The 71,707-nt window shown below is 49.7% G+C and overlaps 1 long non-coding RNA gene and 1 pseudogene across 1 annotated transcript; one reads left to right on the forward strand and one right to left on the reverse strand.

Moving 5' to 3' along the window:
* Positions 1-27,184: 27,184 nt before the first annotated feature.
* Positions 27,185-53,943, forward strand: LOC135318569 (otoferlin-like; annotated as a pseudogene).
* A 14,765-nt stretch (positions 53,944-68,708) lies between these two features.
* LOC135318589 (uncharacterized) lies at positions 68,709-69,188 on the reverse strand. The gene is made up of 3 exons (XR_010376756.1): positions 69,132-69,188; positions 68,944-69,056; positions 68,709-68,826 (listed from the first exon to the last, which is right to left on the reverse strand). It is a non-coding gene; the product is annotated as an uncharacterized LOC135318589 (long non-coding RNA).
* Positions 69,189-71,707: the final 2,519 nt, after the last annotated feature.

The following is a 71,707-nucleotide window of genomic DNA, read 5'->3' on the forward strand; positions in this document are numbered from 1 at the left end:
GACAGTATTCTACACATTGGGACCCTTACCACTGCACAGTAGAATTTGACACTTCTCAACTTGTAAATGGGAAAAAAAAAAGGAAGCTTTTGACCTGTAATAATTGCAAAATAATGACACAGTATTTTCTCTTTCTAATGTAAAAGGTGAGAAGTCAGCCCTTTATTTTTCTCTCTATAAAATACATGAATAGAGATAACATACATGACCCTGGGATTATTTTTAATATAGGTTAATGACTCAAATTAGGAGAAACATACCTTTCTCCTGCTCAGTTGTCTGAGCAGTCACTGATGCCTCTCTGCCTTCCATTTCTAATTTCTGACTTTTAGGTCATTTGCTTTTCTGCGTGTTTGCTCTGCTGTTGCTTTATGCTAGAACCCCTTCTTTCTGACACCTCTCACCTGTTAAATTAGGTTGAGTGCTCAGTACTGCTGTGCTAGTTACCATTGTGGTCACTTATTTTATCCATACTAAGCGATACTTACACCCCCTGGTATTTCTGTAGAGGAGAAAAAACACATTGTGCCTTTTTCTTTTGTTCATAAAATCAGTTCTGTCCTTCAGTCAGGCTACTTTGAGTCTGATCAAGTATTTAGGGGGCAGGCAAGATCTTTTCCCTAGAGTCCTACTGAATATCCCTGCCACTTAATTAGTGATTCTGCTCTGATGGTGTACCCTACTTTTTTGTTTTTAATTTATTTAAGCAGCTCTATTCCTTTTTGGGCATGCTTCAAATAGCAGTGGTGACCTTGTTACTGAGTCCAAACTCATTCTGCTCACTGCAAAATAGGCCAGTAAATCTGGAGACAAGGTGTTGGGGCAAGGAAAAGTGATTTTATTCAGAAAGCCGGCAGACCAAGAGGATGGCCAACTAATATCCTTGGAGAACCATCCTTCTCCAGTCAGAATACAGACTCCTTTTATACAACAATAACAGCAACAACAACAACAAAAAACATCACAGGGGAGAGGTGTGGTTCATTGTTGCAAACTTCTTGTGGCAGGAATTCTTTGTTCTTGCAGCCATCCATGTGTGTCCCTGTAAACCTTCAACAAAACAAAGGTTATTCTCTATTTTGCAACTTGCCATCTCTACATGAGTGCAGAAGTGCTAACATCCTTAAAGGTCAGAGCCCCAAGAATAGGCTCTCCTGTCCATTTCAGTCTAAAGGCAACATTGTTTCACAAAAGGTGCAGAGCTGGCAAGACTAAGCCTAGAAAACAGGGTACAGCCATTAAAATTAAAGGAACAGATCCAATATGGCATCAGATTTGTTCTCCTCTATTACAACCTGAAGCATTAGATAGAAAGATAGCCCATTGTAAGTCATTCTTACACAGTCACATGTAGAGCTTGGCTACATCTTAAGTTTAGAGTTGAAAATAGTCCCTCAGAATTTTATACTATGCAATTCACAGATTATGTAGAGGAAGAGGAGGCTGTATATACTGTCTTATTTTTAGGCATTAATTACTTAGTCATGGATATCAGGAGAAAAGGAGACTGGCCTCCCTGCTTCTCTTCTTTTTTTCCACCCTTCTATGACACTTTTATTCTTTTCTCTAACTTTGAAAATTCCACTGTTAGTAATGAAAGGTACAAAGTGAGTTAAGAAAAGAAATCAATATCTTAGATCATTATTGTCATTGGGTCCTTTGAATTCTTTTTTCCAGAGTTTGTTTCTCGGTGGGAAGGGGAGGAGTTTTATAGGGATGGAAGAGTGAACTGTGACATCAGATTTTCTCTTCTGGGTGACTGGGTGAGTAATCATGCCACGGCTAAAACATCAGATCCTGGGAGTAGAACTGGTTTTGTGGGGAATATAATTAATTCATTTCAGGTTGTGTTAGATGTGATTTACTTATAGAACAGTCTGAATGTCTATTTGGAAATTTAATATTCAGAAAAGAATTAAGGACAAAAGACATAGATTTGTAAGTCACAGGCATATGGGTAATAATTAAGTGAAAAGTCTTGATTAAATTATCCAGCCCTCCTCCCTAAAAAGAGAGTTTTTATAAAAGAGGGCTAAAGATGGAGTCCTGAGATGAACAATGTACCATAAAAGATGGAGAAGTATCCATCAGAATGGTGGGGAGAGGAAGGCACTGTATGGAAGAAACAGTTCCCAGGAAGAGGGCCGTGTTAGATGTCTCAGAGGGTGAAGAAAATTAAAAAAGGTGAAGAAATTTAAAGGCTGGATCTAGCCACTAGGAAATTACTTTTTTGTTATAGCAGCTTTAACACAGGATATTGGAACACATACTGTATGGCAAAGTTAGAGGATTGAATTTCAGTGGAAGAAACACAGAAGATGAGATGCCTGGTGGCAGCGGGAGGTGAGGAGAGAGAGAATCCTTACAAAATTATGTCAGTCTGAGAAATTTAGGAGTAGTTTTATGCAGTGCAGAGGTTGCTTATGGGTGGTAGGAAGAGACAGTACCTAGTGGAGTGAGTTTTTACAACGACCCCGTCAGGACGCATCTCCACCTGCTGACAGGGGTTACTCAGCCCGCCGTGATTTCATGCTGGTGGGCTGTGCCATGTACTAGCAAGTTTATATTTCACCCTGTCTTTATCACATCATATTGTCCCACAGCCTTGTTCACCATTTCCGGTAGATTAAGGGGTGACATTAGTGTTTTATATTTTCATGTATTTGTGTGGTCATGCTAGAGATTACATTTATTTCAACTGATGTTTCTTACAGACAGAGCAGCAGTGACATTGAGGCTCTACACCAGACGTATTGTCATGTAGCCATTTCTTGGGAAGATGCAGATGAGCAAGGAACTGAGAGTGATGCAGGGGGAAATACCGAGAGCTCAGTGAAAGAGCATCCTCAAGAAGAGGAACGGTCCTCAAAAGCATCTCTACCACGGAATGTGGTAAAAGCTGCTTCCTTTGAGACTCTCTCTGAACATTTTCCAGTGTGGTGTAATTTAAATTCAATTTACTGTAGTAATTGTTTCTCAATCTGAATTTATAGGGTTTGTTTAAATGAAATCTGAGAATTATCTGTTTAACTATAAAGTTAGAGCTGAACATAGGGTAAAATTTCAGTTCCTCCTATAATGTGTCTTCCCAAATTAAGAAATCACTTAAGTATTTTCACATTATTTATGCTTTTCCATGAACATATGCTAAAGTTATTTTTTAAATAGAGAACAGTATTTGGGACCAACCAAATACATATTTAGCGTGTGTGTGTGTGTGTGTGTGTGTGTGTGTACGTGTATGTACACCCATACTTGTATATTTGACGTGTGTAGGGGGGAGGGAGAGAAAATATATAAATATATAATTCAAATATAAATACCTAAGAAGATTTTCTTGTACAAGCAGGTTTACAGTGGGAAACTGGGATTATTATATGTGCCATTTTATTAACTGTGTCAATCAGAGACAGTGTAATTTTGGTGGTAGTAGATGTTAAATTAAGCAATTTACATAACATTTTTGGTTGCTGTTTTAACTTTTCTCCCCTCTTAGATCTGCCCACAGTAGAGAAGCTGATGAAGCCTATCAGAATAGATTCCTTTGGGGTTGGTGGTTTTGATTTACAACCTGTCAGGTAAGAGTTTTTTGGAATGGATTGTGCAGGGTGTTTATTTCTTTATTGTTTTGTCACTGGAAAGTTTTGGCGTCATTTGTTCTGTGTAGCCACCCCTAGTGAATGATTAATGGATAACTAGTATGAGTCTACCTGTGAGACACTCCTCTCTTCCTAGTCTTTATCAACTAGTTTATCAAAATTCTTCTAGTGCTAAATTTTTTTAAAAAATAGATGCTACTAAAAATGTTTGTACAATTAGGTAGATAATCTTAAAGCTTTTCACTGGAAAAATAAAATCTCATCAGCTTTAATAGCTCAGGGACAGTTGATTCAAATGGTAAGAGAGAACATGGATTTTATTCTGTATATGAGTCATCCATTTGCTTCTTTTTAAACCAGTTAGTTTTGCACTTAGTCACAGACCAGCCATCATCTCCTAGGGTGGGTTCTTTGGTCACAGGATAAACAGGCTTTGTGAAAATGTTCCAGCTCCAGTAGCTTTTAATGGAAGCTTGTGGGACCTTGCTGTCATTCACCAGCACAGGGTACCATGTCACAGTAACCTTGTCGTAAGACAAGTGTCACATCCATTATCTCATGAGATCCGCACAATAAGTAGGTCAGGCATCTTTATCCCCATCATTCAAGTGATGAGACTGAGGTGAACCAACTTAGTGGCGGGGCTCTCACAAGAACCAGATGATGACAGCTAACATTTTTACCCCTCACTTACTGTGGGCTTGATACTGTGCTAGGTTCTTTACATATTAGAATTCACTTACTCTTACAGCAGCCGCATGAGGTATATATATTCCATTATCACTCCCATTTCATAGATGAGAAACCTAGGCTTAAAGAGGTTAAATAAATTGTTCAAGATCACATGGCCATAACCCAGCAATGCACTTGGATTGTCAGGTCTTTGATCTCTGTGAAATATTTCTGTGAAAAGCCTGTCATCCATTCTTGTATTATTTGTTCATTTGTGTTTTCAACAGACAAGTTTTTGAGCCCCTCCTTGAACCCCAGGCTTATGATGAAATCCACGTGCAGTGATTTCCTGACCTTCATTGTATTGAGTGTGCTAGTTGAGAGAAAGTGACGTGCTGTAGTTTACCCTAAACCCTGTCTACTTACTGCTAAGGCTAGCATTCTCCCCTGGTCTGCAGTGCTAGTTAGTGTTTTTACAGGGCTGATTGGGCTCCCTTATCACTGCTGTTTGGGGCTACACTTGGGTCACTGAAGGGATTTTTCTACAAATCTTGTGTCTTTGTTGGCATAACTGACACAATTTTAATAATGTGAATTCTAAATAGAGATGTTTACATTTGTGTTTAGAAGCTGAAAACAAATATACTTACATTAAAGGCATAACAATAATTATAGGAATGTCAGTAGTAGAAAGTTGAATATACATATCCAAACCTCTTTAGTAAACCATAGGATAAGTAACCCTAGCTGCTGTAACAAATAATCCTTAAAATTCTAGTAGTTTGGCATCATCAATTACTTATGTCTTGCTCACATCATAATTCCAAGTGTCTCAGTGGAGTTGGGGGTGGGACTCTGCTCCACAGAGTCATTTAGGGACCCAGGCGGCTTTCTGTTATCAACACATGGTTTTGAGGTCCTCCTGGCCTCATCAGTCAATAAGGAAAGGAAATAGATGGTTAGCATGCTTCCTTTTAACTGCCTAATCACAGGAGTGTTACCTCTCTTCAGCCCACATTGTGTTGGTAAGAACCAGCACATCCAACTAAACTAGGTCCAAGAGGGCTAGGAAGTGTGGTTTGCTCATATGGCCAGAAAGAAATGTAAATGCATTTGGTAGGCATCTAGCCAGTCTCCACCAGAAACTTCCCTTCTAACAGCCAAATATCCATTCCACTCTTCCTTGAACAAAGACCTACTCTGCCCCAGAGTCCCACTCAGAAACGTATCTATCTGAAAAGCCAGGATTTCCAGGAGAAGCACGGTTCTCTTTGTCAGGTTTCAGTGTAGCTCCTCATTGTCTACTAATCAGTGAAATAAAAGACAAGTTTCATCCTTCCTTCCCCACCCCAATATGGCGGTGAGACTAAGATTACTCCTAATCAGAAAGGAGAAGAGTGAGGAAGCTACAGCAATCAGTAGTGCAGCTTTGAGATCCACTGAAAGGCCTTTGAAGACCCCCTACCTTCAAGTTGGGCATTTTCCTTAATTAGGCCATTATTCTGCTTTTAAGGAAGAACTACTTCATAAATATATTGTTCCGTGTAGCTCCTGGTTCCAGTGGTCTTGTGTTTCTTCACCACTGGCTTCAACTGAAGTGGGTAACGGGAGGAGGGGGTGCCCATCTTTGAGAAGGCACTCTTTCTCCACCCCCTTTCTGCCTGCAGGTAGGTGGTTCTGAGGCTGCCAGACAAGTCTCTAGCTTTTTTTATTTTTTTAAAGTAGAGTTGTGGTTTCTTTGTCATCTTTGTCATTACAGCTGCTTCAGAAAGTTTTTTAGGCTTCTGATCAATTTGGTTCCAGTCAGTCCCATGTGCTAGTAATTACATTTATAGAAAACTAGTTTGTTTTTTTTCTCAGTTTAATTGCAGCTGCCTGGTTATTATGAGGAGCAATAATCTTAAGTTTGAAGACGACACCTCTAATGTGATGTTTGCCAAGGAACTGAGTCACTCTTCAACAAAGAATTCTCATGAAATCTTGCTTTTTCACAGCATTTTTCAGTGCTGAATCTTACTGTTTGAGTCCAGTTGCAGAGAGTGAGCCTAAGAGGCCCTGAGTTTCTAGACTCTGTTCCCTTGGATTCCTTCTTTAAAGACCAGCCCATTCTGTCTTGAGCTCATATTTTTCCCGTAGTATCCTGTCAGCAGTAGCCAGTAGTAGCTGGCATTTCAACACTTCCTGTCCTCTCCTACCGTTCTCAGACTCTGCTGAGGGCCCCAGGCTCAGGAGCCAGTGGTCAGCCTTATAAACTACTGTAGGTGACAACTTAGCAAATGTTTTGTCACTTTTCATAAAATATGAGTTTGCTCCCTCTCCAGCCTCTAGTATCAGTTTCCTTGTCACCCAGAACCAAACCACTAAGCCCATGACACATATTTTAGCTTCTGGTCACCGTTGCCTGACATTCTAAACGCTGGAACTGGTGATGGTCCTGTGTAGACTGGAGGTGGAGTGGAGTGTGGTTCAGCTGGTGTGCGGCACACACAGGGAGCAGTGTTAGTGAGCAGCCGGCTGGGTCCTGCTGCCACTAAGAAGAGCTCTTAGGTTTTCTGATGATTCCAGCTACTTCTCATAGTTATTTCTAGCAGTTATTGAGAAGCCAATCTAACTCATGAATTGGTAGCCTCTTAAATGTTTCTTTAATCTTATTTTATAAATTACAAAATTAAGTGAAGTAACTGACCATGATTAAGGTAATTTGAAAATGACAATATCCATGTTTTTGGAGCTCCCATAATATGCTGATGTTCACCCATATTTATAACATCTCCTTAAAGGACATTTCTCATATTTTAAAAATGCAATGTTCTGAAGTGTTACATTGCATTTAAGTGTTTTAAGTCACAGAAATGATTTCATTTTAAAATCCTAGTGATTTTAAGATTTTCCTATACCATGATGAAATTCATGCATTTTAATATTTATATTCTATGCTTTATTGATGTAAATTATGGTTGCTTCTTTAGTTTCTACTGGAAAGGTATGAAATGTTTTTCCTGCCTCAAATGTATGTTGATGTTATAATATGGACAAAGGGTATATTACAAAAGGGCCATTTAGAAATTCATTTTTTATTTTTCTTCAACAAAAGCAATCTCAGTCTTGTTTGGTTTGGCTTTCCTATGAAGTAGTTCTTTGAGTAAACCATGAAATCCCTTATATTATACTGTATTAAAGTTATTATCTGAAATTTAAAACAATTATGTGACACCATGTGAGTATACTCTGTTAACCAGAATTGTAATATATTTAACATTAATGACCTAATTTGAGAGTTACAGATATTAAATATATTTAATAGTATTATATGTTAATAATATAAATGTTTCCATGTATATCATGTGTATACATATATATTTATAAAATTAATATTTGAGGAGTCATATAGAGTTCATTCTCTGTGTCCTGTTTTGTTTTATAGCTACAAGAAACTGGCTAAGAATAAAGAAACTATTTGTTAACCCTTTACCCCTTAAGATGAATCCAAATGTTATGTCTCAAGAAACAAAATGTGAACCAATTTTTGGACAAAAATGAGCATATAGTTTTACAAACGTCAACAAATGAAGGTACAGAAAATAACTGTCCAAGAGTAGCTACTGTGGAAGAACAAATAGATAAAATGTACCTTGATATTTTGAAGAAAACAGTATCTGTTGGTCCTTGATTATTACCCCAGGATGACAAAATACATAAGGTAAGTGTTTATAGTTTATATTGATTGGACATAGTGATCAATGAAATTACATAAATACTATTGACAGGTATGTACTTTGTGAGCCAGCGGGACTGATTACAGAGTGACCGCCACATGGATCTTGAGTATCTGTGAGCAGTTATCTGTTACAACATCCTGTCTTCCCCAGATTTTAAAATGTCACTGTAGCATTAGCTTTCTTTTAGAAGCTATTTTTTACATTTTAAATTTTTTAAACAAACATAGTCCAGAATTTGAGTAGCATAAGAAAATTAAGTTTATTCTGGTGCTTTTTATTCAATCTTATCAGTAGTCTGTGCTGTGCAAAAGGAGGTAAGTTGGCACTTCATATAAATGCTGTTAGCGACTGTTGAGAAACTTATACATCTTTGTTCCTTGTTTCTGTGTTCTTGATTTATTCTGTTTTATAGATTCGTGACCACAGTATTCCATTTTTATTTTATGATTTTTATTTATATGTTTACCATAAACTAGCCATAAACTATCTCCAGTTCCTTGTGAAATATGGCAGGGTACTAAGCAGTTTTTACCTTGAGAAATCTGGAGGAAAAAATATAAGATTTTAAGTCATTTCAACTGTGTTCTTCCCCACTCTCCTCCATTTTCATTCTTGTAATTACATGTTTTCATTTCTGGCAAGCCTGTTTTGTTTCATTATTTTGCTATTTTTGTTCCTGACTTTGAAGATGTGCTTCAGAATACTAAAATCCTGATGAATTAGGCTTGGAGAACTTGAATGCCATGGCTCACCTTCTACAAACTGTGTTCTTCAGTAAGCACTATGGTTTTGCGATCTGTTAAATCGTATTTACAACTGTCACTGATGTTTGTTTAACTACTGAAGAATCTGTACTTGTGCACAGACTTTTAGATCTCAGCTGAGTTCCGGAGAAGCAGGAGCTGGGACTGGTACACAGCTACCACACAGGAAGGCTAGAAGCACCCATCCTTTATTTAGAGAAAAACCCCAGAGTAGATTATATGCATCAGTTAGGAGCTCAGGCTAAGGCAAACCCAGTTCACCATTCAAGACATTTTCTACTCTTGAAAACTTCAAAGGACATTATGAAAAGCAAAAACTTGAGATCCATCTCTGCCTCAAATCAAGACAGGAAAAAACTTTATTGTACACACTTTTCATAATAAAATTCAGTACATTTTCCTTATTCTCTACTTTCCCTGTTTCCTTCTCTCCTTCTAAGAACTTTCCTTATTTGCAGAAAAAATTTAATCTTAAGGTGCTACATTCTGTCTCTTAAAGACAGATTCAATTCACTTCAGTTCAGGGGGTTTGTCATCATTAATTCTAGGTTTTCCTTAATGAGACCCAGAAAGTTTGGGAGGTGAATATAAGATAGGAGAGTCAAACCCCTCCTCAGCTGGTTGGCTTTGTAATATCCAAAATGTTTGCCAGAAAAGAGCTATAAATGCAGAATGCAAAGGGCAATGTACAAATGAAGGTGGATACAGAGAGAAATATCTGGATATGAGTTTGGTCTAGTTTTGGAGGGTCTGGATGTTTTATTAATCACTTGTATGTGTTTGTACATCCCAGTGCCTCTCTGAGTTATTTCCTGGTGGAGTCATCCATTTTGGTGGGAGGAAAGGAAGATAGATTTGGCCTCAGTGAGAGAGCCCTTTGAACAAAGACTTGTAGAAGGAATTAGAATTGGCTGTGTGGGTGTGTGGGGGAAGCATATTCCAGAAAATGAAACAGTGTGAAAGTCCCGAAGGAGGAATGCCTGGCATTTTGGGGATCAGCATAGAAACCCACATGGCTGGGGCAGAGTGGGCAGAGAGGGTTGGGGGAGGTGAGGTCGGGCATCACAGGGACAGGTGTGGTCAGCTTTTCTAGGGCATGAAGCAGCCTTGGGCTTTCACTCAGTGTGGAAAGGTGAGCGCCTGGGAAGTTGTGAGCATGGCAGTGACTTCACCTGTCATATCCTTTAGACAGATTCCTCGGGCTGATGCCATTGACTGAATGCATTCAAATATAGACCCACACCATAGGGGCACAGGAAGAAGCACAGAGACCAGTTAGAAGGGGATTTGAGGAATCCGGGCTGGGAGTGATGGGGCTCGATCCAGGGTGGTGGCAGTGGTGGTAATGAGAAGCAGTTGGATGGGGATGTATTCAGGAGATAGAGCTGAAAGTCTAAAAGATTGGTCCAGGGTTGTGAGAGAGGCGTCATGGATGATGGCAGGGTTTGTGGCTTGAGCAGCTGGAAGAATGCAGTTCCTCTCCGGCTGGGGTGGAGGGGGAGGCAGAGTGGGCTTGAGGGTGGAGAGAGGACCAGGAGTTGAGCTGCTGAGGTGCTAATTTTGAGATGCCTGTTCTGTGTGCAAGTGGAGATGGCAAGGAGGCGGTTAGATGGAGGAGTGTGAAGTTGAGAGGGAGGTGTGGGCTGTAGGTATCAAGTGTTGTGAAAAATGAATATTTTTGAAGCCATGGGTTTTTTTTTTTAATTGAAGTATAATGAATTTACAGTATTGTGTTAGTTTCAGGAGTACAGCAAAGTGAATCAGTTTTTTGGCAGATTATATTCTGTTATAGGTTATTACAAGTCATTGGGTAGAGTTCCCTGTGCTGTACACTAAATCCTTGTTGCTGAACTATTTTATGTACAGTAGTTTGTGTACGTTAATCACATACCCTTGATTTCTCCTTTCCCCTACCTCCCCTTGTTAACCACAAGTTTCTTTTCTGTCTGTGAGTCTTTCTGTTTTCATATATGTTCATTTGTATTATTTTTGAGATTCCCCATGTGATATATAGTTTTGTCTTTCTCCATCTGACTGACTTCATTACACATAATATTCTCCTAGACTTGACAAAGATTATCAAGGGAGCATATCTGGAGAGAAAAGGCAAACCAAGGCCTGAGCCTGGGGCGTGCTGACCTAAAGAGTTCAGGAGGGAGAGGGCTAACTTGAAAGGACAGAGCAAGGTTGAGGCAACCTGAGCATGTACACTCCTGAAGCCACGTGGGGAAGGTATACAGAGAAGAGTTGATCTGCTGTGTCTGCTGCTGCTGAGAGAGAGAGAGAATGAGGACTGACAGCTGACCTTGGAGTTTAGCAGGAAGGAGGCCGTAGGCATTGGACAAGCAGTTTCCATGGGCAGGTGGCTGTGAAAGGCAGACTGGGAACAGGAGAATTGGAAATGGCTACTTCAAGTTATAGACCCCCCTGGAGAAAAAGGTGTAAAAGGTGGAAGGGGGCAGTATCTGGCAGGAGGGTGGAGTCAGGGGAAGCCTTTTGTCTTGCCTTGTTTTGAATTTAATGAGAGAAATTGTGGTAAGAATGAACAATAGAATGTTTGCTCTTTTTGGAAAGATGCAGTAGCCGGGAAGAAGTGCGTGATGAGGGGAGTCGTAGAACAGAGTCCTCGAGTGGAGGGACTGTAATGGGGTCCAGGGCACAGTGGGAGGGTTGGCTTCAGGTGGACAGTTCACCTGTGGAAAAACAGAAAGGAGGAGGGGAGAGGTGGGTGTGGGTAATGGTAGGGGCAGAAGTGGTGAGAGATGGGGTGATTTCCTCTGGTTTCCTCCACTTCCTCTGAGAAGTAAAACGTGCTGTGATGAGGTGGCAGTGAGGATGGGGCCAGGGTGCTGGAGGGGAGCAGTTGTGGGGGGGCTCTCCTGTAGGGCTGGGCTCCCAGCAGCAGGAAGTCTGCAACAGGTTGGTGACCGTGAATGTGAGCTGGGAGCAGGCAGGCAGGAGGGGTGTGTGTGTGTGTGTGTATCTATGAGTGTACAGCCACTTTCTCCCGCACGACTGCGGGTGTTGATAGTTGTGTAGTTGGATTTACCAAGAGAAGTGGTTTTTGCCCAGTGAGTGCAGTGGACTGAAAGAGGAGCAGGAAGGAGTTGCCCAAGTGTCTGGGGTGTAAGCGGGGTCGTGAAGGAAGAAGAGACATCGGGGGTGTGGACAGTATGAGACACACAGGATCAACAGAGTGAGTCCCGGGGGCCCAAGTGCTGTGGGCATCCAGGTGCCAGAGGGCACGCCTGGTGGGAGTAGGACTGCCAGAGGGTAAATGCCTAAGACTGAGATTCGGGTGCAGTTGCATTACTGGTAACAGAAAAAGACCCAGAAAAACGAGTGGGAGAGAGCAGCTGGGGCGGAGAGACGTGCACAAGGAGGGAGTTGAAGGGTCTCTGGTGCGCAGTTGGAAATTACTAAGAGTGAAGCCAGACGTCAGGTCACAGTCGATGGAAATGAGGGGGATGGCATAGAGTTTGATAGGTGAAGGCAACAATATTTTTATGAACATTTTCCCTGATTTCAAAATTTCATAGTGTTACTACTGCCAAAATAAATAAAAACACATCACTAAAATTCACATTTATTTGAGTACAATGGCAAACTGTGATTTTCTGTTTTTGTACTGATCTACTTTTTCTCATTAGAGTCTCTGTTAAGTAGGATTTTTTAAAAAAAAGTCTTTTTTTTTTTGAAAATTGCCCAGAGTGATTTTAGTTTTATTCCAAAGAACTGGAATTCCTTGGAGGTGGTTATTACTTGTCACAGGTTGGGTGCCAGAGAAGCAGCCTCTGAGCCAAAAGCACGTGTACAGAAAGTCTAGAGACTGTGCTTGGCATCAGCCCTGGTTCCCAGGGAGCAGCCCCTCGTGAGTGGCACTGATGCAGTTCGAAGTCTTCTCTTTCACGTAACCAGGAAGCCTGGGCCAGTTAATTCAGAGCCGGTGCACCTGTGCAAGGAACCAGACCACACCCCCTTCTTTCCTGCTGCAAAATCCCTAGTCTGTGACTTCAGTCTTCCTTGTCACAAGATGGCTGCACAACCTCCAGCCATGTCAGGAGGAAGAGGGTGAAAGCTTAAAGGTATACACCCATTAACTCAGCAGCTTAATCAGCGAAGTAGTCGCTGTCCTGGAAGCCCGGTGTTGGAAATTTTTGCTTTCATCTTACTGGTCAGAACTTTGATCCTGTGCCCCCGCCACCCCCCCACCCTTGGTGCATGGAGTCCAGGGGGAGGGGTGTTTTTAACTGGCACATTGCTGCCCGGGGCAGAATTTTAGTGGGGAGGAAGAGGAGGTTGGCAGCTAGCAGTGTCTGCCATGTGGTGATTTTCCTTTTTATTCTAAATTAATTTTCTTTGACTGTCTACTCTTGTGTTTTTATTTTTAGATTAGTATGTTTGTTGTCACAAAAGGAATAGTTGGTTATTATTTAAATTCAAAAATACAGAAAAGTAAAAAGGAAGCAATAATTTAGCCAGAAACAGCTGGTGTCATAGTGGGTGAGCTTCATTCCATGCCTCTCGTGTGTGTGTCCTTCTGCAGATGGAAGGAAGCAGGGATGAGAGCTGGAAGGAAGGAGACAGGCAGGCACGTGGACAAATAAAAATGGACGAAGCATTTTATAAGAACAGATCACACTTTATCAGTTCTTTTCATTAAAACATTAGGTTTCATTTTACTTAAATCCGTAAGAAGAAAAAGAAACTTCATCCTGAGAAATGTTACAGCCCAAAAGGTCCTTCAAGAACATACATTATGAAAACCCCTGAAAGACTGCCAAAGCTGTATTGTTATTTTTAACTGCTTTTTCCAATTTTATACACGATCAATTTTCCCTTCTATTAAATACGTAGTAAAATTCTTACATCCCCCACTCGCATGACTCCTACCCATTTTTGTTGGGTTTTTTTTTTAGTAAGTATATTATTTATAACTTTATTTTATATACTATATATAATGTATGTGTCATATATCATTATATATATTTACATATGATTATATTATTTATAATTAATATATTTATTATATTCTCTCCAGCAGCTGTAATTCCCTTAAGTGTTTGAAAGTGGATCTTGGTTCTGGTTATTACAGAGCCAGAATGCTTTTCACCAGTCCATTAGCCATTGCTCCTCCATTCTGGAGTTATTTTGATTGCCCTATAATTTGACTGAATTTTTTTTAATCCATTTTTTTTTAAGAAGGGCTGAGAAGTCCCAAATTCTGCAGTGTTTTCATGTTTGAATTTCATATCTAAGCAACTTTCCTTTCCTGTATAAAAGGAAAAGATACTGTCCATGTACTATTACTGAAAAATAACAACTCAGAGAAATCAAAATGAAGAACTCAGGAAGGGAGAATTCTGGTGTGAAAGCACTGGCTGACCGCAGCTGGAGCAAGAACCCCCGCCACACTCCCGCCGCCCCGTCCCGGGGAGAATCACAGTGCTGGCGGGTCTGACCCCTTCACCGGCCACGTTAATGGTCCTTCAGTGACTTGGAGGGATTAATGGCATGATTTTACATTGACTGAAACAGATCCTTTATGAATGATTTAAGAGGTTTCTACAGAAAACCTTCTAAACCAAACTGCCCAATTAAATGTGATTACTACTCTATAAGGAAAAAACCTGGAAAAGATTTGAAGGAAATCTTGGGGTGAGGTACATTTGGGGACTTGTTTCTTCTTTTGACTTTTCTGTAGTTTCCAAATCTTTAAGAACCACTTATTTCACTTTTAATGAAAGAAGTAAACTTTGCATTTAAAAAGTTAACATCCTAAAGAAATTATATTAAAAATATAAAGTTTTAATTCTTCACTTACCTCGAAGTCAGTCAGGGAAACGTTCACTGGGGGTCAGTTCAGGACCTGCAGGGTTTAAGTACGGGCCTCCAGATCTCTTCTAGGGAGTTCCCTGAAACTTTCTTTTTGTATTACTAACTGAATAATTATTGGCCTTAGAACTATTTCTGCTGTTTGGGGATTTATGAGGTACCTTAAAAGCCAAAAATTTGACCAAGATATACATGAATAACATTTTTTCTAATGTGATGAATGATATCACAGTATTAGAGCAGGATTATCATTTATTTCTTTAATCAAATTAAACTTGTTGTTATAGTTTCCATGCAATTTATATTATTCCAGTGATACTATACCTTGATATACTTTATACAGAAAAATGTCCTTTAAAGCCCACTTAATCTGAACTAAAATTCTTCATAAAGTTATCAGCTGCTCTTTGATTCCTCTTTTAGATATTTTTAGTTATTTCTGTGAACATTTAAAAGAGTAATTTATTTAAAAGTGACAAAACCTGAAATTATCCTGATCCACATTCTCCTCACGTTTATTTAGCTCCATGTGTCATTGGACATGAGCCTTGTGTCAGTTGGCCTCCGCGTCAAATGGAGTAGAAGCCGGTCCCGGGCAGGGGTCTCGCGTGCAGGGTCCTGCGTGCAGGGGGACAGCTGTGTGAGGGCACTTGTTACGCACCTGCCTGCTGTGAGAGCCTCACTTGTCTTAGTGCTCCTTTTGTATTAGTGATTTTTGTTACATAATTGCCGAATACACATTCAACGTAGTTTGTATTTGCGGTGCTTTTATCCATTGTTCATGACATTTAGAAATATCTGGAGCAGGACTCACCAAGCCATCAACTCCAGCCTCCCACGGGGAAAGCTGTGTGGCTCCCCGAAAAGTCTGAGGGCCCCTCAGAAACTGATGCCTGTGTTCAGTTTCTGAATGTAGGTGTTGAATTTCACAGTAATATTCATAATGGTTGTATGGTCTATAATTATATGTTAAAATTAAATTATAAATAATGAAATTTCTTCTGCACTGAGTGATACTGCACTCACTCACTCTTACTGAACATTTATTGATTTTCTTGTGTAGTAGAACATTGTTAACCGTGTCATTTTCATTTGTGTTTTTTTTTCCCTAACCCACTGTGTTCAAATCTAATATATAACTCTACATACCAAAGTAATGCTTTTCCTTAAAAGGATTCTTCAGGCTACGGTGGTGGGAACAAGGAAGCAAAACTGACTATGTTTGAAAGAATTCAGGAAGCAGAGGGAAAATGCAGAGGGGCACAGGCCCTCGGGCAGCGGATTACAGTCACATTCTCAGAAAAAGAGCGAGAGCTTTGAAAGATAAGATGGAGGAACTACAGAGACAGCAGGAGAAGGAACTATTCCAACTGAGTCAAGACAATTATTTTCTTCGAGCCAAGGTACTAGACACATTGTTCTACTTTTCCTTTTATTTATGGAAAAAGAACTAGTACTCCCTGCTAAATGCATTGTCACCCTCTGTCCCTGTGGCTCTTTGACTTGGTGTATTTGCTGCTAGTGACTTGGTTCCCGAGAGTGTCTCCCAACAGAAGAGCCTAAATCAAACCCCTGGGGAAAAATCAGAATTTAAACTGGCTCATACTGATCCTTCTCTTGTTAGCAGTCCTTTTTGAAAATAAATCCCTTAGTTCACGGTGGTGACCTTCAAGTAAGACAGAGTTTCAGAAAGATTGCTGTAGAAGGGCTAAGTTCAGAGAATGACACTGTGTAGCATTTCTGAGTTAATTACATCATCAGAGCCATCAGCACAAAACATCCTGTAATGAATTAACTCTCGCTGGTGTTAAACTAATTCCAGTGTGGTTGTAAGACAGTTCTAGGTCTGTGCACCTTGTGTTTTCTTTTATTCTTCCTCACTTCATCATTTCCTTTCCCAAATAAAATAATTTCTGCATTTTCTTAGTGAAGTAGCATTGAAGAATCAAACAAGAAACAAAGGTGGTTGCCTTTTGAGGAAAGGCTCCTGCCACAGATGAAAAATAAAATAAAAAAAAAGAAATAGGAACAAGAGACACTTGTTCAGGGACGTCAACAGGTAGGGTTCTTCAGCACACAATGAGTTTGTTATGAGATCCTTTGGTTTTGAAAATAAGGCATTTAAAAATATTTGTGTCCATTTATCAGGTAATGGGAATTCTGGCAATATGAGGAAGTAATCATTTGGTCTGTACATTTGTCATGGGCAGAATTAAAGTGGTAAAGAGCATGGGTTCTGGATTCAGAGTCTGGTTTTAGGCTTGGCTTCACTACCTGCTGTGCAGCCTTAGGCAAGTCACATCCCCACTCTGAGCCAGTTTTCCCATCTGTGAAATGGGAATGAGACTGACAGTACCTGTCTCATAAGAGTGGTAGTGAAATTAAGATAAGACAGCGCCTCATATCCCGGAGCCCTGCAGCAAAGGCGGGCTGATTCTGCCCCCAGCCTGCCTGCCAGGGGAGCCGCCCTTCCCAAGTCAGAGTTAAAAGACTACAGATTAAGGGAGTTTTCACTGGTGTAGTGAGCCAGGGGCCCAGAGGTGCCCAAGGCCATGTAGGAAACCAGGCTTCTGAGGGTGCAGGGCCTACACCCTGGCTGTCCCTGAGGGACACAGGGACGTTGTCACAGCTGCTGCCAAACCCACTGGTCAGGGCTTGGATGGGCCGGCGGGGCCTTCCATGGGCTCGGAGAACAGAGGCCTGGCAGGCTTTCCTTGGCTACCAGTTTTCTCTTGCTTTACACTTAAAAGCCACTTGTGTGACATTAAAGCCACATTAGGAAATATATATATTTAAATCATAAAAAAGACATTGCAGGCCAACCTGAGTGCCCTCCGCACAGTAACCAGTTAATGCATGTTGCCTATGACTAATTTTATAGCCATGTTTCCTTAGAAACTGTCCCATTTTTCTTTCATTTTTTGTAATGATATTCAGTAGATAATATTGGCTAGTTTTGATATTATATTCAGAAATATGAATCGGACATTAATTGCCAATGCCCTGAGATTGAAAAAAAATTTGACTTAAAATTGGGAGAAAATGTACGTGTCCTGTAGAAGTCAGACATTTGTTCTGTGTGATGCATCTTGGTGACGCTAACCTGACAGGCAGGCAGGACAGGTTTGGTGATCTCCAGCACGAGCTTCACCTTCATTTCCTCCCCACCACCCCACCCCCTTCCATCTCATTACCTTTTTCCCCTTTGACAGTAGTAGCCTAAGCCTTGAGCCTGCCAATAAGAAGCACTTTCACTCCAGGGACATCCAGAGAAAGTGCTACCGCATCAGAGGCGACAGCATTTACTGCAAATGAGATAGTACTGACTTCGCAGGACACACGGCCCTAGAGGCACTGAGAGCCATCCAGACCCTCTGCCAGCAGTTCTGAGCTCGCACGGAGCATGGCGTTTTAAGGAACAGACCCATGAGTATGCCAGCCACCCCTCACACACACACAGAACACAAAACTTGTGTATCAACATATGTACATATTTTTCTGGGTTTCAAGAATTCTGCAGAATTTAGCACAGACTATCTGCCAGGCATTAGGCCAGGTGTGGTGAGACAGTTCAGAGTTTCATTAGATTCACAAAGGTCCTTGGTTTTCATCAGACTCTTAATTTTAAAGAGGTTAATAAACCAGAGCATCTAAGCACAGATTGCCACTGATCTCACTGTCTGAGTCCCTCTTAGCTCAAGCCAGGTGCTGAGCTGGGTGTAGGCTTTGCTTTGCCTCATCCTGGTCTCCTGGAAACACCTAGTCTCTACCTCCTTGCTTACAGAGAGTTCCAGAAACAAGCCTGTCTACCCACTGTGGCTCCATCCAGTTTCCTCACCACAGAAAGATGGGCCAAAAACAGAAAAAAAGAAGGTACAAATGTCACCAAGTCCAAACTCATTCTGCTCACTGCACAAAGGCCAGTAAATTAGGAGACAGGGTCTTGGGGCAATGAACAGTTTCTTTATTTAGAAAGCCATTCAGAAAGCTGGCAGACCAAGAAGATGGCAGATTAAGGTCCTGGAGAACCATCTTCCCCAAGTCAGAATTCAGGCTCTTTCCTACTTGCTTGGTTGTTGCAAACTTCTTGACATAAGAATTCTTTGTTCTTGGAATCCTGTGTACTTGCAGCTGTCCACGTAGGTCAGATCATGGTGCCCCTGTAAACTTCCAACAAAAGAAATGTTATTTTGTATTCTGCAACTTGTTATCTTTATGTGAATGGAAATGTGTTAATGTCCTTAAAAGTCAGAGCCTTGGGAACAGGCTCTCCTCTATATTTCAGGCTGTTGGCAACATTGTTCCACAAAAGGTGCAGAGCTGGCAAGACTGAGCCTAGAAAACAGAGCACAGGGTTAAAGTCAAAGGAACAGATCTAATATAGAGTCGGGTTTGTTCTTTTTTATCACACAAACAGCCCCCATGGCCTTTCCATCCCTGATGTGCAAAATCAGGACGTGGTTTTTCCTGCAGTCACTCGCCCGCTTACCCCTGTGAAACGCAGTACATTATACTGCCAGGCTCGTTGGCTTTGGGAAGTTCTGCAACTTTTTTGTTTACTAAGCATTTGGAGCATTTTGGAAACAGTTGTTTTCAGCTAGCAAATTGTCTTCTGAGGAAATTGAAAGTTTGAAAAATGTTTTAAAGCTTACTCAAAAACTGAAGAAATTTAAAGACTAAAAATATTTAAAGGATGTATCTTTCATGAGCACATATGCTAATGTTATATAGGTCCTGCTGACTTAACTACAATGTAACTTTCTATTTATAAAAAGGAAAATGAAAAATTGTATAATCAAGTGAAAGATCTCCATGAACAAGAAAAATGAAGAGTGAATCTTCAAGGAAAACCAGAGCTTATTCAGCAAATTAGCATCCTGAAAGTAAGTCCTTTTTAAATTCTTGAAATCAAATCGATTCTTTCTAAGCATTTTATTGTTATATTAACAATACATTTAGTTATGCTTGGAAATTTTAAAAATTTTACATTGATTTTCAGTTTTGTAACTTTCATGTTTTTAGTTTTCAGTGGATTTTGTTTTGGCGTTAGACAACTAATACATACTTCAGTATTTTCAGCATATTCATATTTGAATTTGACATCAGTTTTAGGAAATTGAACAGCCCTCTTGATCCGTCATTAAGCCTGGGACACTTATGTAATGCATCTCAGTAATGATGCTTTTAGTAATAATAGTAAAATAAATATACAGTATCATTTACTGTCTTAGGTCGGGTTCCGAACAAGTAGAGCCTGAGCTGGGGGTCCTTGTAGAGGTGATTTCCTGCAGGATAACTCTCAGGAGAAGGGGAGCGAGAGATGCAAGGTGGGGGTGGGCAGGGGGAGGGAGGGCAAGTGAGACCGTGGTCTCAGCCAGAGGCTGGCATCATTCTTCCCTCACCAGGAAGCTCAGGAGAGCAGACTGCACCCCAGAGTTGGTCCCCAAATGAGGCAAGTGGGGGAAAGCCATTTGTGCCCCCCAGCCAGCCAGTCCCTGGCTGAAGTGTGCTCTAGGAAGTGGTGGGGGTATCTCTAGGCCGGGGGGCAGGGGCTGCCATTTGGTGAGGATGTTTCTCCAGAGGAGGGGAGCCTCAGTGGTGAGAACCAGCACTCACTGTGGCGGGCTGGCAGAGCTCACACTGTAAGGGATTTTGGATGTTACTACACCCACCTTTAACATGTTAAGTGAAGGAGCTGAACCAACAGCCGTGGGCAAGCTAGGGTCCTGCCTTCTTTTAAGAAGTGACTAACCATTTCACCAAAACATGCAAATAGGACTGCTGTCAGAAGAAACTTCTTTGGCTGTGAATGTCATGTATGTTACACATATTCACATACTTCTTCCATTTTTCTGTAAGATAACTTAGGGCATTGAGGCAGGGCTGCTGTTAGCTCACACTGATCTTTCATGCAAAATAGAAAAAGACACACATTGTACAGACAAAGCTAGAAAGTACACAGGTTGGCAAGTGAGGGCACTTTTGAGTAAGTAGGGGGAAAAAATCTCCTTTCCCTAGGCCAAGGCTAATCTGCCTAGTTCTGAAGCATGACGATTTACATCTGCTTTCTTCCCAAATGCTTTAGTAAAGTGTTTCAAAATTTCACATCTTATATTGCCTGTTTTTTTAAAAGATAAGATCTATTCCAGGGTCCAAAACTGGAGCTCTAAATAATTTTCACAATGAAATAAATGATTTCTTTAGTACATTGGGGTTAGATGATCATATATGGAGTCCTAACGTCCTTTTATAATGTCTCTGGAAAAACAAAAAAATTGATTCTAAGGTTCAGGTAGTGGACTGTATTTGGTTGGTTAGTTTCCATGTGTCTGACTGGCAATATGTGCTTCTCAGAAGGGAGTCTAGAATGACATGACAGGAGGCACAGACCCCACAGGAAAATGCAGCAAATCTTTGTGGGACATTGATTTGTTTTTTCCTCTGAGAATTGGCAGGAAGTATTTTTATATTCCTAATAAGCCAACACTCTGAGGGTTTGTGTTCTTTTAGATCCCACATCAGCGTTTCCCTTAGAGTGTACTCCTCACTTAGTGTTTTGCTTTTTAGAGAAAATAAACTTTTCATCTTCAGTGACACAGAGTTCCACTGTGCGTTAGTTTTGAATTTTTAAGAACTGAATATTTTGTATTGAAAGGAGTAAGGACCAGAGTGGTGGAAGATCAGGTCAGAGAGGTGGCCAGAGGCCCCTGAGTGTGTCTCACAGTAAAATCTTGAAGAACCTCAGTATCTCTCCTGAAATGACATCCACAGAAGGTCACACAGAAGATTCAACAATGAAATGATGAAGCCAAAACCCATGATAATATAGGGCTTTATGGATGGATTTATTTTCTTGGTAAGGCTGGATTTTAAGGTAGTGTGATACAAAATTTCTGACAATTTTTATTTTGAAACTGAACTGTACCAAGTGTCCTGCCATGAATCCGAGAATTCCTTCAGCAGTTCTGAGTTGAGTCCCACATTCATTTACTGAGTAACTGCCCTCTGCTTAGTGCCGTCAGGTAACCAGGTGGTGACATCAGTCTCGGTCCCCACAGAGCTTGCAGCTTGTTAAAGAGAAAAGGCCTGCACACAGGTCAGGGTCATGGAAAACAAAGCACTGAGTGCTGTGCTGGAGGGACATGGAAGGTTCGTGGGGGGGGTGGGGAGAGGTTATCGGGAAGAGCCGCACTTGAAGGATAAGTGTGACTCTGTGAAGCAGAGGAATGAGGATATTGAGAATTGTGTGGAATGTTGGGCCAAGCCTTTATTTTTCCTGCATTTGTGATACAAAGGTGAGCAAAATCAAGTTTTGCTTTCAAGTAAATATATACAGTGTCAGGAGCTGATGAGTGTTTTGAGAAGAAAATAAAGCAGCACACCTGGGGGCCAGGTTGGGGGCTGCCATTTTAGAAAGAGGGATCAGGGAAGGCCTTCCTGGGGCCGCACCTGAGCAGAAGCCCTGAGCCAGTGCAGGAGTGAGACACCCGGCTCTGGTCAGGCAGAGCTGCAGGCAGGGGAAGCAGTCAGTGCAAACACCCTGGGGTAGGAGTGTGTTGAGCATGTTCCCAGCCAGCCAGGAGGTCTCTGCAGCCCGAGTGGAGCAGGAGGGGGAAGATTTGTGGGACATGCGTCAGAGGAGCAGGCAACACTGGGTTTTGCGACACTGAAGGTCATGGTAATAAGGACTTCAGATTTACCGTAACACAGGGGAGCCACCAGAGAGTTTCAGATGAAGGAGTGATATTAATGGACTCTTCAAAACAATTCACCTCTTCTTGTGTGGAGGGCGGACCACAGGTGCTGGGAGTGGAAGAGGCGGGCTAGTTAGGGGGTCGTCGTCATCCGGGAGCAGTGAGAGCAGCGGTGGGGAGGGCCCTGCGGCTGTGCTGGGCACATGCTCAGAGCTGGCTCCGGCGGGCTCCGGGAAGCTCGTCATCATTTGGAGGGGGCGGGGTAAAATCAGAGCTGAAATTTAGGAAAGATGACCAGCAGCAGAATAGGACGAATTGGGTAAAAGAGAGCCTATATCGCAATCTGTCGTGATTAGGAATAAGTTGCTTTTGTATTTCTGGGAATATCAAGAAAGAGAAAACAGGCTTATTGGAAGACCCCAAAAGACTGAAGCAAGACAAGCAAGCTCTTGAAGCAGACTTGGGAAAAACGAAGAAAGAGAGAGACCAAGCCAGAGAGCAGGTGCGCGCACCACAGGGAGCACGCCGAGCTGGGATGAGTACTTTATACTCGTAACTGTGCTGAACTTGAGTATAAGTTATAGCAACTAATATAAGCAAAATGCTATTCCTAGAAGTATATTGTAATTTTAGAAACTTTTGAAAATTAGTTATTAAGAGGTATGTACATTTGATTGGTTTCAGCAGCAATAATTGCAAGAGTTGAAGAAACTCAAAAATTATTTTGAATTCGTGGCATTGTGTGAGCAGCTGTTTGCAGTCCTCCCAGTTGGACCGCGACCTTCCAAGGCTGGACTCCCTTTTTATCCCTGAGCCTGAAACATAAGCTCTCAAGTGTTTGACAGGTGAACAGACAACACCGTGCTGTGTTTGTAGAAGACACGAGGGTGAATATGGCGTTCCCCACCTGGGAAAACAAAGGAGGAGTAAGGTAAGAATGCAGAAAAGTTTAATATTTAAAAAAAATTAGAAATAAACAGGAGGTTCCTGGTAAGGGTTTCAGGGAGGAGAAGCGTTTGAGCTGGGTCCTGGCAGGTGGAGGGCCTCGGGAGGAGAGAAGAGAGGCCGCGCAGCTCTGTCTCGTGGGCGTGTCACTGAGCGCACCTGTCCTGGGCTGCAGGCGGGCAGGGCACGGGTCCGGAAAGGTCGATCAGAGGAGCCCTTATTGCCAAAGGAAGGCTCTTTTCTCTGCGATTTTATGATCTTCAGTGTAAGATACATACAAAAAATCCACTAACCTGTTCGTAAGAAATGTACTTTCCTCTTCTGCAAAATACAGTAATAATCATTGCTCCCATCATGTATTTGTCATGTTAAATAAAATCATACAAACTTTGAGGATTCAGACTGTGAACACAACCTTCTTTTACTAACACACTCTACTGTGCACAACTTTGCTACATCCATTGTTTGTTTGTTTGTTTGTTTTTGCCCCTTATTTTTTCATGATGCTTTCATTAAATAGGCATTGGTTTTCATGTGAAATCTTTTAATTTAGTTATTTCCATATTTTGAAAAATTACATTCAGGTTATTGAGTTACTTTATCTTATAGGTGAAAAATTATATGAAATAATAATTTTGGAAGAAACACATAAGAAATGAGTAGCCTGCAGAAAAGATTACAGCAGTGTGCTGAAAACCAGGAGCTTCTGGGTAATGATACAGTTCAGCTTAAGAAAGCAGCAGAATAAACAGAAGCTGACACCTGAGGTGATAGATGGTTCTGGAACATGCTCCTGTAGATGAACACTGTTCACCAAAATAGTCAGCTCGGAGACTTGAGTCACTGAACCAGTGCTCTAAGTGCTGTTAATTAAAACAGCTCATTTGGGTTTGGTTTGCTTTACTTTGGGTAGTCTATTTTAAATTAGACTGAGAATACAGTCTACTGTCCATATCTAGGGGCCCCCTATCCAGTAGATTGAATGAACTGTGGAAGGAAAATATTCAGAAAAAAAACGAAAGTTTAAAAAAGCAACACTTGAATTGGCCACAGGATGATAACTACTTACATAGCATTCACGTTGACACAGATACTGTGAGTAATCTAGAGAGGATTTAAAGAACACGGGTGGGAGCATGTAAAATCCGTGCAACTCCTCTAAAATTTTATACAAGATGTGTCAGAATCCATGGATGGGGGCATCAGGGGGAAGTCAAGGAACCAGTGCCCTAAGGTTACCAAGGGATGACTGGAAGCCCAGGCTCCTGATCCTAGCCTGGCACGACCCCATGTGGTCTGAATCCTGCCTGTACCACACTCCCCTGGTCACTCTCCTCCAGCCCTGCCAGAATGCCCTCTTCTTCTGGAACACACCAAGCTCAATGCACTTCGTATCTGACCTCTAGAAATACCTGTTATTTTCTGAGCATGGCTCTGCATCAATAACACGTGGTGCATTGCCACGACAGAAGACAGGATGGAGGTTCCTTAAAAAAATTAAAAATGCACTTACCATATGATCCAGCCTTCCCACACCTGGGGATATGTCAGGAGAAAGCGCTAATTCAAAAAGTCACATGCACCTCAGTGCTCACAGCAGCCCTATTTATAACAGCCAGGACTTGGAACCAAACCAAACGTCCATCGCCTGGTGACTGGATAATAAAGAAGTGGTCAATTTATGCCATGGAGTACTACTCAACCATGAAAAACGATAAAACGATGCCATTTGCGGCCACATGGATGGACACAGAGAGAGTCATGCTGAGTGAAGTAAGCCAGAAGAGAGAAAAATGCCATATGATACCACTTCCATGCGGAATCTAAACAAAAGACAAAAAGGATCTAAACGACAAAAGAGGAAAAACCCAAAGACATAGAGAAACAAACTAATGGTTACCAGGGAGGGAAGGGGGTGGAAAGGGGTAAATATGGGAATAGGAAAATTGCCCCTCTTGGGGAGTGATGGAAATGGTAGCTATCTTGATGGTGGTGATGGTTTTCGGGGTGTAGACATCTATGAAAATTCATCAAATAATACATGTGAGATGTGTCTAATTGACGGAACAGAAATCGTACCACAATAAAGGTGTTTTAACAAGAAGAGATGGGCTTCATTGTGTCCTAAGTTTCTATGTGTCTTCAGGGAGGCCTCAAGAGGGCGGTGCTGGCCTTCCTGCCCACACGAAGACATGAAGCCCGAATGATCCATCGATGGGAAGAAGATAAGAACCATGGTCACATCTGAACCCCAAGCTTAGACGTGGTGCATGGGTGACATTTATCGACAATCCAGCGAGGTTCCGGCCAGAGCTAGAGGCCGGGGCAGCAAAGCGGGAGTGGCACTAAGGAGCATCGTGGCACAGAGGCTGGACTGGGGGCACGCAGGCTCCTCCCAGGAGGATCCTCAGTGTTTGGGAGATGGCTAACGTGCCTGCTTCGTGTCACCAGCAAGTGATGCCACCTGTGGAGAATCAGCTGGAATCCTGAGCCAGGTCAGCCCTGGGTGATGCGGTAAAGTCTCCTACCAGAGGGGGCGCCAGACAGACAGTGACCCAAGCAACAGGCTGCTGAGCTTCCGGCCTGTGTTTATCGTGCTTTCCGTGTCTCACTGCATTTCAGTGTCACCCGGAGGAATTCTGGTTGTCTTTAGAGGCTGATGGCCTCCCCGACCCTCACCGGCCAGACCTTGGCAAGCGCCTTCCCTTGTTCTAACAAAAGCTTTCCCACCCTCGTCTCTGGCGAGCTTTTGTTCTTTTAATTGATGGGAATGTGGATAACTTACAGCTTGCTCAGGCCCTTCCTTAGGGTTTCTGCCCTTAGACACCGTTAAGGGCCGCACCCCCTGCCCTGGGTCCTGCACTACAGAGGGTCCCTCTGGCCCTGACACTCCCTCTGGCCACGCCCTCCATGGGGTGGGGTCAGCAGGCCAAGGGGACACGCCCATTGGCTCCACCCCGTGCTCTGGAAACCCAGGACCCCAAATGCCCTGCCCCAGCAGCCCTTGACCCACTTCTAGTGTCTGCACCGGCTCTCCCCGGAGTTCAGTTTCCCAGGACTCACAGAGAGGCCAGCGGGCAGCTGTTGGCATGGAGGGTATGGGCAGAGTCCGGATGGGAGGTCTGAGGGTCCCCCTGTGCACATCCAAGTCCCCCTGGGGCAGGGGATGGACCCAGCATTGGGAAGAAAAGGGTCAGACTAGTGGTCAGAGACTGGGAATCGGCTCTCCCCACACTGTCACTTTCTTTGCTGGACTCCCCTGAGTCTGGGAATTCTAAAGTTGAGCCTGGCCTTCCCCCTTCTAATGAATGTGTAGTTGTAAAGGCAGGAGTTTAGAGCCGACTGCACTTAAAATGTTGACCTACATAGGATGGGAACTCCCAGGTATGCTCTGGCCCTGCACTTCCAAAGGTCCAGAGCAGTTCTGTTGGCTCTGCTGAGACTGCAAGAGGCAAAGACCATCTCCAGAGAGGAGGGGCTCCTGATTCATGCTCTGGAGTCAGGAGCTTCTGAGCGGATGAAACAATGGACACTGAGACCCTCGATTGGAAGTTGGTTTAGAATGACGCCGAAGGTGTGTGTGACGTGTGTGTGCGTGTGCGCTCGCGTGCACCTGGGGACGTGTGTGGTTGTGTGTATGTTAATGGGTGTGAGTGTGGTCCATGACTCCACGTGTGTGTGCGTGGGGATGTATATGGGGCAGAGGGTGTGGGCACGTGTGCTTGGGTGTACATGCATGCATTAGTTTTAAGAATAGTAGAAGCTGTCCTTTAGAAGTCTGAAGTAGTAAAAATTGTATGGTATCCCTCACTGTATAATTCAAAATGAAAATAATCTTCAATCACCAGAGATGTAGTCCCCCCCGGTTTCTGATTTTCTCCCCCATATTGATTATGCCTTCATTGTACTGATGAGGAAACTGTAGCTTAGAGATGTTAAGTGACTCAGCCAAGGTCATGGAGCTCACGAGCCCAGGGACAGGACGCAGTCCAAGCGGCGCGTCTCCAGAGGCCTGGAGGCCTGCTCACGACCGCGCGGGGCCTCTTGGCAGGGGAACAGACTCTGATGGGCCGGGGCCAGCGTGCAGGCTGCCCAAGCCGTGGACTCTGCAAGTCGGGTGGAGAGTACCAGACAGCACACGAGGGTAAAGGGCTGCTCACAAATCAGATAGCTTCCTAGATCTTCACGGAGTAAAGAGGCTCACTGCTCATCCTCGATCCCTTTGCTGGTGGCTAAAAGGGACCAAGGCCCACAAGAGCGCTTCTGGGAGCGGCCTGCCAAAACCTGGAGCAGGACTGCTCAGGACTGGCTCTTCAGCAGGAGCAGAGGGAGGCAATGTCGCCACCTGGTGGTCATCCTTGGTAGTGGCAGTAGGAGGCCTCGCAGCCTTGGTATGGAGGCGGCAGGACGAGGTCCTAGTGGATGATCGTTTTCACATATCTTACAAATCATTGCTTCACATATTTTATCCATCTTGGGGTTTATTCTACGTTGGTAACCATGGTCTCCGTTACTCCATCTTAGCTGGATTGATTAATTTTTTTTGAGGTTAATTTTCTCTTCAATCATTTGGAAGCTATATTGCCTTTCAATGAAAATTCGCTCTAAATTTTCATAAATCTTCTCTAAGTTCATAACTTTATATGTAATTGGATCAGTGTTGCTATAATAGTCTCAAAAATGAAATAATCTTTTAGATCTTGTTTCTCAATCATGACACATTTACCATATTTTACCTCTCTGCTGTTCCCAATTGTGTGTGTGTGTGCGTGTGTGCAAGCGCTACAGTTACTGCTTTTTAGACAGTTGCTTAAAGTTTGTTACATTCACAATGAAAATATAGGTATAAACATCTTGGATTTAATTGTTCACTACCGCTATTTAATCCCATGTCTTTCCCATTTTTGAGTTACTTACTTCTTTCCCAATCAAATGGACACATGATTGGCTAATTTTTTTCGAGCAGTGGACTTGGAACCCTTACCTGTCTATACGCAGCTTTATGTTCTCTTCATCAACAGCTCTCAGCCTCAACACTCTAAAACACTCTACAACACTCTCCGTATCTAGGGCCCTGTTTTAAATACGGCATTGTTTTTCATATCCAAAAACAAACAAACAAACAAACAAAAACTTTCCTGATTTAAAGTGCTGCCTTTAAGGATTAGCTAGTCTTGTCTGCTGAATGGATATTAAGAGAGGTTACCTTAACCTTCCTCCTGCTTTTTGCCATAACTCGGCTTCATTGAGAAGCATGTTTTTACCGTTTCTCAGACGGGCTTCCGCTTTGAACTGCTACATCATCACCATACTCTTTTTCTCCATGCTTATTCCTGAAAAAGTGATCTCTCTAACGGAGTAAGCATGGTTTCTGTCAGAGATGTGTGGCTCCCTGTCCAAAGGTCAAAATGAAGAGAAAAGGGAAGACTCCTGTTTCCGATGCTTCCATTCTGTCAGAATAAAGATCTAGCCCTCCGTGTGGCTGCGGTGGAATCTGCAATATGTTGCCTCAGAGTTTCCTTTTCCTGGCTTACCGGGGGAGCCGCATTAGCTGAGGGCATTCTGGCCCTTGTCAGGATCCCGGTGCTGAGGCAGCCCCTTCCGCCCAGCCCCACTCCTCGTTATTCTGATCGTGCAAACTAGGTGCCAGCTGTGTGAACCCTGCACCTGGCGGCCAGGATTGCCCCCCACGCGACGTGTCCCCAGTTCCTCAGCGTACCTCGCTGCTACCAGCTAGCTCCAGGAAGGGTGCGGGCTGGCTTCCACTGCCGTCCTTCCCCCTTCTTGTCCAGGCGGGCCCTCCTTTTGCGCTAGTCGGCCCGAAGCCTTCTCTCCAGCGCTGCCTAGGCTGAAGGGATGCCTCAGCGTTTCCAGCCACTAGAGGGCGATCTTCTCCCCTCTTTGGTCCCCTGCAGCGCTTACAGTGGAAATTTCGGAGGTGGGAAGAGCTTGGGGGTTCTCCGTATATAGGGGCTCCTGATCCAGCCGATTCAACTAACTGTGGGTGGAAAATATTCGGGAAAAAACGGAAAGTTTCAAAAAGCAACACTTGAACTTGCCTCACAGCGGCAACTGCTTACAGAGCATTCACGTTGCCTTACACACCGCGCGTCATCTAGAGATGATTTAAGTACACAGGAGGACACAGCGAAAGAGAATGTGACAATGAATATATGCGTATGTTCATGTATAACGGAAAAACTGTGCTCCAGACTGGAATTCGACACAACATTGTAAAATGAGTATAACTCAAAAAAAAGTTTGTACATAAAAAATAAAGTACACGGGAGGATATATGTAATTCTATGTAAGTCCTATGTCATTTTCTACAAGAGGCGTCAGCATCCATGGATGTTGGCATCTGTGGGGAGTCCTGGAACCAGTGCCCCATGGTGACCAAGGCATGACTGGAAGCCCAGGCTCCTTATCCCAGCCTGTCATGTCCCCACGTGGTCCAAATCCTGCCTGTACCACACTCCCCTGGTCACTCTCCTCCAGCCCTGCCAGACTGCCCTCTTCTTCTGGAATAGGCCAAGCTCACTGCACTTCATGTCTGACCTCTAGAAATACCCTTTACTTTCTGAGCATGGCTCTGCTTCAGTAAGACGTGCTGCATTGCCACTAGAGAAGACAGGATGGAGGTTCCTTAAAAAACTACAAATGGACTTACCTTATGATTCAGCCTTCCCACATCTGGGGATATGGCAGGAGAAACCTCTAATTCAAGATGTCACATGCACCTCAATGCTCACAGCAGCCCTATTTATAATAGCCAGGACTTGGAGCCAACCGAAACGTCCATCGCCTGGGGACTCTATAAAAAGTAGTGGTCTCTTTATGCCGTGGAATACTACTCAGCAATGAAAAAGGATGAAACGATGCCATTTGCGGCAACATGGATGGACACAGAGAGAGTCATTCTGAGTGAAGTAAGTGAGCTAGAAGAGAGAAAAATGCCATATGATACCACATCCATATGGAATCTAAAAAAAAGACAATAATGAGCTCAACGACAAAAGAGGAACAAACCCACAGACATAGAGAAACAAACTTATGGTTACCAGGGAGGGAAGGGGGTGAGAAGGGGTAAATATAGGAATTGGAAAATTGCCCCTCTTGGGGAGTGATGGAAATGGTAGCTATCTTGATTGTGGTGATGGTTTTCTGGGTGTAGACATCTATGAAAATTCATCAAATACTACACGTTAGATGTGTCTAATTGACGGAACAGAAATCGTACCACAATAAACGTGTTTTAAAACAAAAGAGATGGGCTGCACTGTGTCCTATGCTTCTATGTGTCTTCAGCAAGGCCTCGAGAGGGCGGTGCTGGCCTTCCTGCCAACACGCTGACATGAAGCCTGAACAATCCATCGATATGAAGAAGATAAGAGCCATGGTCTTCTACGCCATAACATTCTACGTGGATGCTTCCAACTAAACCTGGGATTTGACTCTCAGCTTTCTGGATGCCAAAGCCAACGGGGAGAGACCGTCACTATTGCATCATCCAGCCCACCTAACCCATCTTTCTTCTTCCCTAGATTAACCAGCAGTGCTGGAGAGGGAGGACATTGAATGCCTTGCCATTTGTCGAGGAATGGGCCGGATACTGACTTTGCCTCTAGCTGCCGTCTCAGCGCTCACCACCAACGTTTTCAACAGCGGCGAGAGGGCAGGAGCCCCCCAGCTGCAGTTGCCTTCATCCAGTCAGGCAGGACCAAGCTTGCCCTTTCTGGAGTTTGGCTGGGGTGGAATCAGGCACCGTGGACAGCTCCTGCCTAACTCTGCCCTTTTCTTCTTTTCCTGGAAGTCTTTCTCATCTCTCTTCCTACAAAGGCCAGGGCCTGTTCCCAGATCATTGAACACCTCCAGGCAAAGGGAAATCACAGAGCTGCCCAGGCCCACACTGGAACCTGTTGACCTAAGGTCTATCTCCCTGTCACTTCTGCCATTGGTTGGAAACTCTGAGAGCAAATAATCCCCATTCTGTTTGGCAGTCCTGGAATATTTGACGACCATGATTCTGTCCTTCTGTCCTTCTCCAGGGTCTAACCACTGCCAGTGCCCTCCTCCTCCCCTGCAAGCAGTCCCCTTACACCCAGCCTGACAGGACATTCTCCTCCTTAGATCCAAGCCAGACATTGAGATGCAGCCAAGTGCTGGGCAGCCCAAGGATTACCAGCTAGGTGGGGCAACTGGATGCCTTGTGCCTTTGCAGCTCTGCTCTAGCGGGGGGTGACGGCTAGATGTTGAGGCATGGATCTGGGCGTCACAGAGAACCACACGCTGAATGCAAGTTCTCAGGGTGAGCTTGCTCCTGGGAGGCCCCACAGCAGTGTTGTAAGTAGAGAAGCACAACCCCAGCCAGGAGCCTGAGAACAGGCCCCCTGACGGTGCTGCGTCCAGCAACGGGCGGCGTCAGTGAGAGGGACCTGGGGATCTATAAAGAGGCCAACGAACACACACACAAACGTTTCAGCAGTTAGAGTCCAAGTACCTCTGAAAAGAAGATTTTTAGTGTGTTTTTAAATTGTCATTTTGTATTACTTTAATGTTGGATGTAATGTCAGTCCTGGCTACTTATAGATGATGAGAATGTGGGTGCTTTTTTTTTTCTTCTTTTTGTTCCACTGTATTTTCTAAAATTAACACTTAATTTTTTTATTTGTGTGTTTCTAAAACTGGAGACCAAATGGCTGAGAAAATGAGAGACTTGTAACTGTCAGGTTGTTAGTGGGGCGACTGTGCAGGCAGGACGGGCACCAGCACAGCTGGCTGCTGCTGGGAGAGGGCCACCCAGGGCAACAGGACCCAGTGCGGCCTCCCCAGCTTGGGACCTGATCCTCAGCTTTGCAGGGCCACACCCTCAATTTTATTAAGTGAACTGGAATGGTCTCCCTCCAAAGACTTTGTAAACATTCTGAATTGAACCAAACGATTGTATTTAACCTGGTAACACAATATTCCCGGACAGGTTGGTAGATATCTCAAGTGCGAGTGTTAACACACTTGGAGAGAGAGTGATGCAGATGCAAATGTGGAATCTTTCTTGCTTTCAATGAGTACAATGCATAAAGCAAGAAGAGCTATCAGACGAAATTCAGTCTTGGAGAACTTGGCTCTGCTTAGTTAGAAAGACCTCAGCCCATGAAAGGAGGAGAACTTAGCTACACCCAGATCCAGGAAGGATCCTCGGAGCTCAGAACCATCCTGCAGGTTGGGTGGCACTGAAAAGAGGTCCTGAAGTGAAGAGACCATGGGGTACCTGTACCCTTTGTTTCATCTGTTTAGGATGCATGTAATATGGAAACGCTTTCCTGATTACTGGCATTTTAAAAGAGAGAAGCCGCAGCTTCCTCCTATGAATATGCAGTTTCCAACATCAGATGGGCAAACTTGGTGTTTGGCTGAGATGTTCTTGATGGGTCATGGAGTCTTGAATCCAGTCGCTACCCTCTCTTCCTGGCACCAAGATCATATTTGTTTTTTTTCCTTCAAACATCTCTCCAGTTTTCACTTCCATGTCATCTCACCACAACTGGCCCTAGACCCCAACTCAACTGCAATATGGCACCCACTTCCTATCTGGTCTCTCTGCCCTCATGCTGCTGCCTCTGTGTCATCCTCTATGCCACCACTGGAGTGGCCTTTTCAAAATGAAAATCTGGGCATGTCTTATCCCTGTCACCTGGAGATGGGGGAAGGTAAAGGATGTTTCCAAAGAGCAGTACTATCTGGTCCCTCATCACCATTCCTCATCTCCAGCTCCCAGAGATGTCCCTGCAGCATGATCAGCTCCCTCAGAGGCTGGCCACAGAGCACCATGACTTGGGTTTTCCCAGGACAGAGGCATAGATTTATATTCATTGTTCCCTGTGATGACATTCATGAAACCACCTGGAGATTATGTCCCTTATGTCTTGGAAGGAGAGGATGGAATAGCCAATTACCAAAAGAATTTCTTGGATCGGTGGGTCATTTGGTCCCTTTGTGTCTCTCTTTGCCGCCTCATGTTCCATCCTAGAGAGATCGAGTCCTCTGCTGATGACTGAAGAATGGAAGGAGAGGATGGTTAATCCCCTTCCTCAGAATTTTTTAAAAATTTCTAGTCCAAGTTATATGTTTCCCCTCCATAGTACCCCAGGTGGGGGGGTGGTGGCAGGAATGGCATTCCCCTCCCCAACTAATACCATGCAGCAACCTCCAGTGTGCACCCTCAAGAGTCCCCTCAGAGCCACCTCTCTGCCAGCCAAGATCACCCACTGGAGCGTCTTCACCCCACCCCTCCCTTTTCTCCTTTCAACCCTCTGCCATCTCCCCTCTCTACCTCCTACCCTTTGGCTCTCAGGGCTTCCAGCCCGGGTTGTCCACCATTGTTGGCTCTGCTCAGTGGAGAAAGGTGGAAACTCTGGGTCCTGGAAAGGACTGGAGGCAAAAATCCTATCATTATGGCCGGGCCTTTGGATGAAAAACATAAAAACCAGCCAACCACTCACATTGGGAAGGTCAGTCTCCTGATGGAACATTTTTAGCACCTTATAATGCCCAACTGTGTCTGTCTGCCTCCCAGTCTTAAGTTACAAATAGTTTTTTTGTTTGTTTGGTTTTGATTATTTTTAAGGGAGAGGAGTGGATGGGTTCATTATGGGAAAAATAAGATTTTGAAAAACTTTTGGCATAAGAAGTTTCATAGAGATTAAAACTCTATCACATACTATGCTAAGCATATTCTGGAAGGACTTCTAGTGCCTGTTTACTTTCTTCACAATAAACTCCACCGAGCTGGCTCTGTCTCCTTCTAAGCTCTCTGATGGAGCAGTGATGACTGCGCTGGGTCAGCTCCATGCCCTTTGGGATGCCAAGTTCCACACAGAAATGCTCACTTTCACAGCTCAAGGGTTACTTCAATTAGTACATGGTCAGTTTCCAGTTCTATATACTTGCTTGACAACGTTCTTATAGACATAGATGCTTATTTTTCTTTTTTAAGCATCATTAGTTTTGATGTGTGGATTTTCCTTGGCCTTCAGAATATTTATGAGACTTTGATGGACACAGCAGATGATGATTTTCATGGTTTTTCTTTTTTATGTAAAAGGGAAAGACATTCTCGGTAGTAAAATCAAATTTAGCAGTTTAAACAATAAAATACCAACTCTCTAAAAGAGGGGAAACTAAGAATGTGGAAAGGAGGCCAAATTCCAGGAATGAAAAAGAGGCCGGCAGGGTTAAGGTGAGAAACGCTGGAGGGGAGGCTGTAGCTCAAGTGGTTGTGTGCATACTCAGCAAGCAGGAGGTTCTGGGTTCAATCGCCAGTACTTCCTCTAAGAATGAATAAATAAACCTCATTACCTCCTCACACACACACACACACACAAAGATGGGACATGCTGGAGCAGAAAATGAAATTCATGTTAATGTAGAAAGCTTCATTCCTGAGAGCGTGAAACCTGGGACGTAAGTTTGCAGTTCTCTGTGAGGCCGGGTCGTAGATGCCGGGGGAGAACTCATAGCACTTAGAATCAGCTGGGCGCTTTAAAAATTTTGATGCTGGGCCCCACGCCTCCTACCCCATCCACCAAGATTGGATCGGGTTGGTCTGGAGTGTGGGCGGGGCCTCGGGGTCTTCAAGCACCACCGCGCCCTCCCCCTTGGTAATTCTAGTGCACCCCGACTGGGAGGTGATCCACCCACACCCCTTGTTTATAAATGAGGGCACTGAGCTCAGCGGGAAAAGAGCCCAGGATCACACAGGCTCGAGGCAGCACTCAGACTGGCACCCAAGCCCAGTGCTAGCTTCCTGCCCCCTCTGGCCCTCTGCCCCAGCCCCCGACTCCAAAGGGAACAGATCCAAGCCTCACCGGCTTTCCCTCTCACCCCCCACCCTCACCTGCGCAGGTTGGCGTCACCGTGATGGAGGCCCGGCAGCTGGTGAGCTTGAAAATGGACCCCGTGGAGTGCGGGGCGGTGGGGACGATGAGAAGTGCACATCCATGAAGGAGTGTGCTAACTGCCCCTCCTACAACGAGGTCAGTGTCCTTGCCCTCGGGGAAGGGGCCTCTAAAGGGTGACCAGGGCTGGGCACCGGCTCATCGCGCCCAACAGGAGAAGCTGGGAGTCATGGGGCACAAAGGGCTACCAGCTGGGGTGACCCCGGCCCGCCCTGGCCCAACCCCCAGCACACTGATGTGCAGGGCCCTGTCCTCTGAACCCCTGGTCTGGATCCTGACACTGGTCTGAGCAGGAGCCGCCCTGAGAAAGGAACACTGCCCCGGGCCCTCCTGCGCCGCTCCCAGCAGTGCCTGTGAGTGAGCCCTGCTCCCGTGAGACCTGCTTCCAGCTACTTCCCAGGCCCGGGCCCCAGCCCGTGGTGGCCCCAGCCCATGGTGGACCCAGAACCATAACGAGCTCCTGAGATGTGCTGTGCCATCTCCTAAATTCTTCTAAGGGCGTTATGTCTTCTGATTCTCACAACTGTCAGAAGTTGTCACCATCAAGCCCATTTTACACAAGGGACATTGAGGCTCCTGGAGAAGGACCTGGCCCAGGTGCTAAGTGACAGAGTCAATTCTGTGTGCATGCGCTCCCTGCCCGCTGTCGTCACGGGTGACTGAACCTCTCTCTGCGGGGCGGAGACTGAGGCCTCCATCTGGGAAGCGCCACGATCGCAGAGCATTATAGACAGAGGAAGTCCCGGACCGTCTGGCCTCTGCCCAGCTCTCTGCCTGCCACCCTGGATGGCCACCCCAGACAGCACTGTGCCTCGGCTCCCGGGAGGGACCCATCATAGTCAGCTCTGGGGAGGGAAGACCCGCAGACGCCTGACGCACTTCGGACTAAGCCAGAGGTCACTGGGAGGGGGGCCCTAGCCCTCCCTTTTCTGGACGGGCTTCCCGCCTGCTTCTCCTGGCGGCTCCAGGCAGTGAGGTGAGCCAGGCCGGCCCACGTGAGGCATCCTTGTCCCGTGCCTCAGCGTCTCCTGAGGAGCGGTGAGGGCGGAAGGCACCATCTGCCACGTGTGAGAGGACGTCTCTTAGGCAGCTGTGGGAGCCCCCAGCTGTGCCCCTTCAGGAAGAAAGCACGCAGCTGCCCTTCACAGGGACCCGGGCTCTGGCCAGGGCCTGGCCGAAGTCTCCTAAGCAACCACAGATGGGCCCTGTTCCTACAGCTGGTTTCCTGCAGGACTGGGACCTCACTGTTCAGGACGCCCCTCAACCCCGTGTGGCAACCTTCCCAGGAGCCAGGAAACTCAGGCTCCCATCTCTGACCTCATGTCAGCATGTATCCCTGACTGGAAAAGCCTCCAGCCCCGATAAGGTCTAATTTTCCCGAACAGCTATGGAGACGGGCGCCCACAGCCTTCCGTGGTTATCTGATAGTGGAGAGACCATGTTGGGGTGACTGGAGGGCTCACCTTGCACTGGACCCACACACCTCATGTTTCATTCAAATGCCTTCCTCCTTTCCAAGGACACAGAGCTGTTCTCCCCACTCTGTGGCTCCCCAGCAAACTCCTACTCACCCTGCAGGGCCCAGCTCAAATGTCTTTGCACTGAGCAGCCTTCCGTGCACTCTCTAGGTCAGAGATCAGGGCATTCCTCTCTCTCTGACAGTAACATTGCTGAGTTGCAGTTGATCCTTCGTGTCTTAAACTGGGAGGCTCTTGGTCTCCTGCATCGCTGTAGCCCAGCCCAGGGACTGGCATGTACCTGGAGGTCTTTGGTGACACTCTGACAAATGGATACTTACCCAAATGAAGAAACAGACATCCACGGGGCACCTGCTGTGCACCAGGCTCATGCCTGGCTACGTGGGGGCTGCAAACAGGATACCTCCTAGTTCTAGCCTCGAATCTGTTTTCCAAACTCTAAATTTATATCCACTAAGACTATTTATTCTGCTCATCTTTGGACCATCTTCAGTTTTTACCTGATCACATTTTTGTTCCTTTTCACAAACCCAAGTAACAGATTTATTCAATTTCTCTTTCCTCTCACCCCGAGCTCCTCACACTCAGCACTGTGCATCACAGGATGCTGAGCAGCGTCCCTGGTTCTACCCGCTGCACACCAGTAGCAATCCTCCACTCAGGGGTAGCAACCAAGAAGTGTCCAGAGGTTTCCAGATGCACCCTAGGGGTTGAAATTGCCCCCAGCTGAGAACCAGAGCTCTAAACTATCTTCCCATGATTCCTTCCAGCCCCGAAGCTGGAATTTCCTTTCCCTTTTCTTCTCTTTCTGGGCTAAATTCCTCTTCCTGTTATAATATCCCCCTGGTCCCAGGGGTGGACTGCTTCCTGCTAATTCTCTGAGTTGATGGGAACCTGCCTTTGACACCGCTAAACATGATAGAGGGAGGTGAAAATAATCAACATCACGTAGGTAATTACAAAAGGGAAATCAGCTCTAGAGATACAAAATCTATGAGCGCAGACGGCTCAGAGTGCTAGCTGAGCCCCTTCCTCCACCAGGGCCGGCACAGCTCTGGGGCACCCGGTCTGGCCTTGACCCTCCTGCCTGGCTGTCGAGAAGGGAGACCTGTCTTTTGAGAAGGGAGGCTCACAACCATCACTCTCCCCAAGCAATCTGGCTGTCCACAGGCCACAGCAAGACCCCTTCTCCGTGGGTGCATCCAGTCCTGCCCACCAGCATCTTCCTTCTACCTAGAACCCCCCCTCCCCTTTATCTGGAATCACTCTCTACGTCCCAGAGGATCTAGCACGACACCCTCCCCTCTGCGTCACCGGCTCTGCCTTTGCTCTGCTTCTGGCTCCTCCTTGGCCTGCAAGGCCTTTCACTCCACAGAGTCTAAGTGCAGCGAGAACTGTCCTGCTCGAGGACAGGAGCTAGAAGCCTGTCATCTGTCTGTCCATCTACCTGCCCACCTGTGTCTGTCTGTCCATCCAGCTGTGCCTTTCCTCAGTCCCCCGTACCTCCTAGTGACCACCCCTCCCTCGCTTTACTCCCTGCAGTCACGTCTGCCCCACCCCCAGCTTTCCTGAAACTAGGAACAGCCAATTCACCACTGACTTGGCTGTTCCTAAGTTCAGGGTCCACCATCGTCCCCTCTCCCTTGACTGCCCAGGTCCTTCCATCCTCTCGCTGTCCCCGCCCCGGGGACCTCTCCTGCCCTCTCACACTTTCCCCTGTCTCGCCAGCTCCTGTCCTCACCGCCTTTCTCCCTCTGCCCACTGCTCAAGTGCTGCTGCTGCTTGGAGCCCTGTCCTGGGCCACCTTCTTTCCTAATTTCCCACCTACTCGCCTGGGGTGTCTCCCCAAGGGGTCAGGTACAGTCTGTGTTTCTAGATGCGTGGACCACCCGCCTCTCCAGAGCTTCAGCCCCCGTGGTCAACACCACCTGGGCAGAGAGCTGCTACGCACAGCACTTGGCATGCACTGTGCCCTGACGTGACCTAGGCTGAATGCTTGACTGGGGTCATCTCATTTAGATTTACAACCATGCCTCCCAGCAACCTCGTGAATGGTGCCCCGGAGCATTTCCCCAGGGTGGCTCTGGATCATTAATCCCATGTCACAGCGGGGTAAACTGAGGCCCAGGAAAGAAGTGGTTTGCCCCAAAACTCAGGCTTTTTGGCTCTAAAGTTGGCACTTTTACCCACAATGCTCTAGCGTGAGCCTCCAGCAGCTGGGAGAAGATTCTCCTTATTTATTCCAAGAACTTGGGCCACATTTCTTCCTTCTCCTGCCCACAAGTTCACCAAAGCAGTGGGCCCTCTGCTCGCTGACCACACCCTCATTCCCAGCGCTGGTACGCTGAGGTCAGGAGAAGTCAGGGGGAGCTGCACCTGTGCGTGGCAGCTCCCAGCTGGGAGGATGGGTCACAGCCATGGCATTTACATGGACAGCCGAGTAAGTTCATCCGTTCTCAGTTCTAAGGCTCAGCTTACTGTAAAAGTTAACACCTCTGAAGTTGGGGTGCAGCATGCAGGCAGCATTGTACTTTAATGGTGATGTCTGTGGGACCCTGATAGCCACAGTGTACCATCCAGCATCTCGTGTGCCTCATCAAGCCCGGTAACGAGACTCTAAGGTGGGTCATTACCCCCACTTGACAGCTCACGAAGCTGGGGTTCGGAGGATGTGTTGCTCAGGGCCACACAGCTCTCAGCTGCATCAGGGTCAGCAGGGACCAGTGGTTCTTGCTTCTCCTGCTCATCCACATTTTGGGGCTCACGGGACATGGCCCGGGTGCAGACAGGCACTGCCAGGAGGGAGGGGAACGGCACTCAGCCTTTGCCGGCCCAGAGACACCAGGTCTAGGGCCTTCCCCCTCCAGCGCTTCATCTCTGACTTCCACATCTCCCCTGATGGCATGTTCAATAGGATCATCTAGACCTCGGTGAGTGGGGCACAGTCCCTGGCAGGTGGGGCTCCAACTGCACCTTTGTGCAGACTTGCAAAGGGCACCCCCTCTGGGTGGGCCAGCCACAGTAAAACAGACCTGCACCCAGACACACATCTGAGCAAGCCGAGCACTGGCTGGATTTGGGCCCCACTCACTCCACCAGCCAGATGCTTCTGGAGAGTGTACAACCTGTTCACCCGTACCTGGGAGCCCACAAAACACAGAAGGCAGGACGGCCTGATGCTAAGCCCCAGAGAGCCACCCCTGCCCTGCCGGATGCCCTCCTGCTTCCGTGAAGCTCAGGTCCCCAGAAAGAGTGAGGTGGCACCACTGGGAGTCAACTCTTTGCCCCGTGGAAAGCCTCAGCCCCATCCCTCCTGACTGGCGGCTGGTGGATCTGCCTGGAAGATGACTCACTCCAAGAACCTGCTGCACAGTGACACCCTCGTGGGGTCCTTCAAGATGGACGTGGGAACCACGTGTTGCCAGCCTGGTGTGTAGTCACAAGGCCTGGTCAGCGTGGGTGCACACGGCTCTGGGAGCACGGGGCATGCTGTCCTTCCCACCCTGCCAGCCCCTGGTCTCAGCCTGGCCAGGACCGTGAACTCGGGTGGGGCCACAAGTACAAACAGCCATGGGGTGTGCAGGGCAATGGGGTGCCCTGTCTGCACACAAACACATTGACTACCTGCACCCAGTCTGCGGGGTTCACAGGAGCCCCACGAGGTAGGCAGCATCACCCCCTTTTACAGTTGGGGAGCCTGGACCTTAGAGCAGCACCCGGGTTTCCCCAGTCACCCAGTTGGTCGGCGGTGAAGTTAGGCTTTGTGAGTCCCGACAAAGCCCCATGGTTCTCAGCACCAGATGCAGTGACGCTGGGCCCTCAAACACTTCCACTGACCATCCATCAAGGGACCCAGGCCACCTGAGAACAGCCATGTGGGGCTGTGTCTATGGTAACCTGGGGTCAAACCTCCATGGGGTCGGTGAAGGAACTCCGAGGGGTGGCCCAGAGGGCTGGTGACGATGGCTGGGCCAGGCAGATTAAGTGCCGCACACGGCCAGCCCGGGAACCACGGGCACACAAGCTGGCATTGGGCTCCACCCAAGCCCCTCAAGTGGACTTGTCACTGGGGGTACAGTAAGGACCTCGTTAGCCCTTTGACAGTGACACTACAATGTGTGACTATCACATCTGACCCTCAGCAAACAGTGAGGGAGGCATCAGCGTTCCTCCCCATTCTACAGAAGAGGTAAATGAGGCCAAGAGAAGTTGTGTCTCGGAGGTGCCGCTAAATTACTAGGTTGAACAAATTAGCGATTCCTTGTGGTTCACCCTAGCAGACACTTGGCTGGTGGACATTATAACTATCATTCAGGCCAGGAAACTGAAGTTCAAAACCCAAGGTTATACACATAAAAATCACAAAACCATAGAACATGAAACTTCAAGAGACCTTAAAAACACCTAGTCCGATCTCTCTATGAAAGGACAGAAAGAATAAACTCACTCCCTCTTCAAATAGCTTTAACTTTGAAGGCAGATTTTATGTCCTTCCTGAGTCTCATTCTCCTTTCTTGCCAAATGTCCCCCAGTTCAGCCAGCCATGTGCACACCTGTCCACCTGCCCGTGTATCCACTCATCCACCCACCCGCCTGTCCACATATTAATCCATCTTCTATCCATTTATTCATCGACCATCCACCCATCGATCCGTCTACATTTTCAGGTGGCCTGGCAGCCCCCCACCCACCCTGTATCCGTCTCCCCACCCAGCCGTCTGGCTACCTGTTCCTGTATCCGTGCCACAATCATCTGTTCCAGCAAGATCCTGACGCTCTGGAGCAGCCTAGGCCCCAGCCCCCTGCTCCTGAGGCGCCAGTTCCGCCACACCACACCCCCGGGGGCATGACCTGGCCGTGGCTCGGGGAACATGTGTCCTCTGGTCCAGAGGCAGGCGGAGCTGCGGCCCCAGTGCCGCTGGGCCCGACAGCCTGGACTCCACGCACCAACACTGTGCACCACTCCGGGCTGCGCGGCCGCCCCGAGGGCGGGAGCGGCCCGGGCTCGGGGCCCCGCTCACCGCTGCAGAGCCCCGGCTTCCCCGCGGGCGGGCCATCCTGCCGGCCCCTGCGCACGTCCCCGCGGGGCCGAGGGGCCACAGGAGGTGTGACGTCGCCATGGTGGGCAAGGGGGCCTACACCAAGCCGCCCCACGAGGCCAACGAGACCGACGAGGATTGAAACAAGGGCTGAGGCGCCTGTCTCCCCCGGCCCCTGGCGACCTGGCCCGGCCCTTCCAGGGGCACAAGGGGGCGCCCGGGGTGGACCTGGCCCAGAGACTGTGCCCTCCCTCTGTCTCCCTCAGCCACACACTCAGACGGCCCAGCTGTCCCTGGAAGGAGCCAGCGTCAGTGTCCATGGACTCTCCATATGGGACAGAAAGGCCTGAGGCCAGGCGGGCAGGGTTCACAGGGGACAGTCAGGAATGACAGTCATTTGACATCTGGACTTCTGTCTGTGAGAAACTTGGGAAAAAAAGGGGCAGGTTCCCAGAGCTGCTGGATCTTGAGTCTACACCCAGGAGAGCAAAGCCTTTTGTTTTCTGTGCCAATTTTAAGCAGCTGACAGTGGCTGTTGAGAAATATTCTGGGACCTTGTCTGAACATAGTGGGAGAATGTGCTGGGATCCAGTGAGTCATGACTTTGGTCGGCTGGGGAGGGAGCATGGTGGCCACGGGTGAGGTTTCTGGGTGGGAGACAAAAGATGTGACACCCAGCTAGGAAAGGGGACAGTGTTACCAGGATGGATCTCCCCCTCTGCAGTTTACAAAGTGCTCATGTGTTTTAACCTGTTTATCACACTCCTGGAAGGGAGCCTTATCCTACTCCTGGGAGGCGGCTGTTATTCCTGTCTTCCAGGTGAGGAAGCTGAGGCTCAGAGAGTTGGGGAGATTTGCCTAGGATCCCATGAGAGACCAGGAACCGTCAACTTGAGCATCTTCAGTCCTAGTGTGGTCCTTCTCAGCCTTCCTTCACATGCTGCACTGGGCCCCAGGGGTGTGCAGATGCTGGGGCAGGAGTCTGGACGCCCGGTCTGGCCACCACAGTCCTAACTGTATGTGCCGGCAGGAACTTGCTGCTCCCTGAGGGGGTGCCCCCTGAACGCCAGTGGGCCCGGTTCTATGTGAAAATTTACCGAGCAAAGGGGCTGCCCCACATGAACACAGGCCCCATGGCCGACGTGAAGAAGGCTTTCACTGGTGAGAACAAGGACCTGGTTGACCCCTATGTGCAAGTCATCTTTGCTGGCCAGAAGGGATTGGGGCACAGGCAGCAGGAGGCTGGGGCGTGGGGTGACAGGCACCAGGGTGCAGAGGGATGGTCAAGGGGTCCTGGGGACAGACATGAGGCAGAATCAGAAGCCACCAGACTGGACTTCGATCACCTTGGTGCGTTCACCTCTGGAAGTGAGGAGATATGAGCAGAGCTCCAGCGCAGAGGGGCTGGTGGCCAGGCCAGTCTGGGCCTTAGGGATTCCTCCCTGCCCCCAGGTCACAGAGACCAAGAGCTGAACGGGGGGACACTGTGAGGGACGAGTGTTTGAGAGGCTGGTCGGGAGGAAGAGTGAGGAGAGGAGCGTGCACACACACACACATACACACGGGCACAGCCGCCACGTGCCACACATAACACATATATACCCACTCACCCGCAGACACACGTGCTCACACACATGAAATCTCTCACCCCCTCCCACCAGGGCAGGACTTCACTGCAGAAGAGCAGCTATGAGCCACTGTGGAATGAGCGGGTGGTCTTTACAGACCTGTCCCCCAACTCTGCAAGTGCACGAAAGTACAGATCCGGGACTCGGACAAGGTCAACGACGTGCCCATAGGTGCCCACTTCACTGACCTGCTCAAGGTTTCCAATGACGGAGACAAAGCTGAGTAGCAGGAGGCCGGGGGTGGGGGTGGGGCTTAAGGGGCGGAGTCAGTGAGGCTCCCACACACACCCCCACCATCCCGCACCTCTGCTGGAGGCTCGAGCTGGAGTGGGCTTGCTCAGGGCTTTTACCAGCAGCCTCTGCCTCAGGGGAAGGGTGGAAACTCATGACTCAGCTCTGCACAGAGCTGCCTGGGCCTGTCTGAGCCAGGCTGCCTGGATTCGAAGCCCAGTTGCTCTGACAGTTAGAAGCTGTGTGAACTTTGTATCTGTTTTCGCATCTGTAAAATGATGAAATGATGACAATTATCTATGTGTGCATATGTACATGCACATCACATACACATGCGTACTGCCCCCCTAGAAACTACCTGCAGGCTTGTGGGGACTTGGAAAGACTCACCCCTCCTAGGACATGGGCACTGAGCTGGGTAAGGGATACAGAGCAAGGGAGGAATCCATCCTGTCCTCACAGTGCTCACTGGGGATGAGGGAGATGGATGTGCTACTAAATGCGCAAAACCTGAGGCACGAGGCACAAAAGACCACACAGATTGTACGATTCTGTTTACATGAAATATCCAGAATAAGCAAATCCATAGAGACAGCAAATTGACTCATGGTTTCCCAGGGGTGGGAGGAGGGGAGTGAGGATGACCTGCTGAAAGCTACGGGGTTTGTTTTGAGGGGGATGGAAATGTCCTGGATGGTTGCACAACATAGTGAACACACTAAAAACCACTGAAATGCATACTTAAAATGGTGAATTTTACATTACATGAAGTATATCTCAAATTTTAAAATGCTGTAATTATTTTTATAAACTAGGCAGAACAAAACCAAACAAAAGACATAAAGCAGAATTGGATCCAAGTTTCACATGAGCCATGACAAATCCCAACAGGAGAAGAATAGTTGGGACTAGGAAATGGGAGGGCTTCGTCCGCAGGTGTGCTGCCCACGCCGGGCCCTCCTGGGTGAGCGTGTGCAGCTCCATATGCAACCACATGCTGCCCGACGAGCACCAGGACCGGAACGAGGGCCTGGGGGAGGCCGTGTCCTTTCTCACCCACCTCATGCGGGGCCCGGGGGTGGAAGTCCTCGATACCTCCAACCCTGAGCTCACCGGCCCCCTCGGAGGTGCAGGGGGAGCAGGCCACGCCTGTCTCAGAGGTGAGGCCCCTGCTGGGGGGGGTGGGGGTGCTGTGCTGTCCTCCAGAGCCCCCTGCTCAGTCCCCTTCCTGCCCCAGCAGCCTGGGCCTGGGCTCAGCCTGTGGCCACCCTGCCTGCCTCGGTGACTGGAGCCCAGGATGAGACCTCCCTGCCCGGGAAGCAGTGTCCCCTTCCACTGCCTGCGACTGCTCTGCCCGGAGGTCCTGAGGTGGAGCCCTGCCTCTGCCCTGTTCCTGGCGGTGGCTGTCCTCGTGTTGGACAGAGCAGCCTTTCCCCCAAGGACATCCAGGCTGGGAGGCAAAAGGAGTTGGACCTTCAGTGTCTGGGCTCCCAGCTCCACAGCTGGGTAGCATATCCCCCACCATTAGCCACCAGGGCCTGTCTGTGAGATGGTAGGAGGAGGCCTGGCCCCAGGCCCAACATCCCGGCTAAGTTCTCAGGATGCTTTGAACCACCTTCTCCACAGAGCTGCATGTGGAAGGTGGGAGAATTCTTTCTATTTGGAGCCTTTCTGGAGGCCTCAATGATCGATTGGGAAAATGGAGACAAGCCCATTACCTGTGAGGTCACCATAGGTGAGAGCTGGGCTCACAGAGGGGTCTTCAGGCCTGGGGGCGGTGCTGGGTGGTCACTGCCAGGCCCCTCGCCGCAGCCCTGTGGGGAGGGGAACTTTGACCACTTCCCTCGCGTGTCCTCAGGGGCCCACACAGCACACAACGTCCGTCCCTGGGTGCACACACGCCCCACCGGGCTCACCTTAGCTCCGCCTAGGGCTAGGCTGTGTGAGGGGCATGGGCAGGAAAGAAGCCCCCTGCAGAAGGGAGCGAGGTGTTGCCGGGTGGGCGAGGAGAGGGTGGGAGTCCGGGGCACTTCCCGGGCGGGACCTTGAGTTCAGCGGTCATCGGGGCCCCAGGGAGGTCTCTTTCTCTGGCTAGTGCTCTGTCCTGTCTGTGCTGGCTCTGACCCCAGCACCTTCCCCTTTCCCTAACTTTCCCTTTTCCCTTCCACAAAACTTGGGACTGGAGGGCAGGGTGGGGACCCTAGGTACTCGCAAGCCCTCCTCTGCCTCCAGGCAACTATGGGAATGAAGCTGATGGCCTGTCACGCCCTCAGCGGCCTTGGCCTCGGAAGGATCAAGGGGACAAGAAGGAGGTTGATCTGATCCAGAACAACAGTGATGACAAGACTGATGAGGCTGGGGACTTAGCCTCAGTCTCCTCCACCCCACCCATGTGGCCCCAGACCACTGACAGGTGAGCCAGCGGGACAGAGGGTGCTGGGAGGCCCTGCCCGCTGCCCCAATCCTCTCATGGCCCGCTCCCCTTGCCACCTCCCTGGGCTCCCAGGCCTCAACCTCCCACCTGCTCCCCACCCCCCAGGAACTATTTCCACCTGCAGTACTTGGAGTGCAAGCCCTGCATCTGCTTCAAAAGCTGATGGCCAGACCAGTGCCACCGCCTATGCAGACCCAGCATCGTGGACACATCGCAGACAAGCTGGTCGTGGCCAGGCTGGGGAGGGAGGGGAAAGCTGGGGAGGGGGATGCTTCGGATGGCCTCCCTCAGCCTGGAAGTTTCCTTCACAACACAAGAGGCCTGTCTGCCCAGCAGCTTGCTGTTGGTTGGATGAAGTTCTGCAGGAACGGCCCCAGCAGGAGTTTCTGTCCCCACCCAAGTCCTAAGAGTGGAAGAGGGCCTGAGGGCCACCCAGCCCCTGTGATCCCTGGAGGCGGCTGGCCAATCCCTCTGTCTCTGGCCTGCACACCTTCCACTGCTCACATCTAGACCTGAGTCCCGCCCAGCCCCTGTGAGTCCACCAGACCATAGACTCAGGCCAGAAGTGGCTTCTTCCTTCAGGAACTGAAGACCCGTGAACATGAAGGCCTCCAGGCTCTGAAAACAGAGAAACTGGTGGTTTCCCTATGACGATGGGACACTCCAGGGACACCTCCCACCTCATGGGAGGTCCTAGGGCGCTAGCCCCTTGTCCCCGTGATGAAAGGGGTAAGACATCTGGGGGAGCTGATGGAGGCTGGGGCTCACACTCCTGGTTCACAGGAAGAGGGCCTGGATGATGATCAAAACGGACAAGTCCTACCCTGAGCGACAGCGGGGCATCCTGGAGGAGCCGAGCTGTGGCTGCTGGTGAGCTGCAGGGCTGCTGAACGGGCCGGGGGTGGCGCGGCACGCAGAAGAGGGGGCTGGCAGAGAAGGAGGCATTTGCAGACCTCCTGCTGGCAGGTGGGCTCTGCTAAGCCCTGTTCCCCGCTTTCTGTCCCAGCCGTTTCCTCTCACTGGCTGACAAGCACCAGGGCTCCTCGTCCCACACCAGGCTAGACGGAGAGTGCCTCAAGTCCCTCGTGCGGGAGCTGGTGCGGATGCCACTGGACCACATGGGGGACAGGGCAGGGTCTGGAGGTGGAAAGGGAACTCAAGGTGGGGGGACATCTGCTCTGAAGTCACAGCCCCTAGGGCCAGCCTCCATCACAAGTCATGGACTGAACCCAACATACACCCCATGACCCCGCAGGAGAGTATGGGGCAATAGGCAAAGACCCTGCGGGCACAGGTGAAGCGGCACACAGTGTGGGACAAGCTGAGGCTAAGCCAGAACTTCCTGCAGAAGCTGCGCTTCCTGGCAGACGAGGTGTGCCCCCCGAAGGCATGCACAGAGGGGATGCCAGCCCCAAACAACAGTGACCCGAGGCAGAAGTGGGGCTGCACAGGAGGCGTTGAGCCAGACCACCCAGGAGGCCCCTCCTGCTCTAACAGCCTCTAGGGGACGGGGGTGACCAAGCCTTTCACCCTGTTGGGTGTTCTTCCCGCTGGATCCGTGGGAGGAGAAGGAAACCCCAGCATCAGGGGTCCTTCCCTCCGTGGGTCCAGGGCTGGCCAAGGGGCAGGACCTCTCCCTTACGGGCCCCCACCTGCCCACCGCAGGCCCGCACAGCATCCCCGATGTCTTCATATGGATGATGAGCGACGACAAGCACATGGCCTCAGCCTGGTGCCCCCCCAGGACCTGCTCTTCTCCATCGTGGGGGAGGAGCTGGGTGAGGACCGCACCAGATCAAGGCACTCTTCCTCAAGGTGCCAGAAGGGAAGCGAGATTAGAGGGTGGTGGGGTCCGGGCTTTGTTCAAGGGGTCAGTCTCCCCTTGGAGGGAGCAGCGCACCCACTCTGGGCCTGGCTGGCCTGAGCTGATGGGGTGATCAGAGAAGAGGTGGAGAGAGCAGAAATGACAGCGGGTCGCATCCCATCCATCCTCCTTGGCACTCTGTTCCCAAACCCACAGCCCAGTGGAATGGCTGTGAAGGGACAGAGGCCCTCTGACCATGGCCTGCTGCAGCCCCCTGCCCCTTCCTCACCCCACAGGCTCCAGCAGCTGACCCTGTGCCCACCCCCAGCTGCCTGGGAAGTGGGGCTTCGGGGCGGGGGGCTGGACAGTGCAAGCCAGGCTGGAGCCCTGCCTGCAGCTGGGCCACAGCAGGCAGTGCAGGGACTTCCTGTGGGGCCTGCACTGCAGCTTCGAGGGAGTCCAGTCGGCCCTGGGTTTGGGCCTGCACTCCCTCCTTCCCAGGAGCCTGGTCTTCACCAGTGAGTGAGGCAGGTTGCAGCCAGGCCCAGGGAAGCCCCTGGCTCCAGCCCTCACCCTGGGAGAGCACTAGGGCCACCTGTTCCCAGCCTCCCGGCCTGTGCTCCCCACAGAGAAGCAGGCCTCCAGCCCCTTGCCCGCAGGTCCCAGGCTCGGAGCCTCTGCGCAGCTGACTGCAGTGGCCTCTCAGACTCTTCACCTGAGTCTTTTTATCGACCAGAGTCAGTACATGGAAGTGAGGGCTGGGGGAGGAGGGAGCGGCACTGGCTTTGCGGGCACTGGGGGAGGCCTGTGAGCTTCTAGGGCCTGGGGAGACAGATCAGCCAGCACCCTAGACCCTCAGAGGGAAGCCTGGCAGATACCTGGGGACCCGGGCCACATGGTGGAGGCTTTAATGCACTTACATTCTGCATGGAGGACAGGGAAGACCTGGCAGGGGCTGAGGGAACAGGGTCGGGAGCAGACCTCACATCAACCTTCATTTTAAGATTCCCAGAAGAGTCAGGGAATATGTCCCTCCTGCCCCCGAGTCCCCTGGAAACCACAGTGGCTGGGGGTGACTCCTGCTCGGGTATCTGCCCACCCACCACCATTGATTACCCATCCCCCCCACCCTGAGCTACAGGTGCTGAACGAGACCCTGTGCCCCACCTGGGACCAGGTGCTGGTGTTCGACACCCTTGAGTGCTATGGGGAAGCTCAAGTTCCTGGACGACCCCCCCATCGTTGTCATTGAAATTTATGGCCAGGACACTGGTGTAGGTGGGCTTCGGCACCAGGGACCACTCCAACGTCCCCTCACTACAACCGCACTGGTGGCCCCCTCCCCCGGTCTCCCCTGAGCCCCTCAGCCAGGTGCTTGCTGGGAAGCTGGAAGGTTGGGCAGCCCCTCCAGGACACCTCAGGTGTCCCCTGGCCTGTCACTGCAGTCTGACTCCTTCCTGATGCTCGGGGACTCTGGGGCCTCAGGGAGGAGATGGGCCAGGGCATCCCGCCTCCCAGCACAGACAGCCCAAACTCAGGCCCAGAATCTTCAAGAGATGTGTCAGTAAGGCCTGCTGTCCCCTGCCTCCCCCACCCCAGGGACTCCCCGGCCCCTGCCCACACCTACCACAGTCAGCTGCCCAGCTTTCCACAGGAGCGCTGGAGTGGGGGAGTGGAGGACTCGGGTGCCCCGAGTGAGCTCTGGACTAGAGGCAGGCGCACCCGTTTCTAGTCTGAGTACTGCATCTGCCGTTCACTACCTACCTGGCCTGAGCTAGCCTGAGACTTGGTTTCCCCATCTGTAAAATGGGATGATCACCCCTGCAGCTACATGATGCTGTGGGGGACTGAATGTGATCCAGGATGTCAACATGCTTGGTAAATTCAAGCACTGAGAGGCTACCCTGGCTGTTTGTTGTGTCAGGGCAAAGCCGACTACATGGGCCAGAACTTTGCCAAGCCCGTGGTGAAGCTGGCCAGTGAGGCATACTGCCCACCCTGCTTCCTGCCCCCTCTTGAGTCCTACCAGATCCACCGGGGCAGCGCCACTGCAGGGGACCTGCTGGCCACCTTCGAGCTCTGGCAGGTGGGGCTGCAGGGAAGAGGGGACTGAGTGGGGGCCAGTCTCCTCCCCATCCTGCTGTGAGGCCCATTGTGATGGAAGCTGAGGATGTGGTTCTTGGGAACCCAGGCTGTTCAGCTTTCCCTGTCTCCCCAGGTCATTTGGCAAATAACTTATGAAGAGAGGGAGCTCTCCCCAGGCTAGGACACTATGTCCCCCATTTCCCAGATTGGACCAGCAGGGAAGGCCGACCTGCCGCCCATCAATTGTCCAGTGGATGTGGACCGAGGTCCCATCATGCCTGTGCCCATTGGCATCTGGCCCATGCTCAGTAAGTACCAGACGAGGTGTGTGAGGACTGCACACCTTGCCCGTCCTTGCCTGCAACAGGCCCTGATGTGCTCGGCTTCCCGGCCCCCTCGCTCTCTCCCTATCAAGGGTCTGTGCACATATTATATTGTTGGCATCAGACTCCAGTGGTCTTCGGCAACCTCAGGCCATTCCTCATTTTCCAGATAAGGGTGATGAAGGCCAAGGAGGGGAAGTGACTGGCCCCAGGTCACACCAAGGAGCCGGCAGCAGACCCAGACTGCTGCCCATCCAGTGCCTGCCCCTTCTGCACTGTCACACTGCTGCCATCCAGGACCTATCCCAGCCCTCCATCTGCCCCCAACACCCACCCTCACCCTGAAGCCCCTTCAGGACACCCGCCCCTCATCAGCTGTCCGCGCCCGGCCCCCTCCCACGCACTACCCACCCAAGGGCCAAGTCCTCCTCAGGTGGCATGGCACCCACAGCTGGTGCCCTTGACTGAGGGGCTCTCCTCTTCCCCCGCCTCCCTCCAACTTACGCAAGTGCTGTTCTGGGGCCTGCGGGACCTCAAGGACATGAACCTGGCCCAGGTGGACCAGCCACGGTGGACATCGAGTGTGCGGGGAAGGGGGTGCCATCATCCCTGATCCACAATTACAAGAAGAACCCCAACTTCAGCACCCTCGTCAAGTGGTCTGAAGTGGTAGATCTGGGCCCCGGGGTCGCTGGGCAGAGCTGGGTGCAGCCGGGCAGCTGGGCAGGGCCGGGTGCCTCTGGCCCTTCTCTGAGCCCAGGCCGCGCCGGCCCCCACCCCCAGGACCTCCCAGAGAATGAGCTTCTGTAGCTGCCCTCGGACATCTGCGTGGCGGCTGCCGGGCCTTGGCCGCTGCACCCTGGGGGGCTCCCAGCCGTTAGCTCCCTGCTGCGCTTCCTCTCCCGGCCCCCAGACCGCTGGCCCCCAACTGGAATAGCGCAGGGATGGCCGTGCCCCAAGGCCCACGGATGGTGCTCCAAGGGTTTCTTCCTTTCTCTCATCCCCTAGTCAGAGTCAGGGAGGCCAGGAGGGAGGACCCACCCAGGGGCCAAGGAAGGCTGCCCCGGGCTGCCCCTCACTCTTGAGCCAGAAAGGGCCAGGGCCGGCGTCCTTAGAATGCCCGAGGGCAGATGGCTTCCTCTGCCAGGTCTTGGAGAAGACCCAGGCCCCCTCCCAGCCTCCACTGTGTCACTCACCGCAGCCCACCTTCCTCTCTGGCCACCTCGTCCTCTGCCTGTGCCCATCTTTTCTCCCTCAGCTGTTGCCTCCCTCCCTCTCCCCTCAGAAAGCTCCAGAATCAGCTTTAACCTCCGGTCATTTCATCCACCCCTGACTCTCACCATTACTCCTGCTCTTCCCTGTCTGTCTGTCCGTCTCTCTGTCCAGGCAGACTCCCCGGGGCTGCCGTGTGCTGTACAATGGGGGGGTCCTCCTCCCACCCTGCAGGGGAGGTCATGGTGAACATGGAGCCAGAGGTGCCCGTCAAGAAGCTGGAGACCATGGTGAAGCTGGACGCGGTGAGGTGCCTGGGGTCAGTCCCACGCTGGCTGTGGATGTGCACCTGCATGTGACACTTTACCAGAGCCAGGCCAGTCCACCTGTGAGACAGTACATTAAGTCACTTCCCCTTCAGCATGTGATGGGACAGGGCCTCCCCTGACTGCATGTGCACAGAGCCCTGTCCTAGACTGTCCTGGGAGGGAGGACTCAATTCTGCGTGTGTGTATGTGTGTGTGTGCGTGCATCTGGGGACACATGCCTGAATGAATGGTACTCATGTGTGAGAGGCAGGGAGAACAGTGACCATGTGAAGTCATAGCCTGCAATTACTTTTATTCCAACAAACACCATAAGCACTGGATTCCTTGTGTGAATACCAGTGTTCTTTCCAGAGGGTCCCTGGGTTCCTTCTCAGCCATTCACAAAAGACCCTCCCCATGCCTGGCTTGGGGACGAATTTCCAGGTGGAAGCTCCTTATTCGTCCTTTGGGACTAGGGCTGTTTATCCGCCAGAGGGAGACCTGGGGATTCAGGTGTGGAGGTGGCCTCTGCCAAGGAGGGCAGGATGGAGGCTGGCCTGGAACAGGCCATCCTGAATCCAGATAGTGTGGAGGAAAGAGTTTGGGCCTTCCCCCAGCACCCCATCACTTGCTCTGTACACCATTCCTCACATCGTGTGCTTCATGCAGCCTGGGGTGCCCCCTAGCTTCTGAAGCCTGAGCTGGGTCTGAAAGGACATTCCCTTACCCCCATCATCCTGGTCCCCAGAGAGTCCCAGCTGAGTTAGTGCGGGTGTGGCTCTGGGGAAAGGGGAGCAGCTGAGGCCCAGGCCTGGCCCACAGGCCCGGGTGGCACGGCTAGGGCTCTGGGGCTGCACCTGGAGACATCATGCCCCCATCAGCTCCCAGCCTCCTGACCTCCCTCTGAGGGTGTCCAGGCCATCAGTGAACAAAGGACGGCACTGGCCCGGGCTTCTCCATCATCTCACAGGCCCTGGGCTCCTGTGGGGCCGTGTCACCAGGATCCTCTTCAGCTGTGTCACTGAGCGTCCACTTCCCTGTTGAGGCCCTTGCACCCCCCCATAGCCAACATCACCGAGCGCCGGCCACGTGCCTTGTCAGCCTCACCTTCCGACGCGGCCTGCGCGCTGCAGGGATCCCCTGGCCTTGCGCAGCCATCCCGGGGCCCAGCACCCCCATTTAGACTCGGTGGAGCCCTGAAACGGGTCACTTTTGAAAGCCCCCAATGATTCTAATGTGCAGCCAGGGTTGCCAGCCACCGCCCTGGAAGGTCTGAGGAAACATCTGCGAGGCAGAGCCTTCACGGCCTCAGAACTGGCTGTGTGAGCAGAGGCGCTCGCAGCGCACAGGGAGCGTCCCTGCGTCAGCTCCCTCTCCTCCTCCCTCCCTGGCTGGGCCGCTGCCTCCATGTCCAGCCCTGTGGCTAAGGCCTGTCCCTGTCTCCTTGCTTCCCCCCTGCAGACTTCTGATGCGGCCATCACGGTGGACGTGGTGAGTGTGGGGACCACAGGGGGTTCTGGGGAGAGAAGACCCTACACCATGCAAGGTATCAGGCCAAGGGGAGCAGCTTCAGGGACTGAGACACCTCCAGCCCCTGGCACTCCGGCCAGCACGCACCCCCGGAGAGGCAGCTGGAGAGAGCTGCTTGGGGAGCAGGGCCCCCGGGTGCTGGTTCTGCCTTGGCTGGTGGTTCACGCTGGCAGGTCATGACCCTCTGTGGGCCGTGGCATCCATTTCCACAAATCAAGGCCCTGCCCCTTTGACATTGGGGGCCCCCCAGAGCCTCCTGGAGCCCAGGGCTTCCGGGTAGCAGATGGTCAGAATGGATGGGGGACTCCCAGATGGTCCAGGGCTCTGGGAATGACCAGGGTGCGGGGATGTATGCAGGACTCCGGACTTGGCCAGCCCTTCAGGCTGATGAGGATGAGAAGAAGGAGAAGGGCATCTCAGAAGAGACGGAGGAGGAGCTGGGTGAGAGCATGCAGGACTGGTGGTCCGCGTGCTTCGCCGCCATCGACACGATGAAGGAGCTTAGGCCTCGGGCCGGGGTTGGGGCCCGAGGAGGGACTAGGCTGGAAGAGGTGATCCCAACTCCCCATCAGACCCTCCAGTCCAGCTTCTTTCCTGCCCCCTACTCCGTCAACATGAGCTTGGAGCAGCCTGTAAGACTTTTTGAGCTTCGTCGTGAACGATTGATTTTCATGGATTCTGCTTTTTGAAGATCTGATTGTTTAACAAATTCATCGTGGCTGCTAAGACTTGTATATCTTGCAGATATTTTTACTAAATTAAATGAGGTTAATCTGTCAATGCAAGGGGAAAATGTGACAGTTTTTACAGTATTTGATAAAATGTCATCAAAAGAAAACTTTGTTTTCCTCCACTCAGTGACTTGACTGAAATTAATCCTATGGTTGATGGAGATACTTTCAAGGCCACTGTGCAGCACCGCAGGGATTTGCATTCTACTCTGTTAATATTTTCCTGTAACAAAAGGTAATAATGCTTGGGTTAGAAATTTATTTACAGTAACCTAACCCAACCTCATTAGTGTCATGGGACTATGAGAGCCTGATTGATTTAACATCTGATTCCCAGGTGAAGCAAAATTTCACTGAACTTTCATGAAATGATTTTTGGAGCAGCCTGAATCAGGAGTAGACAAGCGTTGCAAGGCATGCAGGTTGTGTACTGCTTCGTTTACTACCATGCACCTATGTGAAGCAGGATTTTCCTATTATGCTGAAAAAAAGAAAAAAACAACTAGATGTGGATCTGACTTAGCAAAGCCACACCTAACATTAAGCAGATATGTGATAAAAAGACACAGAAGCACTGTTCTCATTAAAATCGGAGGGTTCTGCGTGCCTCTTGATAACCAAATATAAGATGCAAATTTAAAACGATTTACTTCAAAAAAAGGAAGCTAGTGCATTTATTTTCCATGAGTGAAAGCATATGATGTGGTATATTACTTTGCAGCTTTTGGTATCTGAGGCTGACTCACCAACGCTGTGGGTAATTCAGTAAAGCAGGAACATGGGGAGGCAATCATTTATTTCAAAGAACATTAAGGTAGAAACACCACATGACTGGGCTTCAAGATGCTCACATTCACTTGTCACACCAGGAATCCTTCATGTGTCCACTTCCATCATTAGCCAAGATCCAGGAGGTTCATGATGCACCCCGGTGTGTGTGTGTCACCCCTCAGCCATTTAACTTGCCTAATTGTCATGTTTTCTATTCAAAAAATAAATAAATTTCAGTACATAAAAATGAAGAGGAGCATTAACAAATGATAATATATCCAACCTGACCAAAGAAACAAAAAGTACAAATGGAACAAACACAGTGTGTGTACCTCTTCCCAACTGCCAGCTTATGTCATCTGGTAGCCCCAAATGGAGCATCTCCTACAAGGCACTCTACTGGGAGGGTGTGTGTGTGTGTGTACGCACGTGTGTCAGTGTGGGGTGGCACATAGACCAGAGGTCCAGCATTCAGGAAGCACACAGCTTACCCAGGCAGGGGCCAAGCTTCAGACCTTCCCGGCTGAGCCTGTGCCCAGGTTGCTCCGCAGCTCACACTGGCTAGGGGAGGCTGGGTCCCACGTGTCCCTCCATCCCCAGCCCAGCTGGAAGCCAGAAAGAGGCCCAGGTCAGCCCGTGGCCCATTTTCAGCCCTGCTCCACCCTGGCCTGTCCAAATGCCACAGGGCCATGTCACACATCTGGCTGGCAAGCGTTCCTTGGGCTAGAGCAACTATCCCCTCTTCTCCGCGTTTGCCCCCTGCCTGGTGCCCCTCTATAGCTGCCCTCCCGCTCCCCTGGCCTCTCAGCGCCATCTCCCCTCCTCCTCCCCTTAGTGTCTCAGCTTTTTCCTGCCTTTGGTGAGATGGGGCCATTTCTCTCAAGGGTCGTTTTAAATGTTCAGGTTTTTAAATTTTTATTTTATTGAATTATAGTCAGTTTACAATGTTGTGTCAATTTCTGGTGTACAGCACAATGCTTCAGTCATACATGAACATACGTATATTCATTTTCATGTCCTTTCTCACCATGAGCTACTACAAGATACTGACTATGGTTCCCTGTGCTGTGTAGTATAAACTTGTTGCTCTATTTTATATTTACCAGTCACTATCTGCAAATCTCGAACTCCTAGTGTATCCCTTCCCACCCTGTTCCCCTCTGGTAACCATGAGTTTGTTTTCTATGTCTGTTTAATTTTAGATTCCACATGAGTGTTGTCATATGGTGTTTTTCTTTCTTTCTGGCTTACTTCACTTAGAATGATGTTTTCCAGGGCCATCCATGTTACTGCAAATGCCATGATATTATTTTTTATGGCTGAGTAGTATTCCATTGTATACATGAAACGGCTTCTGTATCCAGTCATCTGTTGGTGGACATTTAAGCTGTCTCCATGTCTTGGCTATTGTAAATAGTGCTATGAACATTGGGGTGCTGGTGTCTTTCTGTATTAAGGCTCCCTTTGGATATATGCCCAGGAGTGGGATTATTGTATCATATAGTAAGTGTATTTTTAGTTTTTTGAAGAATCTCCATACCATTTTCCATAACTACTGTACCAAACTACATTCCCACCGACAGTGTACAAGGGTTCACTGTTTTCCACACCCTCTCTAGCATTTACCATTTGAATATTCATGTTTTAAACAATTATTTTATTGCAGCAGCAACATGTAAGAATGAAAAAGTGGCATCCTGGTGGCTGGGGGATGAGCCTGTGTGTGTGTCCCTGTGTGTGTGTCCCTCTGCATGTGTGTATGTTCCTGTATGTGTGTACATGTCCCTGTGTGTGCATGTGTGCCCTCCATGTGCCTGCATGGGGGTGGGGAGTGGGGCTGGAGCCTGTGTGTGTGACTGAGTGACATCTCAGGCACGTGGGCCTGAAGGTGTGTGCGAGGCTGTGATGCTGGGCTGAGAAGCTGTGACCTGACCAAGGCCACACAGCCCATCTTGGGGCTCAGGGCCCCACCCTTGCTTCCAGGCCTGTCACCAATCAGCTGGGGTGTTCCCTGCCGTGGCACAGGGCTTGGAGTCCTGACCCTAAGGGCCCCACAACTTCCCTCAGGAGGAGGGGTCTCTGGGGCAGGAGGAGGTGGCTGGACTTGGCATGGGGAGGGGGGAGCAGGGAATCCAAGGGGGTGAGCATGGCTCTGGAGTTTGGGGGTGACCAGCAGCAGTGAGGTGAGGGGAGTAAGAAGGACCTCCTCACCAGGACTGAGTTTGTCACCCCGGCCAAGGGAGCTGCTCTTCTGCACAAGGGCCAATTTAGAAAAATGTGGAAAACCAAGTTTCAGGCTCCATGGTAGATAAGTCCCATTCCAGATGGAAATAGCAGGATGTCACCCCGTAAAAAGTGGTGAGCGCACGTGAGCCATCACCTCGCCCAGAAAGGAATTCCCCCGAGAGCCAGAGCTCACCCCACACCCACCCAGGGGCCTGGGAGGCCTGGAGCGATGGCCCTGCTGGGGTCCCACTACCCAGGAAGATGGGGAGAAGGGCCGATGGTCATACAGTCGAGGCCCAAGGAGGGGAAGAGACCTGCCCAGGTCACCCAGCACAGGAGGGCAGTCGGGTGGGACCCAGGCCTTCGGGCTTGTCACAGGCTCCCTTCTTAGGACAGGGGCACAGGCCTGCCTGGGAAAGAAGCATCGGGAAAGTGAATAACCCTGCAGACAGGGCCAAGTTGGCTGGCTGGCCGAGCCTCAGTTTCCCTTCTGTGGAACGGGGGACGGGACGGCACCTGCTCACAGGGTCTCTGTGAAGCTAGAGATAGTGCTGCTGTGGTGCTGGGGAGAGCCCTCCTGGTCCTCCTTACCTTGGAATTGGCCGGAGGGCCCTTCCTGAGGGCCGATGGTTCCTGTCTAGCTGGGCGGGCTGCTGGTCCCTGTGGCCCTGACAGTGGCAGCTACACGGCTTGGTGAAGGATGGGCCAACTCCCCCTCCCAGTCACCCTGGCCCATCATCCCCCACCACGTACCCTGGGCTGGCTCCCTCTTTTCTTCCTGCCTCCTCTTGTCTCTGCTTCCCCCTACATGGTGTCCCTCTCTTGTCACCTCCTGTCTTTCTCTAGGACTTGACCCCCACCTTTCTCTCTCTCACTCACACACTGTCTCTCCCTGCGTGTGTCTTTCTCTGCCTCTCCCCCAGGCCCTCAGGCCCTGAGCTCAGGTCTAGCCCTGTCCAGGGCCACAGAGCCACAGGGCCACATCTCTCCCAGCCCTCCCACCCTCACAGCGATGTTCCAGCCCCAGCTCTGCTCACAGTGGAGGAGCCCGGTTACAGAGCTGCTCCTGCTGGCATTTGCTGCTGCACTTCTGATCCCTCCACTTCCCGGGCAGTGCAGCAGTTTCACCTTGACCTGTTTGTGGCCCAGCCTGGACCCCAGAGCTGCTGCAGGGCTGGCTGCCTCCCCCACCTGGAAGGAGGGAGGGCCCCGTGGGCTCCAGGGACAGCTAGCACAGAGTGGAGTGGACTCTTTTTATACCCAACACCTCCCTGGCATTGGTGGCGCCCCACCCACTGACCCTGCCCCTCCCACCTCAGTGTCAGGAGGCTGTGGGAGGATGAAGGGCGCTCATGGGGCCCACTGAGAGCACTGCCGCCCTCAGCCCCCCTCAGGGTCTGCCTGGAGCCGGAGCTGCCGGGCAGCTGACACGGGGCGGGGGCATGGGCCTGGTCAGTGCAGGGCCTCTCGCTGGACGCCCATGGCCCCTCCTGCACCTCATCCATTCCTCAACATGAGACACGGCCACTTCATTCTGGTCATCTAGCTCACGACCGGGCACCCCTGTGACTGACAGACCCCACATGCCCAGTGAGTGTTTACAGACTGAAGCAGCACAGCCATCACTAGATCTAGACACAGGCTGTACCCACCACCCAGGAGGAGCCCCGGGGCCCCTGTGGTCACTGCTGCCCTGAAGGGGTAACCTTGCATCTGCCCTGTCATCTTAGTTCCTGCTGGTTTGTGAGTTGTGTGCCAGTGAATCACTGCGTGCCCTCAAGAGGGTGTGACCACTGGTCCTCCAGGAAGCAGACACTGACACAGAGAGAACTGTGACAATTTCATTAGGGGTGACAATAGGAGAGAACAGCAAAGGGGGCAGGTTGGAGCAGGGAAACTTTCGGGCCATAATGCACCTCTGACATCTTCTCTAAACACATCATTGCCACAGCTGAGGGGCCCCTTCAGTTGGCAAATGGACTGTGCTGTAAGGCAAAAAGAGTTATTTATTTTAATAGGATCTTATTTTTTCCTGATTTTGTCTTCTCTAATGTATTTATGGCCTCTGACGGACACTATAGTCTGTGTGTGCATCTCCGTGTCTATACAGAATGAAAATAATTATTTTCACATCTCAGACACAGATCTCAAAATGTGCACATTCTCATTATTATATTTCCTTCTTTAACTAGTAAGACCTAATATTTAATAGAAGAAAGGGACCTTTTGCCTTATCTTTAAAGCAGAGAATGGTAAGCTCTGGGCCTGAGCTCTTATATCTTCAGTTTAATTTAATGTACTTCCTAAGGTCTCTTTTGATGATTCTGTGTGCAGACACTTTCTTTTAAACTATGAGAATGCTGAGTGAGAAATATGTACCAGTCATTTTACAGAACAATGTGTGTGCTTGACCCAACCCTCCTCACAATGACGTCAGGGACCAGCGTTACCCCCTGGCTCACAGAGAACAACGCTGAGACCCTGTGGGGGCCCCACTGAGTCTTGGTGTTAGGGGACGAACTGCAAGAACTCAAAGAATCAGAAATTGGATCTTGTGACATAAATGTGGAGATGCCAAGCTGACAGTGGGCATGGTGACAGGAGGGAGCAGGGGTGTAGGGACAGGGGTCCTACAGGGTGTCTCCTGATCACCCCTGACTTCCCCCAAAGAACCTGCCTCATGCTGAAGGGCAAGACACCTGCTCAGCTGATCTAAATCCTGCCTGCACTTTTCAAATCACTGGGGCAAAAGAAAACTTCAGCCACACAAAATACCCTGAAAAAAACAAGCTAAATTTCAGTTTCTCTGATATCCAGAGATTTCATCCAGACCCAGAACTTTCAGAAACCCAAGAGAACAATCATCTTTATATGAGGTTGTGAACTGAGGGCTTTCTGGAGGCACTGGGTTCTGAAGGGGATACGTGCATGGCTGCACTGAGTCCCCTGCACACACACGTAGCTCTGAGTGGACCTCACGCTGCATTCACACGGCCCGCCTGAACTGCCCACTGCCCGCCCTGCCGGGAGTGACATTCCAGCTCCGAGTGAACCCAACAAACGCCCACTGGGCAGCCCTTCAATTTCTTTCTTCCCCTCCACACCCTCTTATTCACTCCTGTGTGGCTCACGTGTCCCTCTTCTGCACTCTGAGGCCCTGCACGGGCACATCTGCTATGGTGACAAGCTGTCTGCTGTGAATGTCTCTCTCCCTCACTCACTCCCTTACCCCTCGAGGCAACCCCGTGAGCCCCTGAAGTTAGGGCTGTGCTTCACCCCTCACAGAGCACATCACATGGTCCATGCAAGAGGCACATCTGCCAAACTGGGACTTCAAATTCACTTGATATTCTGTCAAAAGTCTCTTCTGTTCTACACAAGAGACACCTGCTTCCCAGGTCAGGACGGGGAAATGACACAGTCCATCAGATGTGTGTGCTGGGAAGCTAGACAGACGTCACAATGTCCCAAGTCAGATTTCCTCAGGCATCGCAAGGCCCTGGAGTGCCATCTCCCCTTCTGCAAAGACTCGACAAGGGAGCAGAAGCACATGCTCTCATCTTACCAAGTGCTGTAACTGGTGGTGGTGGGGGTGGCGGTGGGTGAGACCACATAGGCCACAACAGAGGTGGGGGTGGCGGTGATGAATAGCCTCTGAGAAGTGACGCTGGGTGTCCCATCGGGCGAGGCACACCAAGTGGTCCTGAACAAGTACCGGGACATCGGGAATCCACAGTGACCTGCAGAACAGAAGAGAGAGCTGTGTTGGATGACAGACAAAAGGAACAACACCTACAGAACCTGAAACCCAATGCAGCAGCTGTCAGCACCGGGCACCCTCCCCTCCACCGGGTGCCCAGACAGCAGCACAGGGCCACACACTCGACCTTGGGGATAAAACACTGTTGCCACACGACACCGCCGGTGTCTGTAAGTGGAGGAAGGCGAGAGTCCTGCCTGAGACGATGTACAGAGGTTCCAGCAAATTGATAAAGTAGGACCTCCCAAACAGGAAGCCTCTCTATGCAGGACAACCCAGCCTGACACCTTCCCCAGCTCCACAGAAGCATGGTCTGCATGAACCAGAAACACAGAGAAAGAAAGGAAGTGAATGCCTGGTTTTCCACATAGAATCAGAGCCGTGCCTGGGTACTTGCTCTGTCTGCAGGACCCTGCCAGACCCTCTCTACTCCCTGCTCACAAAGGGCCCTCCTCTGCCATGCAGGAGCTGCCCCTGGGCGCAATGAGCTCTGAGGAGCTGGGCATCCCGCAGTCCTGTGGGCGAGCTGGCAAAGTGCTTCTGAGGGGACAAGGCTGTTCTCAGAAGGGAGTCAGTCTCCGCTATAATCATCCTTATTCGCAGGGATGTCTGGATTTTAAGTTCGCTAGGAAAAGCACACTACATTTGTCCTATGGGAAAGGGAAGGGGGAAGTCTCAATCCTGAAAATAACACCAACGGGATATTAGCTCATGTGGAAAATCCCACGGTGTGTGATGAGACAGAGAAGAAGCTCTGACAGCTTCCAGGGCAGAACCGACCCACCGCGGGATGGAGAATATGATGCCAGGACTGTGGTGCAAATTGGTCCTGCAGGGAAGTAGGCATTTTCATGGCGGGCACTTTCCCTTCTAGCCTCAATTCCCTACTACAAATGCACCATCTCTGAGAGTCAGGCTTTTCTGCCCAAGAGTACAACTGGAGGCAGCGGGGAAGGCACCTTTACCTCCCCAGAAGAGACAGTGATTGCCTGTGACATTTACCACACCCAGGAAGAATCAAAGTTGCAAAAACACCACGGTGTAAGGCTGGAGGGGTGGCTTAGCTCAGTTTTCAGTTACAAGGAATTGAATGGGCATTCTACAAGGAGAATCCCACAGCCTGAGCCAGGAAACCATTCAAAGAATGACAACAGGAACCGGTCTCAGTGACCCAGGAGCAATCCCAAGAGAAGGAGGAAAAAAGGAGTTAGCAGAGCCAGGAGAAGTCAGTATGGAACAAGGGCTCACCATTCCTATGATATTTTAAGAAAAACACAGTCAAAGCCTGAGGTCCCCAGCCCTCATGCACTCCCTCGCTGATGGCTTCTGCAAGTAACACTCAAGGTAACAGGGGGAGAGGAAAAGCCAATGGACCCTGGGCAATAGTTTGAATATGAAAACAAAAAGACATGCCACACTCATAACAGAACACACAGTATTCAGACGAGGCCACAAGAGGCTGCTGCAAAAACAAAAAGAACACATATCAAAAAAGACATCCACCGAACAGGATCCTCAATTTACCTGGGACCCCGTGGTCGCCTAAAGAGGGCGGGAGCTACCAGGGAACACCGGAGACACACGAGGTTCTCAATCGGAAAAAAACCACAGAAAGGATGGAGGATTAGGTTTTTTATAGTAGACTATACTCCAAGAAAACAAAAATTTGAGCCTTCTTTCCCATATGACAATCGTTCTCATATCACACCGAGTGGGAGACAGGCCTCAGGACCCTTGACTGAAGAGACCACAGGCCCCGGGTTCGAGTGTTTCTTCCATAACCGATCATCGGCTGTGGAAGGTCACGGCTCCACTCGCTGCAGACAGTGACAGGGGCAGGCTTATCGTCCAGGGAGCCCGGAACGTGGTCTCTGTTGAAGGCCCGTGTGCAGAACCGACACGTCTGCCCTCCGTCAGAGGACCCTCTTTCCCTCTACAACAGACACCTCCCTCCCCAGGGCAGGACGGGGAAGAAGCGGTCCATCAAGTGCGTCTGCTAAGGGACCAGAGGGACACGGCCGTGAGCCCAGTCAGGGCCGCCCGTGCACGGGGAAGCCCCGGAGAGCGACCTGCCCTTCTTCTGCAGTGACTCAAGGAAGAAACAGAGGACTGTGCTTTCCTCTTACCGAGCGGAGCAGCTGGCGGTGGGGGGCGAGGTTGCACAGGGCACCAAGGGGGACCAGGTGCAGGTGCCCAGCTGGGCAACGACGGGCCGCTCACGGGGCAGGCCACGCGGGCTGGTCCTCGGAAATATTGGGGCCCTCCGGCCCACGGGGTTACCTGCGGGACAGAAGGGAGGGCTGGGTTGGATGACAGACAAAAGCGCCAACACCGACAAGAGCCGAAACCCAACGCAGCAGCTGTCGGCACCGGGCACCCTCCCCTCCACCGGGTGCCCAGAGAGCAGCACTGCGCCACACGCTCCGCCCAGCCCTCTGGGGCCTGCCTGCAGCCTGGGCCTCACAGGGGGACACGGGGATACGACCCAGACGCCTCACGTCACCGCCGCTGTCTCCAAGTGGAGGAAGCCAAGGGTCCTCCTGCCCGAGAGGCTGCACACAGAGCTTCCAGCACACGGGCAAAGTAGCGCCTTCCCAACAGCCACCCGCTCTGGGCGGGACGGCCCTCCCCGCCACCTTCCCCAGCTCCACGCAAGCTTGCCCAGCGCGGACCAGGAACACGGAGACGGGACGGACTTGAAGAGCTCATTCTCCACACGAGCAAGCAGAGCCGCATCTGGGTCACCGCTCTGCCTGCAGGGCTCTGCCAGGCCCTCTCAACCCCCTCCTCACAAAGGGCCCTCCTCCGCCCCGCAGGGGCTGCCCCTGGGCGCAAATAGCCCTGGGGAGCTGGGCATCAAGGAGTCCTGCGGCGGAGCTGGCCAAGGGCTCCTGAGGGGACCAGGCTGTCCTCAGAAGGGAGTCAGGCTCCGCTACAATCATCCCTATCCTCAGGGACTTCTGGATTTTACGTTCGCTACGGAACGCACCCTACCTGCGTGCTACGGAAGAGTGACGTGGGGAGTCTCAACCGCACATCTGACACCAAAGGGACTGTACCAGCTCGTGCGCAAAACCCCACGGTGTGCCATGAGACCGACGAGCAGCTCTGACAGATTCCAGGGCAGGCCCGACCCGGCGCAGGGTGGGGGACAAACACAACGTACGCACTCTGGTGCGCATCGGAATTCCCCCGCAGGGAACGAGGCATTTTCACGGCGGGCTCTTTCCCTTCCAGCCTCTATTCCCTACTACAAATGCACCTTCTCCGAGAGCCAGGCTTTTCTGCCCAGAGTACAACTGGAGGCAGCGGCCAAGACACACTTATCTCCCGAGAAGAGACAGTGACGGGCTGTGACGTTTACCACACCCAGGAAGACTCAAAGTTGCACAAAGCACACCGTACAAAGCTGGAGGGAGGGCTTTGCCCCTTTTCCAGTTACCAGGACCTGAATGGACATTCTAAACAGGAGAATCACCTGGCCTGAACCGGGAAGCCAGTCAAAAGAATGAAGACACAGAAATCCGTCTCAGTGACCCAGGAGCAACCCCAGGTGCAGGAGGTCAGGAAGGAGTCAGCCGAGCCAGGAGAAGTCAGTGTGGAGCGAGGGCTCACACTCCTCACGCTGTTTCGAGAAAACCACAGTCAAAGTCTGCGGGCCCCGGCTTCTAAGCACTCCCTCATGGCTCCTGCAGGCACCAGCCAAGGCGACGGGCTCCCGGGAGAAGCAGCCCACTGGCTCCTCGGCAAGAGTTTTGAGTCTGAAAAAGGCAGCGACACGCCACTCCAGACCCGTCACAGGACACACAGTCTGCAGACGGGGCCAGGAACGGCTGCCGGGAGAACGGGAAGATCACCTTTCCCAGGACGAGGTCCAAAAGAGCATGACCACCCCACTTACCTGGGCCTCCGGGGCCGCCGCAGGTGGGCGGGCGCTGCCGGGCCACACCGGAGCCGCGCCAGTTCCCGCGTCGGCTTAAAACCACAGAAAAGGATGGAGGATTAGGCTTTCCTGCGAAGACACTGCTGAAGAGAAACAAAACCTTTGCGCCTTCCTTCCTTCCTTCCTTCCCCGTATCACACTCGTTTCTTGGAGGAACTGGATACTGACCCCAGGAACTCCTGCATGCTAAGCCCGCATTCTCTCTACTGCTGAGCTATATATACCCTTCCCCCCAGAGCACACTCGTTTCTAGGCACAGAGAACAAGAAATGCCAGCCACGTTCACTAACTTACCCAGTGTATAATAAGCTCCGTGTGCTCCACCAACAGAGGTCAGTGTGTTATGATCCGTCAGCTCCTGCGGAGCCATTTCTACAGTCCCAGTAGCGTATTCCGGTTTTGTAATTTCGGGCTTAGTCGCCCCTTCCTAGGAACACAAATCAAGATAAATCAGGAACCGAACTTCAGAGCATGTGCATACGCTTAGTCAGTCAGGTAGACAACAGTTATTTACCGAAGCTATCAGAATCAAAGCCGTATCCTGGGAGAAGCTGGCGGTACAAATAAAAGGCAGATTCTCCTCTCTGTTCTGCCAGAGGCACAGGATCCATGAAAACAAGTCAGCACAGAAAAGTTTCAACAACTCTACAACTGAGGTGAACGGGTACAGTAACGCCACAAAGGACAGGAGGGTCCGCTGCACGTGGATAGCTCAGGGAATGCTGGGAAGACCGCACTGTTTCGTAAAAGAGAGATCCAGCGCAGAGGGGGGATGTGGAGGGGCTTTGGGGAAGGGCAGCCTGAGTAAAAGGAGCAGGTGGGAAACAGCGTAAGGCATTAAGGAAACTAGACCACTGTTACTGGCGGTGGAATGGGAAGACAAAACATGCTGCCTTGAAAATGAAATATCACTTAATTAATTTCAAGTGAGGACGGCTAAAACAAGAACCAACTCCAAGATACACCTAACTTTCCCAGGGATGAATTTCTTTTCAATATCCTCTAATAAACTGTAAGGGAAAGACCCTGAAAAAAAGAATGCCCATACAGACACTGGTTTCACTAGGTGAGTCTGGAAAATGAACACAAGTGCATTATCCAGTCCTACGGCATTAAGCACAGAATCACATCCTAAATTTTAAGTTAAAAATATAAGTCAAAAATTCTCATCAGCAGATGCAAACGTGAAAATGCACACTCACATCAACCCCCGGTTTATGTCTCAGTATCCCCTGGTACTTATATAGTCACACAAGGACATTAACAACAAGAGACTGTACCTCATCCCAGGAAGATTCTCTTCCTCTCTCTTCTGCAGAGTGGCACACTGACACACCATCTGTAAAATGTAGTTACATGTACATTAATGGGAATATTCACGAATGTAAATTAAAACCACCATGTGCGTCTATCTCCGTTCGTGGATGTGTCAAAACAAAAGTGGCAGAAAAGACTTTCAAAGAGTTAGAGCATTTTCTGAAAGAAATGCTTAAGTCACGGTTGGGATATATTTCAAACCAAGTAGTAAGAGGAAAACACGTAAAAAGAATGGATATGGAATTTGGGTTTGCGCACTGTGTATTTCAAAGATTTGAAGTTTGCTCTTGTTTTTGTTTTTTCTTTTCTTCTGTTTTTAAATGGAGGTACCGGGAATGAGCACACCGAATTCGGCATGCTAAGCAAGCATTCCATTTACCACTAACTTATATCCTTCCCCGAGTCAACTAGCTTCTCGGCAGAGATAAAATAAAATACAAAACACTCTTTCACCGTCCACTCCCTTACAAAACATGTTAGTTTGCTGAAGCGCAAAAGATCTTTGAGGCCTTCTTCCCCGTATCACACTAAGTCTCACATCAGACCGAGTGGGAGACAGGTCTCAGGACCCTTGACTGAAGAGACCACAGGCCCCGGGTTCGGGTGTTTCTTCCATAACCGATCATCGGCTGTGGAAGGTCACGGCTCCACTCGCTGCAGACAGTGACAGGGGCAGGCTTATCGTCCAGGGAGCCCGGAACGTGGTCTCTGTTGAAGGCCCGTGTGCAGAACCGACACGTCTGCCCTCCATCAGAGGACCCTCTTTCCCTCTACAACAGACACTTCCCTCCCCAGGGCAGGACGGGGAAGACGCGGTCCATCAAGTGCGTCTGCTAAGGGACCAGAGGGACACGGCCGTGAGCCCAGTCAGGGCCGCCCGTGCACGGGGAAGCCCCGGAGAGCGACCTGCCCTTCTTCTGCAGTGACTCAAGGAAGAAACAGAGGACTGTGCTTTCCTCTTACCGAGCGGAGCAGCTGGCGGTGGGGGGCGAGGTTGCACAGGGCACCAAGGGGGACCAGGTGCAGGTGCCCAGCTGGGTGACGACGGGCCGCTCACGGGGCAGGCCACGTGGGCTGGTCCTCGGAAATGTTGGGGCCCTCCAGCCCACGAGGTGACCTGCGGGACAGAAGGGAAGGCTTGGTTGGATGACAGACAAAAGCGCCAACACCGACAAGAGCCGAAACCCAACGCAGCAGCTGTCGGCACCGGGCACCCTCCCCTGCACTGGGTGCCCAGTTGGCAACTACTCTGCATGCACTCCATCAGTCCTGGGCCTGCCTGCAGCCTGGGCTGCACAGGAGGCTTTGGGGATAAAACACTGTCACCAAACTTCACTGTAATGACAGGCATACTTAACCGCTAATTCCCAATCCATTGGCAAAGCCAGGAAAGTTTTATTCAAAAGGAAAATTCTAGTTCCAGAGATTATTCAATACAAAATGACCACTAGAACACAACTGAAAAAATTACTTACTTTGGTTTCCTCTGCCTCCTGAGCCGGAAATGCGGTGCCATTCCTAACAGGGGTGCCACCCGTCCCTGAAGCTGTAAAGGGAGAGCAGCGCTGACGGCGGATTCTATCTGACAGATGCCGTGCGGGGGAAGCACGAGCCAAGCCCTCCGTGCCCTCCTCCAGGAGCTCTCACTCCCGGCCACGCCCCGGGCTCTTCACAGAGGCCGCAGGTTTCCCTCACGCCTCAGGTGACCCCGAGGACGAGGGGAGACTGGACCCCTGACCCATGACGAGGACACCACAGGGCCTTGATTCAGGTGTTTTCGTAGCTAATCACCCTGGATTTGGTCTCAGGGCTCAGATCCCTGACAACCAACACTGACACAGGGGACTCACAGCACACTTCAGGGCAAATCTGTATACAGATTATACATTAAATTAAGAAGGGTCTTTGGTAGGAAGAGTATCAACAACCCCTGACTGTGAGCTCCACCTCTTCCTCCTCAGCCTGTTTGTAAACTGTTAAAAGCCTTCTCTCTGACAGCGCATGTCTTGTATAAGTGACCAGATGTCACGTAAATATTTATGAAAGAAGTGGCCTCAATGACTCATGTTGTAATAATCGGGAAAAAAATGGTGAGTTACATGGAGTAGCTGGTGGGAGAATTTAGAGTTACACGTTAACTCTGGGAGAGGGAGGCTACGTAGTCATGTCACTTACTAACTGGCTACTCTAGGTCACTGTGCAAGCTTTTTTATAAGAACGAAGGGACCTGCAAAATTAGTGAAGAAATGCATGCTGCCTTAAAGCAGATCTTGAATAGAATATTTATCCACCAAGGCAAATGAAGAAAAATGTTTTTCTCGTTATGACATACTGCCTTCATTCTAAAACGTCATCCATGTTATTTTCCTGAAATGAGAAGAAAATTCAGCCTTCAAAACCGTGTCCAGGCGGGAAGAGAGGGCTGACTCTCACGTCTTCTAGCGCACAGAAACCAGCCATGCCAGCCACGCCAGCCAACCAAGAGCCTGGGGGGCGGCCCGCAGTCCCTGGAGGGGCTCGAGCTCCACTGCTCACAGGGGACAGAGCCCTGCTGGCTGGTGGCATGTAAAGAAAACAGCATCTTGTCACCCAGCTGTGAACCTGTTCCCCACAGTAAGTGTGTGGTATGGCGTCCAGGAAACCCGACAACTACCCATGGGGACAAGCAGCCCACTGGGCGGCTCCTGCTGCAGAAATGGAGCTGCCGCACTTCACATTGTGCTCCTTACCTCTCAGGGGAGGGTGCAGCCTGTACGGTCCTCCTGGGGTGGGCTCCTGCCTCATGTATTCCTCTGCCTGCCTCCGTCTGCAGATTGCATCCAATCTTAAAGATAAAGAATGACTTCAATACAAATTACACCACGAATTCCTCTACTAGGCACAAAACAACCAGTCCTTAAAAATCTCAAAACACCCGTAAAAATGTGTCAAAATTCTGTACCTCTGTTTCAGGTGGGCAACTTCCCTTCTCAGCTCAGAGGAGTTTTCCCTTCTCAGGTCAGAGTTTTCCCTTCTCAATTCAGAGATTTCCCTCTCCAGCTCCTGAGCCCTGAGCTGTGGGAGAAAAACACATCCACGTTCAGTTGTGGCCGACTGTGCACAAAGGGAAGGAAGGAAACAAATTCTTACCGAGCTGTCTTGGGCCTTCTTCTCGGCAAGAGTTACCTGAAAAAGTCAACACATCAAGAAACACCCCATGGCAAGGGGTTCTCAGGGCCACAATAACTGTCTGCATTAGGTGCTGAGGACTCGGTGTGTCAGGAGGAAGGCAGGTTACCTGGTGTCTCCAAGTGACCTCTGCTTCCCGCATTTGCCCATGACATTCTTCAAGTCTTATCCTATGAGTTACAAATTGTTGCATCAGAGAAGACACAATGCTGGGTATGCTGTTAAATAACCTGCCCCAGTCCACGTTATCTGCACTGCACACTCACACACATCATCTCACCGCTCAAGACACACTGCACACGGCTGCAGAAGCACAGCAGGTGCAAAGCTGTCGCTGCTGCCACTCCTTCCGTCACTGTTACTGAACGCCTGCCCGGTTCTGCGCTGACACAATTCCCCCTCCCGTTCTCAGCATTTCCCTCACGTGTCCTGTGCTGAGCATCTTTCATCACAGAGCTTGATTCTTCCTTTCCTTACATCCTGACCCTACTTCTTACCCCTGGGTCTCCCCAGCAGCACGGGAATGTGTGTTGGTCCGACTGACGCTACACTAAACTGCTATCCTCAGGGTGAGAACGGTTTATAGCACCTTCAGAAACATCTCTGTGAACCGTCTCTCCTCTCAGTCTGGCCAGCACTGGGGACCAGGAAATTCTTAGTAACTTAATACTTTTTAAAGTTAAACGTTTAACTTAACATGTGTAAAACTTAACACTTTTCCTCCTGTGTGAAGCCATGTATACAAATGTCTTTTGTTTGGGTCGGTTTATGATATTGTGTCTAAATATTTTAGAAAAGTTTTCAAAAAATCCAACAGGTGTTTTCAGAGCCGCAGTTACAGAGGAGCTGAACTCACTTGTACTATCTTGTCTCCTCTTCAGCCAATTCTGCCTCCTCCTTTGCTGCCAACAGCTGCTGCTTTCCCACCAGCCCACATCCGTTCATGTCCACCTTCCTAAGAGGGGAAAGAAACTCTGAAATTCTGCCAGTTTCCCTCCCAGAAACTGGAAGGGGAGAATTCCATGTTCCTTTCGCCCTTCCCCATAAATGCTCAGGCTGATAAATACACAGGAAAGAATTAAAGTACCCCCACTAATAAATATGAAAAAACTACACTCAGGCCTCTGGCAAGTGTTTGGTATCTGGGCTTCCCTTCAGCGTCCCCACCCCTAATCATTTATGCATAAAGTAAACACACAGGAAAAGCCCAAGTGAGGTGTGCTCTGCGCCCCCTCCCCCCCACCAGGCTCAGGATCCTGTGCCTGGGACAGCGCGAGCTCACTGTGTTTCAGCGTGGGAATCAGGGTCTGACCAAGTCATCACAACCAAACACATTAGGGTAAAGCAAGCGTTCATGACTTGTTTGATTTCTCCCACAGAGAGCCCAGATTTCAGTCAAAACCTGGAGCAAAACCTGATCCTTTAGGAAATATAAGGAAATGTTTGTTTTTGAAAGCGGGTTAATGGGTGTGATGTCCATGACCTCTCCCTGAGAATGACAGGAAACTCTGGACAAATTATGAAATCCATGATCAAATGTACCAAATTGCTAACAAACCAGAAAGGGACATGAGGCCAAGATGGAGAAGAAGAAAGCCCAGGACTGGGCCCACCTCCCCGGGGGTCACCCGGTAACTGCAGAGGAAACCACTGAGATGCAGAGCAGCCCGGCAGCCGGTGCCCCCTACGCACGGGCACCGCAGTCAGGCAGCTGGAGCTCACGGTCCGTCAGCGAAGGTGATCCCTAGAGAGACCCACAGGACTTAGCTGGGATCCACGAGAGCTACATGCCAGAAACAAAAGTGGACAGGAGACACACGGGCCTCACGAAAGCTGGCTGCACTGACTGATCTCAGCTGCTAACCGGGTTAACAGGATGTAGCGCTGCTGGCGCCCTGACCACCTGCCAGCTGTAATGCCCACCTTCTCTGCAGCAAGTTAACCTCACACGAGGCCTCAAATTTTCTCTATTTTCTACCCAATGTCTAGAGTTTATTAAAAATGATAGACACATGGCAGGTCATGACACTTTGAAGTGGTTGAAACCTAAGGACAATAAAAATGGACCTAGGGGGATCCAGATAATGAAGTGACTAAATCTGGTCCAAGAACCTGCTAAAATCTCAAACTAAATACAAACAAGTCTCTGGTAACCAGTTAGAATGAACAGAAGCAGCAGATTACAGAAATCAAGGTCGAAAAATAAATGCACATCTGTACTGATTGAATATGGTAAAGAAAATATGGTGGTAAGTATTCTGAAACATATTACAATATCCACATAACTCCACACATCCATTCACACATTGTCATAATTAACACGGAAACGTCTTACCCTTCAGTGTCCATAGTTCTCTGTCCACTGATTTCATCAAGGACGCGTACTTTCTTCACCTGCCTTTGGAAACCATCTTCCTCACGTTCGTTCAGAGATCCCGATGCAGCATGGTGATCTTGCATTTTCTTTTTACCCTCTATAAACATAAAACAACTGGGTTTGTGTGTGCACATGTGCACTCAAGAGCTTGGCTGTGCTG

Source organism: Camelus dromedarius, chromosome 19 (genome assembly GCF_036321535.1).
Source record: "Camelus dromedarius isolate mCamDro1 chromosome 19, mCamDro1.pat, whole genome shotgun sequence".
In the NCBI taxonomy this organism is placed as follows: Eukaryota; Metazoa; Chordata; class Mammalia; order Artiodactyla; family Camelidae; genus Camelus; species Camelus dromedarius.